Source organism: Salvelinus namaycush, chromosome 21, assembly GCF_016432855.1.
Source record: "Salvelinus namaycush isolate Seneca chromosome 21, SaNama_1.0, whole genome shotgun sequence".
In the NCBI taxonomy this organism is placed as follows: Eukaryota; Metazoa; Chordata; class Actinopteri; order Salmoniformes; family Salmonidae; genus Salvelinus; species Salvelinus namaycush.
The window spans coordinates 22,744,595-22,816,683 of NC_052327.1; the positions used below are offsets into that span (position 1 = coordinate 22,744,595).

The following is a 72,089-nucleotide window of genomic DNA, read 5'->3' on the forward strand; positions in this document are numbered from 1 at the left end:
TCCTTGCTACACCACAGAATTGAATACAAAAATACAAACAGATTTGAATTCATGCGCCTCTCACATCCCAACTTTAGTTAACCACTTGATGGTACTATTGCAGAATTCCTAGAAGAACAATGCATAAAGCGCATATCACAGTGTTCTGATAGTTACACAATGGGTGAATGTTTTGTGAAAGCACTGTTTGGACCACTAGAATGCAGATAGTCTTTAGTGTAAACTGTGAGAGTGACACTATGGAATGTTAAGTATACAGTGTTGTGTAAATTGTGATACCTGTTCTTACATTTGTTCTTGGTGCTTTTCAGAGGTGTCCTGAGCTCTGTTGGCTTCATAAAGGCGTGTGAATGCATTTTTCTTCCTGACATGTTTCTGTGAGTTCTGTAGCGTGAGACGAGTTTCCCTTCAAATGGGATGGACAGCAACAGCTGTAACTCACACAGAACAAATGGGGTCAACAGATGACAAAAAAAAAAATCATCCACACTGACTGGAAAGCCAGTTCAAAAGTCATCAGCAAAATACATCCAGCAACTTAAGAGTGACACCAGTAACTCTTAATCCATTTCTGGCCCACACCGTGCCTAGAGTGCTTGGTTAAGGGGAAACCAATGGCAGGAAGGGGCTTAACTCAGCTTTACATTCACTAAACACGCACGTCCCAAAGAGACTTCACTTAAGATACAGTAACGTTATATAAAACCTGTTACCATTTCAATACAGAGTAAGCTCCAGCTTCTAGCATTACTCATTCAAAGCTGTCTATTTAAAAACAGTCTATTTTAAGTTAAGTTTGTGGGTAAAGACGACATTTTGCTTATTTTATAGGCTACAAGTCCCTTAGCTAAGGGAACAAGTAAAACCACATCTGTTCTTTTAGAAGTTTCCTCGTATAGCTCTAGTTGTCATGATAAACCAGAAAAATTGCCACCAACCAAACCCACCACCGAGGACATTTTACTGATATCGATAAGTAGTCTATACTAAAGAAATGTGACGTTTGAAACAAAATAAGGCTGCTAATATGGGCGAATGCTAACAGGACAAGTGATAACTACTACTTTGAGTGTTGTACCTAAGGATAATGTAAAAAGTAACTGATGCACATTAATGTTATACATTTATCAAATCGTTATCGTGACAATTCAGTCACAATATATTTATGGATTTGTCCATATCGCCCAGGTCTATTCAAAGGCCACGAATCCCTTAGCTACTATAAAGTAACAACGAAAATGGCATGTCTCTAGTTGTCATTCAGCGACTCATCTTTAACACAAAAAAAATGCAGTGTTAGACATGGGTATAGATTTTCCTTAAAAATAACCACCTGTGCTACAATAAATGACAGTACTCCTGCATTCTTGCTTTTCTCCCCTTAAAATTTGTTTTAAATTCTTTAAAACCCACCAAGCAGCAGCAAGAACATAGTAAACAAAAAGCAATGGGTAAATGGTCAGTAAAACGTATTTACAAATCATACCCATTGTTAAATTGCATATGAAATAACATCATGTTTAAAAAGCCATCCCTCTTCAAGCAAGTACCCACACATAGAATAATACCCTGATGGAACCTAAGAAAGCCACCAAAATATGCAGATAAATACTCCAAACGTCCCCTTTGGACATCCCTTCAACCTCCATTCTCATGTTCCATTGCTGTGCCCATAGCCAATGTGTGAGTGTGGAGACGGAGCTCCTTTAGGTGCTCTATCTAGGAGGACGGGACCCTGAGTCTAAACAGGCCCTGCTTCAGCTGCAGACGGAACAGTTTGCAGTTAGCGATGCGCAGGGCTGCACAACCAGTCTTGCACAGATCAGATGTCAGCATGGGCTTGGTGCGGTGCCACGTCCCCGAGCTGCGACGGAATTCTCTCACATAGTCATAGGTTGTACCTGCGCAGACACACAGACCTTTAGAGATCGATGTATACATTACACAGTGCACGCATACAGTAAGATGTATTTGCCAATGCTTGCCAAGTAGTGGTAATTTACTTCAAGAGTCTGCCTTTAACTCACCAGTGTCTAAGTCTCCCACCACATAGATGCTGGCACCAATGGGAACAGCTCCATACACAAAAGAGGAACTGGTCTGAACACAGAGAGTCTGGTCATCAAGGTACATCCATCTGGACAGAGCGTGGTTGGGAAAATAAACACAAGATTTTTGATCAACTACAAATACAGTAAACAGAGACCACATACATACAGTTGAAGTCGGAAGTTTACATACACCTTAGCCAAATACATTTAAACTCAGTTTCACAATTCCTGACATTTAATCATAGTACAAATTCCCTGTCTTAGGTCTGTTAGGATCACCACTTATTTTAAGAATGTGAAATGTCAGAATAATAGTAGAGAGAATGATTTATTTCAGCTTGAATTCCCAGTGGGTCAGAAGTTTACATACACTCAATTAGTATTTGGTAGCATTGCCTTTAAATTGTTTAACTTGGGTCAAACGTTTCGGGTAGCCTTCCACAAGCTTCTCACAATAAGTTGGGTGAATTTTGGCCCATTCCTCCTGACAGCTGGTGTAACTGAGTCAGGTTTGTATGCCTCCTTGCTCGCACACGCTTTTTCAGTTCTGCCCACAAATGTTCTATAGGATTGAGGTCAGGGCTTTGTGATGGCCACTCCAATACCTTGACTTTGTTGTCCTTAAGCCATTTTGCCACAACTTTGGAAGTACGCTTGGGGTCATTGTCCATTTGGAAGACCCATTTGCGACCAAGCTTTAACTTCCTGACGGATGACTTGAGATATTGCTTCAATATATCCACATAATTTTCCTTCCTCATGATGCCATCTATTTTGTGGAGTGCACCAGTCCCTCCTGTGTAACCGATGTGAAATGGCTATCTAGTTAGCGGTGGTGCGCGCTAATAGCCTTTCAATCGGTGACGTCACTTGCTGAGACCTTGAAGTAGTGGTTCCCCTTGCTCTGCAAGGGCCGCGGCTTTTGTGGAGCGATGGGTAACGATGCTTCGTGGGTGACTTGTTGATGTGTGCAGAGGGTCCCTGGTTCGCGCCCGGGGCGAGGGGACAGACTAAAGTTACACTGTTACACCTGCAGCAAAGCACCCCACAACATGATGCTGCCACCCCTGTGCTTCACGGTTGGGATGGTGTTCTTCGGCTTGCAAGACTCCCCCTTTTTCCTCCAAACATAACGATGGTCATTATGGCCAAACAGTCCCATTCTTGTTTCATCAGACCAGAGGATATTTCTCCAAAAAGTACAATCTTTGTCCCCATGTGCAGTTGCAAACCGTAGTCTGGCTTTTTTAATGGCGGTTCTAGAGCAGTGGCTTCTTCCTTGCTGAGCGGCCTTTCAGGTTATGTCGATTTTATAGGACTCGTTTTACTGTGGATATAGATACTTTTGTACCCGTTTCCTCCAGTATCGTCACAAGGTCCTTTGCTGTTGTTCTGGGATTGATTTGCACTTCTCGCACCAAAGTACGTTAATCTCTAGGAGACATCATTTTCTGGACTTTTCCAAGCTGTTTAAAGGCACAGTCAACTTAGTGTATGTAAACTTCTGACCCACTGGAATTGTGATAGTGAATTATAAGTGAAATAATGTGTCTAAACAATTGTTGGGAAAATTACTTGTGTCATGCACAAAGTAGATGTCCTAACCGACTTGCCAAAACTATAGTTTGTTAACAAGAAAATTGTGGAGTGGTTGAAAATTAGTTTTAATGACTCCAACCTAAGTGTATGTAAACTTCCAACTTCAACTGTACATACATCTTTAGGTAACAAGGATACACCCAGTCCAACACATTCTGGCTAAAGCATAAATTCAAATAAGGAAGTACTTGTTCAAAGTAACAAGCCCTATTATTGACCTTTTCATCTCATCATGGAAAAACTCAGACTTGCAGGTGGTCATGGTGCTGGATTCTGGGTTGTCTGAGTCACGGCTCCTCACGCCTCCAAACACATAGAGTTCCTGACCCACACCACATGCCACTGAGCCAAACCTGAAGGTAGAGACATTCACACCATAACATCAGGGGTCACTTAATGAGAACATATCAATAGCAACACCAACAGTAAACAAATCCATCACAGGACATTTCTTCATAAATGTTCCATCTAAATGTGGACAATAACGGTGTATTCTATTCTAAAGTCTAACCTAACACACGTAAAGTATTAATCCCATGTTTCATGAGCTGAAAAAAAAAAGATGCAACATTTCTCCATACGCACAAAAGGCTTATTTCTCTCAAATTGTGCACAAATTTGTTTACGTCCCTGTTTTTGAGCATTTCTCTTTTGCCAAGATAATCCATCCACCTGACAGGTGTGGTATATCAAGAAGGTGCAACTTGTGCTGGGGACAATAAAAGGCCACTCTAAAATGTGCAGTTTTGTCACACCACACAATGTTACAATTGGTATGCCGAATGCAGGAATGTCCATCAGAGCTGTTGCCAGAGAATTTGTTTATTTTTCTACCATAAGTCACCACCATCATTTCACAGAATTTGGCAGTACGTCCAACCGGCCTCACAACCGCAGACCACGTGAATGGCGTCGTGAGTGCGAGAGGTTTGTCCCATGGTGGCGGTGGGGTTATGGTATGGGCATGCATAAGCTATGGATAACGAACACAATTGCACAGAGATACCGTGATGATATTCTGAGGCCCATTGTCATCCCATTCATTCGCCGCCATCACCTCATGTTTCAGCATGATAATGCACGGCCCCTTGTCGCAAGGATCTGTACACAATTCCTGGAAGCTGAAAATGTCCCAATTCTTCCATGGCCTGCATACTCAGACATTCTAAAATTGATGCTCAATGGGTGACATAAGGCTGTACCATAAAACACTTCACTTTATCCATAATGTTAAGTGCTATCTGAATGCACACGTTGAAAAGTTTGGGGTCACAAAAAAATACGTTTTTCAAACAAGTACTTTTTTTGTCCATAAAAATATCAAATTGATCAGAAATACAGTGTACACATTGTTAATGTTGTAAATGACTATTATAGCTGGAAACGGCTGATTTTTAATGCAATATCTACATAGGCGTACAGAGGCCCATTATCAGCAACCATCACTCCTGTGTTCCAATGACACGTTGCGTTAGCTAATCCAAATAATTTTAAAATGCTAATTGATCTTTAGAAAACCCTTTTGCAATTATGTTAGCACAGCTGAAAACGGTTGTGCTGATTAAGGAAGCAATAAAACTGGCCTTCTTTAGACTAGTTGACTAGCATTAGCATTTCTGGGTTCGATTACAGGCTCAAAATGGCCATAAACAAAGACTTTCTTCTGAAATTCGTCAGTGTATTCTTGTTCTGAGAAATGAAGGCTATTCCACTCGAGAAATTGCCAAGAAACTGAAGATCTCGTACAATGCTGTGTACTACTACCTTCACAGAACAGCGCAAACTGGCTCTAACCAGAATAGAAAGAGGAGTGGGAGGCCCCGGTGCACAACTGAGCAAGAGGACAAGTACATTAGTGTCTAGTTTGACAAACAGACGCCTCACAAGTCCGCAACTTCATTAAATAGTACCCGCAAAACACCAGTCTCAACGTCAACAATGAAGAGGCGACTCCAGGATGCTGGCCTTCTAGGCAGAGTTCCTCTGTCCAGTGTCTGTGGTCTTTTGCCCATCTTAATCTTTTCTTTTTATTGGCCAGTCTGAGATATGGCTTTTTCTTTGCAACTCTGCTTAGAAGGCCAGCATCCCAGAGTCGCCTCTTCACTGTTGACGTTGAGACTGGTGTTTTGCGGGTACTATTTAATGAAGCTGCCAGTTGAGGACTAGAGGCATTTCTAAGTGACCCCAAACTTTTAAATGTTAGTGAGAGTGTGTGTGGATACACACACACCTACTCATTCCAGGGTTTCTTTATTTAGTCCAATTTATACATTGTAGAATAATAGTGAAGACATCAAAACTATGAAATAACACATGTAGTAACCAAAGAAGTGTTAAATCAAAGTATATTTTAGATTCTTCAAAGTAGCCACCCTTTGCCTTGAAGACAGCTTTGCACACTCTTAGCATTCTCTCAACCAGCTTCATGAGGTAGTCACCTGGAATGCAGTAACAGGTGTGCATTGTTAATTTGTGGAACTGCTTTCCTTCTTAATGCGTTTGAGCCAATCAGTTGTGTTGTGACGTGACACGGTATCTGTGGTATACAGAAGATAGGGCTATTTGGTAAAAGATCAAGTCCATATTATGGCAAGAACAGCTCAAATAAGCAACGAGAAACGACAGCCCATCAATACTTTAAGACATGAAGGTCAGTCAACACAGAACATTTAATGAACTTTGAGCGTTTCTTCAAGTGCAGTCGCAAAAACCCATCAATCGCTATGATGAAACTGGTGCTCATGAGGACCGCCACAGGAACCGAAGATCCGATTACCTCTGCTGTAGAGGTTAAGTTCATTGGAGTTACCAGCCTCAGAAATTGTAGCCCAAATAAATGCTTCAGAGTTCATGTAACAGACATCTCAACATCAACTGTTAAGAGGAGAATGCGTGAATCAGGCCTTCATGGTCGAATTGCTGCAAAGAAACCACTACTAAAGGACACCAATAAGAAGAGAGACTTGCTTGGGCCAAGAAATATGAGCAATGGACATGAGACCGGTGGAATTCTGTCCTTTCTTCTGATGAGTCCAAAGTTGAGATTTTTGGTTCCAACTGTTGTCTTTGTGAGACGCAGAGTAGGTTAACAGATGATCGCCGCATGTGTGGTTCCCACCATGAAGCATGGAGGGGATGGTGTAATGGTGTGGGGATGCTTTGCTGGTGACACTGTCAGTGATTTATTTAGAATTCAAGGCACACTTAACCAGCATGGCTACCACAGCATTCTGCAGCTATACACCATCTCATCTGGTTTGCACTTAGTGGGACTATTATTTGTTTTTCAACAGGACAATGATCCAACACACCCCTCCAGGCTGTGTAAGGGCTATTTGACAACAGAGAGTGATGGCATGCTACATCAGAAGACCTGGCCTCCACAATCACCCAACCTCAACCCAATTGAAATGTGTTGGATAGCAGAGTGAAGGAAAAGCAGCCAACAAGTGCTCAGCATATGTGGGAACTCCTTCAAGACTGTTGGAAAGGCATTCCAGGTGAAGCTGGTTGAGATAATGCCAAGAGTATGCAAAGCTGTCATCAAGGCAAAGGGTGGCTACTTTGAATTCTCTCAAAGATATTTAGATAAAAACATTTTTTTAAATGTTACTACATGATTCCATAGTTTGATGTAGAATAATGTGTGTGTCCAAACTTTTGACAGGAACTTTTTTATTTTAACTACTGAGTCGATTCTGTACCTTCTCTCTTTCAAAGGGCAGATTGCAGTCCACTGCTTGGTCTTTGGATCATAGCATTCTACTGAGTCGTACAGCTTTCCATATGACCCACCACCCATGGCATAGATCTTCTTTTTCATGGTGGCATAGCAGCCAATCTGAGGAGAGGAGAGATCGTTGGGCAAGTGGTGAGCGATTTGGAGAGGTTGCAATTTGTGAATGTGTTTATAGTAAGCTGGAAGTGCTCATGTCTCACCTTGCGGACCATTGTCATGCTGGTTTGGGTTGTCCAGGTGTTAAAGTGAGGGTCAAAAACCTCCACAGTCAGGAGCTCTATGTCCTCATCCTCTCCTCCCAAAACATAGATCATCCCATCCAGCTCTGCAACACCAAAGTTCTGCCTCGCCTGACCAAACAAAGAGCAGAAGCCTTTAATAATACTGGGCAATATTGACCCCTGGTGGCATTACTCAGAACGATAACGCTTTAGAAGGATAGATAAGAACATAAAACATGGCTACCAGTGAGTAGCCTATACAAGTAAAAAGGATACATGGAACGTTTGATAGATTAAATTACTTGGTTCAGTGAAAGACATTTGGTCTATATAACCAATTGAAGTAATAACTTCAAAATGACATCACTTGAAATGTCTATGAAACAAGTGGGTTGAATGTTGCTACTGACAGGTTGGAAGGATTGCAAAGAAAAAAAAGTTGCAGTTTCTATGTTGTGTGCAGTATTATACAACGGGTGGGTCCAATCCTGAATGCCGATTGGTTAAAACCGCATTCCAGAAGGTGTCAATTCCACAAGTTACCACAGGCTAAATCTATGACGTTAAAATTCCTATTTACTTTGTTCCATCTGACTGCGCAATCTACGGTTTCATCAGCCCAGCCAGGCAATTTATAAACTTAATCTCCACTATAAAAAGCATCTAGACATTCTCACATTTCTTTTATACTAACATTTAGTTTTCAACAGCGGAGATTTGTATAAACCTTACCGTCTGCCTCCGACATTTGCAACATTGTTTCAATATTCAAATTTGATCTCCAGCTATCCTATAGTAATGAACGTGTCGGGAGTCAGGATGAGCCAGACAGGCAGCGTTTCTCAGCCAGTCGAAATCATGAATCAGCTGGCATCATTCTTATGGATGTGTCCAAATAAATGTCACTAGAAAACAGCTTGCAGAAATGCAAATGAAGCTACTATTGTTATTCTAGCTACACTGTTTGACATGACTAAGTTAGCCGTAGTTGGCTAGCCAGCAAGCGAGGGATAAGAACGTTGCCAGCCAGTATGGCAATGGAACATTTAGAAGGAACAACTGGGTTGCGTTCATAGATACAGAATAAAAAGACTGAAAGACTAGGTCACGTCTATGGCAAACGAACAACCAGCCGGCTTAGGTAGCAACCCTAGATGTGTGTCGGAACTATATCTTGTGGAAGGATGAAATAGCATGAATAAAACCAACATATGAAAATACGTCAATCATTATATGAATATGTTGGTAATCCCATTGTATAAAAAAGTGATAATGCCCTCAAAGCCAGTGTTTGGAGGATATTGGCATGGTTTGCCGGCCCTCGACAAAACACCACCAGTGCCAATATATCCTCCAAACACCGGCTTCGAGGGCATTATCAATTAAGTAGAATACCTGTTTCATGGAAGGAATGGGGGTCCAGGTGTTTGTGTCTGGGTCATATTTCTCCCCACTGCTCAGGACCATCTTAGTTTCATCCATACCACCCATCACAAAGAGGTAGCCCTCTGAGAGGACAAAGAATGGTGTTAATTCATGGTTGATCCCTTACACTGGGATGGGTTTGACTTACATGAGAATTGTGGGATCCATAATTAAACTGCCATGAAGACTGCACTGTGTATACGTACAGTACCAGTCAAGACTGGACACACCTACTCATTTTTTATTTTTACAATTTTCTACATTGTAGAATAGTGAAGACATCAAAACTATGAAATAACACACAAAAATATAAAACGCAACATGTAAAGTATTAGTCCCATGGTTCATGAGCTGAAATAAAAGATCCCCAGAATTTCCCACAAGCACAAAAGGCTAATTTCTCACATTGTGCACAACTGTATTATACATCCCTGTTAGTGAGCATTTCTCCTTTGCCAAGATAATCCATCCACCTTGATAGGTGTGGCATATCAAGAAGCTGATTAAAACAGCATGATCATTACACAGGTGCAACGTGTGCTGGGGACAATAAATGGCCTCTCTGAAATGTGCAGTTGTCACAACACAATGCCACAGACGTCTCAAATGTTGAGGGAGTGTGCAGTTGGCATGCCGACTGCAGGAATGTCCACCAGAGCTGTTGCCAGAGAATTTAATGTTTATTTCTCTATCATAAGCCGCCTCCAACATCATTTTACAAAATTTGACAGTACGTCCAACCGGCCTCACAACCGCATGTATGGAGTTGTGCGTGCGAGAGGTTTTGTGATGTCAACGTTGTGATTAGTGTCCCTTGGTGGCAGTAGGGTTATGGTATGGGCAGGCATAAACTATGGATAACGAACAATTGCATTTTATCGATGGCAATTTGAATGCACAAAGATACCTTGACGAGATCTTGAGACCCATTATCGTCCCATTCATCCGCCGCCATCACCTTATGCTTCAGCATGATAAATGCACGGCCCCTTGTCGCAAGGATCTGTACATAGTTCCTGGAAGCTGAAAATGTCCTAGTTCTTCCATGGGTTGCATACTCACTAGATATGCCACCCATTGAGGAAGTTTGGGATACTCTGGATCGACAGCTTGATCCAGTCCCCGCCAATAAAAATGTATCTAATACATTTTAGAAAAAAGCTGTAACATAATGGTGAAAAAGGGATCGAAATACTTTCCGAATATACTTTGTGTGCACAGTACCAGTCAAACAGTTGGACACCTACTCATTCCAGGGTTTTTCATTATTTTATACATTGTAGAATAATAGTGAAGACATCAAAACTATGAAATAACATATGGAATCATGTAGTAACCAAAGAAGTGTTAAACAAATCAAAATATATTTTGTGGATAATCTTTCCTTCTTAATGCATTTGAGCCAATCAGTTGTGTTGTGACAAGGTAGGGGGGTATACAGAAGATAGGGCTATTTGGTAAAAGACCAAGTCCATATTATGGCAAGAACAGCTCAAATAAGCAACAGTCCATCATTACTTTAAGACATGAAGGTCAACCAATACGGAACATTACAAGAACTTTGAACGTTTCTTCAAGTGCAATTGCAAAGAACATCAAGCACTGATGAAGAAACGGGCTCTCATGAGGACCGCCAAAGGAAAGGAAGATCCAGAGTTACCTCTGCTGCAGAGGATAAGTTCATTAGAGTTACCAGCCTCAGAAATTGCAGCCCAAATAAGTGCTTCAGAGTTCAAATAACATACATCTCAACATCAACTGTTCAGAGGAGACTGCATGAGTCAGGCCTTCATGGTCGAATTGCTGCATAGAAACCACTACTAAAGAACACCAATAATAAGAAGAGACTTGCTTAAGCCAAGAAACACGAGCAATGGACATTAAGCAGGTGGAAATCTGTCCTTTGGTCTGATGAGTCCAAATTTCAGATTTTTGGTTCCAACCGCCGTGTCTCTGAGACACAGAGTAGGTGAACAGATCATCTCTGCATGTTTGGTTCCCACCGTGATGCATGGAGGAGGAGGTGTAATGGTGCTTTGCTGGTGACAATGTTGGTGACTTATTTAGAATTCAAGGCACACTTAATCAGCATGGCTACCACAGCATTCTGCAGTGATACACCCTCTGATTAGCGCTTTGTGGGACGATCATTTGTTTTTCAACAGGACAAGGACCCAACACACCTCCAGGCTGTGTAAGGGCTATTTGACCAAGGAGAGTGATGGAGTGCTGCATCGGATGACCTGGCCTCAACCCAATTGAGATGGCTTGGGATGAGTTGGAATGCAGAGTGAAGGAAAAGCAGCCAACAAGTGCTCAGCATGTGGGAACTCCTTCAAGACTTTTGGAAAAGCATTTCAGTTGAAGATGGTTGAGAGAATGCCAAGAGTGTGCAAAGCTATCAAAGGCAAAGAGTGGCTACTTTGAAGAAACTCAAATATATTTTGATTTGTTTAACACTTTTTGGTTACTACATGATTGCATGTGTTATTTCATAGTTTTGAAATCTTCATTATTCTAAAATGTAGAAAATAGTAAAAATAAAGAAAAACCCTTGAATGAGTAGGTGTGTCCAAACTTTTGACTGGTACTGTAAAAATAAAACTAGGTCTGGATTCAATACCAACCTGCAGCCAGCACCCCATGCCCTATTCGGCCAATGCTCATTGGCTCCAGCTCGATCCACAGCTGACGGTTTGGATCATAGAGTGGACACATGCAGCGTGCCATGGCTGACGGCTTCCTCGTTCTAAACAGGAACCAGAGAACAGGAAGTCAAGTGAGTTATATCCTGTTGGTTTTATCTGACACACTGGCTCCCTCTCTAACCTCATCCTCTCTGTGTCACCATAAAACAAACTGTACTTAGTTGTTTTACGTCTCCTCAAATCTCTTGGTATATCAACCACACTATTCTTACGGTCCTTAATAAATTCTCATCTTGCTTGTCATAACTTTCAGTTCTCTGAATGTTTTGCAAGAACTTCCAACTTCCATTGCAAACTGTTTGTCTAACAAGCATACGCATACAAAACCACAGCAATCTGCAAAATCATAATTAATGCGTTACGGCCACATTGTATGATTCATATACACATTCAACAGAATATAGACATCTTACGCCTGGATATCCTCCCAGAGTAAGAGTCAGCAAATACTCACCCTCTCTCCTCCCCCCCTACAGTGACGATGCACTCTGAGTAACCACGAGGTTTGAAGGCGGCTAGTAGAGCCTCGCCCTGCAGTGCAGCACCCCCCAGTGGAGCGTTGCAGTACTCCCTGATCACCTCCCTCATCAAGGGCTCTCCCAACACCTGCTCCCTCAGGTAACCTTGGTCCAGGCCCTGGATCCACACTGATGACATCGCCTCTTTCATGTGCACCTGAGGGAGGATCAGAAATAGGTTACCCGGGATGAGCTGAGAGGCCAATAGTAATGGATAGGCAAATAGTGTGCGAAAAACAGTCCTTCAAATGATGTAGTAGTCTCTGAACATAATTGTAGTTGTAATTCTACTTTTGTAGCCATCGAATACTACAGAGGTTGTTTTCTGACAGACAGAAACAAGGGCAGAACCCCCACACCCCTAGTAGTAAAACAAGGTCCTCACCCTCCGTTCCTCCAGGTCATGACCGAGCCAGCGCACCACAGCCTCCAGGACATGCTTCTCATTGCCCACGTTGAGCTTCTCCATGGACAGGATCTCACACAGCCGGTCTGGGGGCAACTCCCTGAACTCGTCCGTGGCAGCCACATCACGGAAATGTGTCTGGAGGAAGTCTGTGGCAACATGGTGAACATGGTGCAGACAGTAATGTAGAGAGAAGAGCCGGATCCCAATGCAGTTCTCTGCAGCAATGCAGCTCTCTAGGAACTGGCAGCACAGGGACTTCAAGTCTGTCAGAAGCAGCAGGTCAGCAGCCTGGACCATGTCCTGAATGGTGTCCTCACTCAGACTGATCTACACACAGATAACAATGAGCAGGATGGAAGGAGGAGTGTAAGATCAGGGTTGTTCAAGTAGGGAACATAAGATTCAAAAACTGTAAGCTACAAATAGGAATATGGATTCCCTCAAGAGTTAGGAAGTACAGGACAATATTGTTATAGGCAATTTAAAAGCCAGTAAAATAATCCCATTTATGTTGACATTATTCTAGTCCCATTTACACATTATTCTAGGCCCATTTACAGTATTGCACACTACTCACCTCCCCACTAAAGATGTAGTCCAGGATCTGCTTCATGATAGTGACAGAGATTCCCTGAAGCTCAATGGTGTACATGGATCCATCTTCCTTTGGAGGGTTGTAGTTCAGTTTTGTTCTATGGAATATGTCAAAATACGGTATGTGTCGCATTCTAGTATTTCTTAATTCCTTTTTGTTTTGTTTTGAGTGTATTGTTAGGTATTACTGCACTGTTGGAGCTAGGAACATAAGCATTTCTCTACACCCGCGGTAATGTCTACAAAATATGTGTACTCAACCAATAAAATTTGATCAGCATGACAGGAAAAATAACTGACAGTCTACCAGCATCGAGTGGGACACAGCGGGAGACACCCTGTTGACAGCTGGAAACAATGTCACATCCCCAGCCTTATAATTATAATAACCATGGAATGGATTTCATCCATTGCAACAGTTCTGCTTGCGACAAGGGTAAAGCAAGACATATCTGATTACCTGATGTATGGACTAGCCGCAGCCAAAATGTTTTTCTGGACTGGAATCTTTTCCCCGTCCAGTACTAACACTGCGTCTTGGAAGCATTGTTCTTGCCAAAAGGAGCGAAGGGCCTTGAGAAGTTTCTGAGAGTGTTGAGGGTCTGACACCACCGAACCTGCAACGCTAACCTCGGACTCAGTACTGGACATTGTGTTCCTACAGAGAAAAAAACATGTCATTAGCACACCATCCCGGCTTGCGAACTAGGAATAAAGCAATTTATCATGCCAGAGTTACCTTCAGGCAGAATTAGCCTACGTAGGCTAGGCTAACGTCAGCATGCAAAATTAGCCAGTTGCCTATAAGAAATTATTGAACTGGAATTTGGGCTGAATATTATGTGACATAGGTAGTTAATTATCTAACGTTATACTTGGCAGGGTCAAACATTTCAATACAACCACACAGGCTCATGTGACATTCATAACCATAATAGTACGCTACTTTACCTAACTCGCTATCTAACTAGATATAAACAAATAACAGGGAGCGTCCCAAATGGAATGACATAGTCATTGGCTTCGTCCCACTTCACTGTAGCCTACCTTGCATGGGCCACACTAGACACAAGTCAGAAGCAGAAAGGGAGGTAAATGTTTTTTTTTTTGAAGACGCGTTTAGCACACTTTTTCCATTTTGAAAGCCAGGCTCCGTTAAAATACTTTTACAGTCCTTCCCCTGGAACAATCACAGATCTGAGAGAAATATGGATACGTGGCAACATTGTTTTCCGCTTTCATACAGTTTAGTGTATGTACGAGGAAGAAAGGGTGGATACATCTTCAAAGTAATCGAACACAGCCCCCATTGTGCTGTAATTTGGACACACCAATGTAACGCCCACAATCTCTACGTGATATACGTCATTCTCCCGCGACTAAAGTTTTTTCTTTACTGGTTTATTATGTAGGACCAAACCTGTCATAATTATATAAATCAATAAAATCGACAAATGAATGAGCAAGGAAATACAAAAATTAAAACATTCTCTACATATCTGTATGTATTTTATTATTTATCTAATTATTAAAACTTTAATTCATTTTTAGTCATTTCTGTATTTCTTACTCTAATATGATAATGAGGGGGTGTTAATAAAACATCTGTGGGTGGTATCTAACACTTGAAAAACTAAAAGGAGAGCCGCACACTCTAGGAGCTCAGATGCAATAATTTAATGACCTAATATCCAACGTTGACAGACAAGCGGTCTTCATCAGGGTATAACACAGCATTGGTTGATCAATGGCACAGTGCCTTGCGCAATTGCTGTTGCACCCCCCTATGTGAAGCTAGCCACAATAGTAAAATTTGCAGTTCACGGCCATCCTACAAACTAAGCTTGATTCCCTCATTCTCACACAAATTATCAATGAACCTACCAGGTACAACCCCAAATCCATAAACATGGGCACCCTCATAGATATCATCCTAACCAACTTGCTCTCCAAATACACCTCTGCTGTTTTCAACCAAGATCTCAGCGATCACTACCTCATTGCCTGCATCCGTAATGGGTCTGCGGTCAAACGACCACCCCTCATCACTGTCAAATGCTCCCTAAAACACTTCAGTGAGCAGGCCTTTCTAATCGACCTGGCCCGGGTATCCTGGAAGAATATTGACCTCATCCCGTCAGTAGAGGATGCCTGATTATTCTTTAAAAGTGCCTTCATCACCATCTTAAATAAGCCTGCCCCATTCAAAAAAGTTTAGAACCAGGAACAGATATAGCCCTTGGTTCACTCCAGACCTGACTGCCCTTGACCAGAACAAAAACATCCTGTGCCATACTGCATTAGCATCGAATAGCCCCAGTGATATGCAACTTTTCAGGGAAGTTAGCAACCAATATACACAGGCAGTTAGGAAAGTTAAGGCTAGCTTTTTCAAACAGAAATTTGCATCCTGTAGCACAAACTCAAAAAAGTTCTGGGACACTGTAAAGTCCATGGAGAATAAGAGCACCTCCTCCCAGCTGCCCACTGCACTGAGGCTAGGAAACACTCACCACCGATAAATCCACTATAATTGAGAATTTCAATAAGCATTTTTCTACAGCTGGCCATGCTTTCCACCTGGCTACCCCTACCCCAGTCAACTGCCCTGCACCCCCCACAGCAACTCACCCAAGCCTCCCCCATTTCTCCTTCACCAAAATCCAGATAGCTGATGTTCTGAAAGAATTGCAAAATCTGGACCCCTACAAATCAGCCGGGCTAGACAATCTGGACCCTCTCTTTCTAAAATTATCTGACGAAATTGTTGCAACCCCTAATATTAGCCTGTTCAGTCTCTCTTTCGTATCGTCTGAGATTCCCAAAGATTGGAAAGCTGCCGCGATCATCCCCCTCTTCAAAGGGGGAGACACTCTAGACCCAAACTGCTACAGACCTATATCTATCCTACCCTGCCTTTCTAAGGTCTTCGAAAGCCAAGTTAACAAACAGATCACCGACCATTTCGATTCCCACCGTACCTTCTCCGCTATGCAATCTGGTTTCAGAGCTGGTCATGGGTGCACCTCAGTCACGCTCAAGGTCCAAAACGATTTCATAACCGCCATCGATAAGACACATTACTGTGCAGCCGTATTCATCGACCTGGCCAAGGTTTTCGACTCTGTCAATCACCACATTCTTATCGGCAGACTCAACAGCCTTGGTTTCTCAAATGATTGCCTCGCTTGGTTCACCAACTACTTCTCTGATAGAGTTCAGTGTGTCAAATCGGAGGGCCTGTTGTCCGGACGTCTGGCAGTCTCTATGGGGGTACCACAGGGTTCAATTCTCGGGCCGACTCTCTTCTCTGTATACATCAATGATGTCGCTCTTGCTGCTGTTGATTCTCTGATCCACCTCTACGCAGACGACACCATTCTGTATACTTCTGGCCTTTCTTTGAACACTGTGTTAACTTACCTCCAGACGAGCTTCAATGCCATACAACTCTCCTTCCGTGGCCTCCAACTGCAAGTGAAACTAAATGCATGCTCTCCAACTGATCGCTGCCCGCACCTGCCCGCCCGTCCAACATCACTACTCTAGAAGGTTCTGAATTAGAATATGTGGACAACTTCAAATACCTAGCTGTCTGGCTAGACTGTAAACTCTCCTTCCAGACTCACATTAAGCATCTCCAATCTAAAATGAAATCTAGAATCGGCTTCCTAATTCGCAACAAAGCATCCTTCACTCATGCTGCCAAACATACCCTCGTAAAACTGACCATCCTACCGATCCTCGACTTCGGCGATGTCATTTGCAAAATAGCCTCCAACACTCTACTTAACAAATTGGATGCAGTCTATCACAGTGCCATCCGTTTTGTCACCAAAGCCCCATATACTACCAACCACTGCGACCTGTACGCTCTCGTTGGCTGGCCCTCGCTTCATACTCGTCGCCAAACCCACTGGCTCCAGGTCATCTACATGTCTTTGCTAGGTAAAGCTCCACCTTATCTCAGCTCACTGGTCACCATAGCAGCACCCACCCATAGCACGCGCTCCAGCAGGTATATCTCACTGGTCACCCCCAAAGCCAATTCCCCCTTTGGCCGCCTTTCCTTCCAGTTATTTGCTGCCAATGACTGGAACGAACTGCAAAAAAAAAAGAATCACTGAAGCTGGAGACTCATATCTCCCTCACTAGCTTTAAGCACCAGCTGTCAGAGCAGCTCACAGATCACTGCACCTGTACATAGCCCATCTGTAAATAGCCCATCCAACTACCTCATCCCCATACTGTATTTATTTATCTTGCTCCTTTGCACCCCAGTATCTCTACTTGCACATCTTCCATTCCACTGTTGAATTGCTATATTGTAATTACTTCGCCACCATGGCCTATTTATTGCCTTACCTTCCTTATCTTACCTAATTTGCATACACTATATATAGACTTTTTCTACTGTATTATTGACTGTATGTTTGTTTATTCCATGTGTAACTCTGTGTTGTTGTATGTGTCAAACTGCTTTGCTTTATCTTAGCCAGGTCGCAGTTGTAAACGAGAACTTGTTCTCAACTAGCCTACCTGGTTAAATAAAGGTAATATATAAAAATATATAAATTGCTTGAAATGGATTGAAATGGACACAAACAGATACAAATAGTGGAATCATAACATCATTGGACTAGATGCTTAACAAGTTCGGAATGTTGTTATAGCAATTCAACAAAATACAATGAGTTAATTTGACCAACAAAAAAATGTATCAGTTGAAAATCACACTCTGGATGTATTAAGACAGAATTGCATTGGGGGCATGGTAAAGCCTTGCCTATGGATCTTGGGTCCATGAAATGTTCACAACTGTGAAGAGTTTACACAAATATTAACGTCTGGGCTCTTATTGCAGGACTTTAACTGTGGGAAATCGCCTCACTAGTAAGCCTATTGTACGTATTGAACATTCATATCACAATGTACAGCTTTACCTATGGATCTTGGGTCCATGAAATGGGGTATCAGTAGAGAACACAACTGTGAAGTGTTTACACAAATATTAGCATCGTAACTCTTATTCCAGGACTTTGACACCACTGTGAAATGAGCCACATTAGCTCACCGGTCAACCTACTGTGTATTGAAGATTCATATTGCAATGTACAGCTTTACCTATGGATCTTGGGTACTGGAAATTGGGTATCAGCCTACTCAGTGACATCCAGAGAACACAACTGTGAAGAGTTTACAAATATTAGCGTTGTACTGTAGCTCATTTTGCAGGACTTTGACTGTGGGAAATCACATTGCAATATGAATGTTCAATTCACACAATAGGCTGAATAAGGCTCACAATAGGCTGAATAAGGCTCATAATCAATGTTCCCTCAATTTCTTTTAGGCACTGAGCAAATTTCAGGTCTGCTGAGAGCAAACTTGAACAGAATTTTGACACTTCCATCACACATTTACTGTGAACACTGATGCTGTACCCACTTTAAAGTTAGTTTTAACAGTGGCCAAGTACAGGCTACTGTGGCAGGCTACTGTGGCTATTTGATTATCTGGCCTACCAGAAAGGCTTACCATCTAAAATCATGGAGAAAAATGCATCCCATAACATTTTAACATGGAAATAGCTATTCTATCATTCAGCCTACAGTAGCAGAAATTGTGTGGGGTTCAATGTTGGTCTACATTCCATGAGACTTTTGAAAAAAACATGCAGGGTTCGACATTAACCTGTTCATTTACTTGTCCTTCAGACAAGGAGGTGACTGAAAATGTGTTGTTTGATGCAGGAAACCACTTTACAAAATACAATTGGAAACCACGTGTTTGATACCATACCACCTATTCCTCTCCAGCCATTACCATGAGCCCGTCCTCCCCAATTAAGGTGCCACCAACCTCCTGTGGGAAAACAAGGGTCTCTAACCCTGTTCCTGGAGCGCTACCCTTCTGTAGGTTTTCACCCCAACCTCAGTTGTAGCTAACCCGGTTCAGCTTATCAATCAGCTAATTATTAGAATCAGGTGTGCTAGATTAGGGTTGGACTGAAAACCTACCAAATGGTAGCTCTCCAGGAACAAGGTTGGAAAGCCATGATTTCGAGCCAGCATAACATAAATATGGATATTTTCTATCAATCTTAGACATTTGTCTGTCCTTATGGATTCACAGGAGATAGGGCTCAGTAGCGTCAAACAGATGCTAGACATTCAGATCTCCAAAGAATGTTTATTTGTGTGTACACATGTTAACTCAAGAGAACTGGGTATTCAACAAGAATGTTATATGGTAAAAGTAACATACAAAAAAAATTGTATGAACAGTGTTGTTCAGTGTGTCTCAGGTGTAGAGACGCACAAGTGCAGAGAACAGTAGCTACAGATTGATACACCAGATAATGTGATTTACCCAAAGATGTTTTCTGACATCTTGTCTATTTTAAGTCTTCTCTCATTGATCGAGACAGGTGGGTGTCCGCCCCAAAGTTCTGCATGTCATGATGACAGACAGCCACCTCGATCAATGAGAAATAGAAATAGACATTGTTGGATTACTTTATGGAGCAAAAAAAGTATTTATTTAAATAACGGATCATTTTGTAAATTCAAACTGACCCCCTGCAACTGGATACAGACATTTTATAAGACTCATGTTTCCCCAAATCAAGGACGAAGACGGCATTGCTAAGGTGGGTGGAAAATTCTGTGCTACAACACAGTGCTATATTCTGTGCTATATTACCTACAGTCGGAAGTTTACATACACCTTAGACAAATACATTTAAACTCAGTTTTTCACAATTCCTGACATTTAATCCTAGTAAAAATTCCCAGTCTTAGGTCAGTTAGGATCACCACTTATTTTAAGAATGTGAAATGTCAGAATAATAGTAGAGAATTATTTCAGCTTTTATTTATTTCCTAACATTTCCAGTGGGTCAGAAGTTTACATGCACTCAATTAGTATTTGGTAGCATTGCCTTTAAATTGTTTAACTTGGGTCAAATGTTTTGGGTAGCCTTCCACAAGCTTCCCACAATAAGTTGGGGGAATTTTGGCCCATTCCTCCTGACAGAGCTTGTGTAGCTGAGTCAGGTTTGTAGGCCTCCTTGCTCGCACACGCCTTTTCAGTTCTGCCCACACATTTTCTATAGGATAGATGGCCACTCCAATACCTTGACTTTGTTGTCCTTAGGACATTTTGCCACAACTTTGGAAGTATGCTTGGGGTCATTGTCCATTTGGAGACCCATTTGCGACCAAGCTTTAACTTCCTGACTGATGTTTTGAGATGTTGCTTCAATATATCCACATAATTTGCACCAGTCCCTCCTGCAGCAAAGCACCCCCACAACATGATGCTACCACCCCCGTGCTTCACGGTTGGGATGGTGTTCTTCGGCTTGCAAGCGTCCCCCTTTTTCCTCCAAACCTAACGATGGTCATTATGCCCAAACAGTTCTATTTTTGTTTCATCAGACCAGATTACATTTCTCCAAAAAGTACGATCTGTGTCCCCATGTGCAGTTGCAAACCATAGTCTGGCTTTTTTATGGCGATTTTTGGAGCAGTGGCTTCTTCCTTGCTGAGTGGCCTTTCAGGTTATGTCGATATAGAACTAGTTTTAATGTGGTTATAGATACTTTTGTACCTGTTTCCTCCAGCATCTTCACAAGGTCCTTTGCTGTTGTTCTGGGATTGATTTGCACTTTTCGCACCAAAGTACATTAATCTCTAGGAGACAGAATGTGTCTCCTTCCTGAGCAGTATGACAGCTGCGTGGTCCCGTGGTGTTTATATTTGCGTACTATTGTTTGTACAGATGAACATGGTACCTTCAGGAGTTTGGACATTACTCCCAAGGATGAACCAGACTTGTGGAGGTCTACAGATATTTTTTCTGAGGTCTTGGCTGATTTCTTTTGATTTTCCCATGATGTCAAGCAAAGAGGCACTGAGTTTGAAGGTTGACCTTGAAATGCATCCACAGGTACACCTCCAATTGACTCAAATGATGTCAATTAGCCTATCAGAAGCTTCTAAAGCCATGACATCATTTTCTGGAATTTTCCAAGCTGTTTTAAAGGCACAGTCAACATAGAGTATGTAAACTTCTGACCCACTGGAATTGTGATAGTGAAATAATCTGTCTGTAAACAATTGTTTGAAACATTACTTGTGTCCTGAACAAAGTAGATGTCCTAACCGACTTGCCAAAAGTATAGTTTGTTAACAAGAAATTTGTGGAGTGGTTGAAAAACAACTTTTAATGACTTCAACTGTATCCTGTAACTCCCAGTAATGTACCCCATAAATCAGTTAATTGGTTAAATCACATTATCCGGTGTAACAATCTGTAGCTAAGAGAACTGGTGATCAGCAGATGGGAGAGATGGTCATGAAATTGCATTATTCCAAAGAAACATACAGTACGTTCAGGAAATACTTGTAAAGCTGTGGAAGGAGTGTTGTCATGATCAACCTGCCATTCAGCTCCTCATGAGTCATCTGCTTGAAATAAGGCATAATGTCTCATCCCTCGAGAGGGATATGGTTCAAGGGATACAGTTCTGCTACAATGACACACGCAGGCAAAGGAATACCGTTTCTCTATCTAGAATCCACTCCAGGAAGAAGCTCAGGCACCACACAGTATTTTCTGTTAGACTAACTAAAACATTTATACAGTTTGAACAACAGTTGAAACATGCCAGCATAGCATCAACATTAGGATTCACGAGTTGAACATGCATACATGTGCACAGGCACAGAGATTTCAACAACATCTAGCCAAATAGAAAGAAATATGGCATAACCATCAACCTTTGCACAGTGACCAAGACTGTACAAATGAGCATAGGTAGGAAGGCAGACCGTATCTACCTACAGCCATGTCTATCAGGCATGCTTATCTTGCATCACACCTATCATTTTATGAGATTGAAATGCACGGTCATAATCATAACCAATGTCAACCCTCAAATTATTTTACATAGCTAGCTAGTAAAATTATTTACAGTTGCTGATGTTACACATTTGCAAACAAGTTACAAATGTGAGGCGTGGCGCATAACAATTTAGCAGGCGCCAGGCTAACTAGCTAACCAACTTCAGTCGTGCTAACCTTTGCTGGTAAACCTAGCTTTAGTTGGCTGGTTGTAACATTGTAGCTTGCTGTTTAGTAGCTAGCCATATCTACGACTAAAAAGAGAAGATGTTTTAAAATCGAGATACAAAAGATCTCCGATTTGTAAAACCTCCTCTATTTTTAGTCATAGATAAGGCTACCGGTAGTTGTTTGCTAGCTATAGCACCTAGGTAGCTAAGTTAGCAAACAAAAATTATTTGATTTCCCCCTACTGTAACACAGTATTATGTTAACCAGCAATACACAATATTGGTTTCACTAAATTAACCAGATGGCTTGTAGGAAAAATCATTTTCTTAGCGAGGCTCCATCATTGAATTCGTGTTGATGAGAGTAATCACTTGAAGCCATTGCGTCTGGACAGTTCTTTCAGTTTTGCCCAAAGGATTGTTGTTAGTGTTAGTCTCCTTTTCATAAAAGCCCGCTTTGTGGGAGGGACGGGGGCCAGAGTATGAAGCACCGCCCAACACAAAGTGTAGTGTTTCAGAGACTGCGAAATATACAAGCAGACATTTTTTCCAATGACTCCGCCGATAGGAACATCGCTGAAAGACGTCCAATGGCTCTAAGGACAACCATATTTATACCCACAAAAATGTATAGTATGATCAGTATAACATAGACCCTTCGAAATGCCACAAAGCAGGACTACATACATTTTGATTACCCCCCCATCAAAACACCGGAAGCCGTCATAGGGTTTATCATTCCGCACGCGAAGCCCTGACCTGCCTTTCTCCTGGGTAATTATCTCACTGTCCTAGAAATGCCTCAGACATGATGAAAACAAGCCCAGAATCCCCCAGGGTAAAATTCCTCTTCAAGGTGCCACCAACCTCCTGTGCTGGGTGTACAGCAACAGTTCTCTCACTCTCTGTCTCGCAGCCATTCTGTCAACATGTATTGTAAGTAACCACTCAAATTCATACAAACTGCTACAGACACAGTCACTGACATATATTCACTTTGTCTTGTCTCATTCTTCAATCTTGTCTGGGATATATATTTTAGTTGACACCTGTTTAATGTATCTGATATACATGAATAAAAATGTATTCACCCTGGACATGATACTTGCATTTACTTTAGACCTTTTGAATCATAAGCTCCACGTGTTGTCTGTGTTTTAAGTTACAACATAAGTTAGTGTGAAGTCCTACATGCTATGAAAAAGTTATGTCATCTAACAAAATTAGTTTAAACAACACTTTATTGCATTTGGTCACCCCAAAATGTGGCCTTTTGAAAGCCTTAATAGTTGCATCCTTCCACAGGGAACTGTCTACAGATACTGTAGCTGACAACAGGGTGGCAGGTGCTGCTCTGAGTTCCATAGCCTAGCAGACTCACCTGGGGATAGGGGAATGTATGTTAGTTTTGATAAATGTCTGGGAGACTTTTACAGGGAGGAGAGAGCATGAGTTTTGACATGAATACAGTAAATCCAATCCAACCAGTGGCCCTGGATAATATGCTATGTTGTTACACAGGCAGACTGTCATAGTGAAGTAGTATTATAGTGCATCAAGTATACTATAATGAGTGTAGCTTACTTCTCTGTGCTCTGGAGAGATCGCAGGTAGTTCGTCAGAAAGCTCCGGATGTTCATGGACCAGTCTGTTTTAGTAGCACCTGGAGAGACAGAGAGAGGTAGTGTCACGACTCCCACCGAAGGTGGCTCCCCTGCCTGTTTGGGCGGTGCTCGGCGGTCGTCGTCGCCGGTCTACTAGCCGCCACCAATCCCTTTTTCCTTTTCTGTTTGTTTTGTCTTATTAGTAAGCAAAAAACAAAGAAAAACCCTGGAATGAGTAGGTGTGTTCAAACTTCTGACTGGTACTGTACATCTCCTGTTAACGGTCGGTGACATCATTTACATTTGCACCTGTTTCTTATTGTGTTTCCTGATTTTTGTCTATTTAAGCCTGTTAGGCCCGCCTAGGTTTGTGCGGGATTATTTTCTGTTAGTGTGTGGATGTTCTATTTGTATGTTGTTTTCCCGGACGTTTTGGGTCCTGTGTATGGGCCGGTCAGTTGATGCGCCGTGTGTTTTGCCATGACCGTTTTCCCAGGAAAATAAATAGACATTTATTCGAACCCTCTGCTCTCTGTGCCCGACTCCAACCCACCTTTCCTTAAGGACTCTGACAGGTAGTGAATACTAGAAAGAGAGAGCCCTGACCTCCCACTGGCCCATGGCCTCCTCCCTAGTATCATGCAATGTAAAGGAAAACAATTTCATGACTTACTGACACAGAGTGCTCAATGATCCTGCTGGTCAAAAGACTCAACCTGGTATCTGTATTTTGAATTAATGAATGTTTGCCTACTTCACATTCATGTCTGTAAATGCAATAGATCTGATTAAAAGTATACATGCCATTTTGTGATAATAGCTATGCCAAATTACATGGCATACATGTGAATTTATACCAAGCTAATATATTATGGCATCACATCTCATCTCACTAACAATTGCTAAGGCGAACAGCAAATTCCACTATTCTGGCTAATCCGTATTGTGGCTAGCTTCACATAGGAGAATGATTCCATTATGACAACATGTTTCTTCTTATTTGACTGTAGGTAGCTAGCTGCTATCTTAGATGCCTGGATTGTTGAGACCTAATTTTGCGGCAGTAACTCAACAGAACTACCAGCATTACGACCAGGAATACGACTTTCCTGGAGCAGATCCTTTGTTCACGCTCCACAGAGCAATTGAAGTTATTCCAGAGGCTGAACCCAAATTATCGCCGGCGGAGGAGAGGTATTTGAGGCGGCCTGCTGGTTCGACATAGGAGGCGTGCACACCACCCACCACTTCCGAGTATATTACTTGCTAATGTTCATTCTTTGGATACGAAGTTGATGAGCTTAGAGCAAGGATTTCTTTCCAGAGAGACATCGGGGCCTGTAACATACTTTGTTTCACAGAAACATGGGTCTCTTGGGATACTCTGTCGGAGTCTGTAAAGCCAGCAGGATTCTCAGTACATCGCGCAAACAGGAATACATTTCTCTCCGGGATGCAGAAGGGCGGAGGGGTATGTTTCATGATTAACAACTCATGGTGTAATTCTAGGAACATACAGGTCAAGTCCTGTTGTTGACCTGACCTTGAATACCTCACAATCAAATGCCGATCATATTATCTCCAAAGAGAATTCTCCTCCGTCATTACCACGGCCGTTTACATCCCCACTCAAGCCGATACCACATCAGCTTTCTGAGAACTTCTCTGGACTTTAAGCAAACTGGAAACCACATATCCTGAGGTTGCATTTATTGTAGCTTGGGATTTTAACAAAGTAAATTTGAGGACAAGGCTGCCGAAGTTCTATCAACATATTGACTGTACTACTCGCGCTGCTAAGAATAGACCATTGCTATTCAAACTTCCGAAATGCTTAGAAGGCCCTCCCCCACCCTCCTTTAGGCAAATCTGACCACGACTCCATTTTGCTCTTCCCTTCCTACAGGCAGAAACTCATACAGGAAGTACCCGTGCTAAGAACTATTCAATGCTGGTCTGACCAATCGGAATCCACGCTTCAGGATTGTTTTGATCACGTGGACTGGGATATGTCCTGGGTAGCTTGTGAAAATAATCTAGACGCATACACGGATACGGTGACTGAGTTTATAAGGAAGTGTATAGGAGATATAGTACCCACTGTGACTATTAAAACCTAGCCTAACCATAAACCGTGGATAGATGGTAGCATTCGCACAAAACTGAACCACCGCATTTAACCATGGCAAGGTGACTGGGAATATGGCAGAATATAAACAGTGTAGTTATTCACTCCGGCAGGCAATCAAACAAGCTAAGCGTCAGTGTAGAGAAAGTGGAGTCGCAATTCAACGGCTCAGACACGAGACGTATGTGGTAGGGACCACAGACAATCACAACAAAAGGAAACCCGCCACGTCGCCGAGACCGACATCTAAACACATTCTTCGCACGCTTTTAGGATAACACAGTGCCACCAACGCTGACCGCTACCAAGGACTGTTGGCTCTCCTTCTCCATGGCCGGCGTGAGTAAAACATTTAAAGTTGTTAACCCTCGCAAGGCTGCCGGCCCAGACAGCATACCTAGCCGCGTCCTCAGAGCATGCACAGACCAGCTGGCTGGTGTGTTTATGGGCAATCTCTCCCTATCCCAGTCTGCTGTCCCCACATGCTTCAAGATGGCCACCATTGTTCCTGTACCCAAGAAGGCAAAGGTAACTGAACTTAATGACTATCGCCCTGTAGCCCTCACCTCTGTCATCATGAAGTGCTTTGAGAGACTAGTCAAGGATCATATCACCTCTACCTTACCTGCCACCCTAGACCCATTTCAATTTGCTTACCGTCCCAATAGATCCACAGACGATGCAAACGCCATCACGCTACACACTGCCCTATCCCATCTGGACAAGAGGAATACCTATGTAAGAATTCTGTTTATTGACTATAGCTCAGCATTCAACACCATAGTACCCTCCAAGCTCATCATTAAGCTCGAGGCCCTGGGTCTAAACCCCGCCCTGTGCAACTGGGTCCTGGACTTTCTGACGGGTCGCCCCCAGGTGGTGAAGGTAGGAAACATCACCTCCACTCCGCTGATCCTCAACTCTGGGGCCCCACAAGGGTGCGTGCTCAGCCCCCTCCTGTACTCCCTGTTCACCCATGACTGCGTGGCCATGCACGCCTCCAACTCAATCATCAAGTTTGCAGACAACACAACAGTAGTAGGCTTTACCAACGATGACGAGACAGCCTACATTGAGGGGGTGAGGGCTCTGGAAGTGTGGTGCCTGAAAAACAACCTCTCAATCAACGTCAACAAATCAAAGGAGATGATCGTGGATATCAGGAAACAGCAGAGGGTGCACCCCCCTATCTACATCAACGGGGCTGCAGTGGAGGTGGAAAGCTTCAAGTTCCTTGGCGTACACATCACTGACAAACTGAAATGGACCACCCACACAGACAGTGTGGTGAAGAAGGCGCAACAGAACCTCTTCAACCTCAGGAGGCTAAAGAAATTTGGCTTGTCATCTAAAACCCTCACAAATTTTTACAGATGCACAATTGAAATGATACTGTCGGGCTGTATCACCGCCTGGTACGGCAACTGCACTGCCCGCAACCGCAAGGCTCTCCAGAAGGTGGTACGGTCTGCCCAACACATTTCCGGGGACAAACTCCCCACCCTCCAGAGACACCTACAGCACCCGATGTCACAAGAAGGCCAAAAAGATCATCAAGGACATCAACCACCCGAGCCACTCCCTGTTCACCCCACTATCATCCAGAAGGTGAGGTCAGTAAAGATGCATCAAAGCTGGGACCGAGAGGCTGAAAAATGGCTTCTTTCTCAAGGCCATCAGACTGTTATTAAACCACTAGCACATTAGAGGCTGCTGCCTATAGGCATAGACTAGAAATCACTGGCCACTTTAAGGAATGGAACACTAGTCACTTTAATAATGTTTACATAGCTTGCATTACTCATCTCATATGTATCTGTTGTATTCTATTCTATACTATTATACGGTATCTTAGTCACTTAATAATGTTTACATATCTTGCATTATTCATCTCATATGTTTATACTGTATTCTATACAGTTCTACGGTATCTTAGTCACTTAAAATAATGTTTACATATCTGACATTACTCATCTCATATGTAAACAAAAAAAGAAACGTCCTTTTTTCAGGACCCTGTCTTTCAAAAATAATTCGTAAAAATCCAAATAACTTCATAGATCTTCATTGTAAAGGCTTTTAACCCTGTTTCCCATACTTGTTCAATGAACCATGAACAATTAATGAACATGCACCTGTGGAATGGTCGTTAAGACACTAACAGCTTACAGACGGTAGGCAATTAAGGTCACAGTTATGAAAACTTAGGACACTAAACAGACTTTTCTACTGACTGAAAAACACCAAAAGAAAGATGCCCAGGGTACCTGCTCATCTGCGTGAACGTGCCTTAGGCATGCTGCAAGGAGGCATGAGGACTGCAGATGTGGCCAGGGCAATAAATTGCAATGTCCGTACAGTGAGACAACTAAGACAGCGCTACAGGGAGACAGGATGGGCAGCTGATCATCCTCACAGTGCCAGACCACGTGTAACAACACCTGCACAGGATCGGTACATCCGAACATCACACCTGCGGGACAGGTACAGGATGACAATAACAACTGCCCGAGTTACACCAGGAACGCACAATCCCTCCATCAGTGTTCAGACTGTCCGCAATAGGCTGAGAGAAGCTGGACTGAGTGCTTGTAGGCCTGTTGTAAGGCAGGTCATCACCAGACATTACCGGCAACAACGCAGCCTTCGGGCACAAACCCACCGTTGCTGGACCAGACAGGACTGGCAAAAAGTGCTCTTCACTGACGAGCCGCGGTTTTGTCTCATCAGGGGTGATGGTCAGATTCTCATTTATCGTCGAAGGAATGAGCGTTACACCGAGGCCTGTACTCTGGAGCGGGATCGATTTGGAGGTGGAGTGTGATTGTGCGTGATTTCCTGCAAGACAGGAATGCCAGTGTTCTGCCATGGCCAGCAAAGAGCCCGGATATCAATCCCATTGAGCACGTATGGGACCTGTTGGATCGGAGGGTGAGGGCTAGGGCCATTCCCCCCAGAAATGTCCGGGAACTTGCAGGTGCCTTGGTGGAAGAGTGGGGTAACATCTCACAGCAAGAACTGGCAAATCGCCTCCCAGGTGGCGCAGTGGTCTAAGGCACTGCATCGCAGTGCTAGCTGTGCCACCAGAGATTCTGGGTTCGAGCTAGGCTCTGTCGCAGACCGGGAGGTCCATGGGGCGACGCACAATTGGTCCAGCGTCGTCCGGGTTAGGGAGGGTTTGGCCGACAGGGATATCCTTGTCTCATCGCGCACTAGCGACTCCTGTGGCGGGCCGGGCGCAGTGTACGCTGACCAGGTCGCCAGGTGTACGGTGTTTCCTCCGACACATTGGTGTGGCTGGCTTCCGGGTTGAATGTGCATTGTGTCAAGTAGCAGTGCGGCTAGGTTGTGTTGTGTTTTGGAAGACGCATGGCTCTCGACCTTCGCCTCTCCCGAGTCCGTACGGGCATTGCAGCGATGAGACAAGACTGTAACTACTACCAATTGGATGCCACGAAATTGGGGAGAAAAAAGGGGTAAAATATTTTTTTTTTTAAAGAACTGGCAAATCTGGTGCAGTCCATGAGGAGGAGATGCACTGCAGTACATAATGCAGCTGGTGGCCACACCAGATACTGACTGTTATTTTTGATTTTGACTCCCCCCCTTTTGTTCAGGGACACATTATTCCATTTCTGTTAGTCACATGACTGTGGAACCTGTTCAGTTTATGTCTCAGTTGTTGAATCTTGTTATGTTCATACAAATATTTACACGTTAAGTTTGCTAAAAATAACAGTGACAGTGTGAGGACGTTTCTTTTTTTGCTCAGTTTACAATCAGAGTTACTTTTACCATACCACAATCAAAACATTTCCCAGAACTTGCTGTAGTTATTTTGCAACTTTGATTTGAACAGTCTTAGTTTTTGGTTCTTTATAAGTCCAGTATGAGTAGAGGTGAGAGGTCACTTGGTTGGGTCAACAGGAAGTATTATTAAAGAGATGCTTTACATTGAAATACAGATAGAGATGTAAAAGTCCCAGAGTTAATGATCCAAGGTTTTGTATTTCACCACCTGATGTTAGAATTCAAAAGACACCAGGCTTAAATCATGCCATCTCTTTCTTTCTTTCTCTCTCTATCCATCTCTCTCTATTCTGCAGGTATGTTTTGATGTGAGAGAGGATGTCAACCTCCAGTCCCGTCATTGCCACCTCACCCACTCTTAAGATAACCTTCCGGCCAACTGGGCAGTGGCGACCGGTCATTCAGGGCAGGTGGGGCTCTTTAAAAATAAATAATAATAATAATGTAAAAGTATATTATATATATTTTTTGCCTGTTTTACATGTTATTTTGGCATTAATACGTGTCATATCAGTTTGCAAATATTGTAAAAAAAAAAAAAAATCATTGCTTTAATAAAGATGCATACAAACATGGTCTCTTTTTTGCTTTCTTGAGTAATGCAGCTCCAAAATGCAGCCGTTTGAGCCTAGCTCAGGGCTTTCTGTGGTGGTGGGGCAGCCAGCGGAAAATACGGAGTGTAGGGGTTGGTAATGTTCTCTAGTTGCGCAGTGATTGGCTCAGTGTTCTGTCACTCACTGGGACACTACATAACTGCAAAATCTACGGGGAGAGCTCAAAAATTCAAGCTGCCATAGAGTTAGGGTGCTGCCATAGAGTTACATTAGAAGTAACAATCCAAGAAGGCTCAAGGTCATTGGCCACAGATAAAATGACGTCAAATCACGTTATGTCTACCGTAGCTTTGATATTAGCTAGCAAGATAGCAGTCATCATCATGAATCAACTTGACAATCTACTGGCAAATCCTTTTCAATCTTTGTCATATGAAGTGAAATTATGATGAGAAATTGGACATAAACATTACACAACAAATTGGAAATCGCAAATTCAACAATGAGTGGTTTGGAAGGAATCAGTGGCTAAATGCAAGCATTGCAAAGCAATCACTAGCGTGCTATTCAGAGGAGTGGGTGTATGGTCCAAGTCTGTGTTTAAGGGTCTCCTTTCCTAGCTAGCTGGCTAATGTTAGCTATTCAGATAGCTTGCTAAATAGCGATTTTCGTAAATTAACTTCATGACAAAAAATTATGCATAATCGTTGGTCTCTACATTAACTAACATAATCCTCTCAACTGTAAAAAAAATATAATCATTCATTATGATGCTATAATAACTTACATCCTACTACTTGTAATTAATTGACTTGATTCTTTTCATTGTTATTATTGATTAATGTACTGCATTGTAGAAGGAGCAAGCACAAGCATTTCGCTGCACCTTATATCTGCTGTAAACTGTGTATGTGACATACACTTTAGATGCATTTTCCACGAGTAAAAATACAATATCATCTCTGAGCTCCGACTTCTCCCACATGCAGAACTCTGACATCACATACTAGGGAAATAACCTAGATAACAGCATTTTCTGCAGTTAAATGCCACAAAATATTATTTATTTAAAAAAAAAAAAAATATGTTTTTTGAATACTTTAATTTGTTTATGAGCATGATATCTGTATTTTTTGTTTATGGTTGACGCAGCTTGTTTGCCAAAGGCGCCATACTTTAATAAAGCCAAGGACTCTCCTTATAATCCTACATATGGCAGTTGTGCAATAACAGTGTTAGTTATTTTAAGAATTTTATGGCTGAGAATTTTTGAAACTGAGAAACTGTTTAAATTTTTAATGTTCGCAAGTATGTCCACACCGAGTTCAAAGCAGGTGAATGCACGCACACAAGTCTTTGCTCCCCGTTTACAAGTAGTATTTTCCGAGTTTCCCACGTGTTAGAACACAGCATATGAGCTGCATGCGCATCTGTTTTATGTGCATGGACCAGAGCAATACCAACAAATAATCATAACACATAGGCTATAAATGATGTTGTTCTTCTCAACCATCGTTGTGCTGCAGCATGCAGCAAGACTGCAAAAATAATATGACAGCGGAAAAACCCCAACGTCAGTGTGTGAACTATTTTCAAATATTCAGATAGCAAAAAATGCACACAATTCTCGTTCTTGCCTTTAGATGTCGCCAAATATATTTATTTTTGTTCCCGGAAAGCAGGCCTACTGTCTTTAATAACCAAAACTATAATCCGTATATGCTTGTCAGGGTTGCTCTGAACTCCTTTGGGGCATTTCAGTGCTAAAATAATTAGATAGTATTTCACACTTTCTCCAATGCAATTTAAACACTCCGTATGTCAATGCAATATTGATATAATTCAAAGGGGACCTATATATCCTATTTCTCTATCAAATTAAACGTTTTCATTACTCAATTTTCATTACCCCCAGGTTACTGGTTAGACAATTATTTTCTAATGGCCATCTAGCCACTAACCGAACCAAAAAATTAGTGTAGGCCAAGTTTATGATGTCCACAAAACAATTATCAAATAATAGCGTACATTAAAATAGACTATAGCCTGAGCTCATTGACCGCATTATTTTCCTTTTTGCATTCACCACATATATTATGTTTAAAATGTAAATGTCAAATACGTCACTCTTATAGCAGGCTATATTTCTATATATTTTATTTTAGGTCAATGAACGGAATGGTCTGCAACAGCACCCTACAACATCAGATGAGTGTGTGGTCTAAGTACTTGAGTGATACATATAGGCTGCTTTTGGGCATGTTGGCTTATTTCTTAATGAATCATAGTTTGTGAGGAGAGGGAAAAAGACAAACTCAAAAAAACTCCAGAGTTTATATATGCTGAAACCTCCAAACTCGTAATGTAAGCACCGGCCAGCTGTGTGCACTTGTAAAGTTGTTATAATCCTCCTCCGTTTTATAAACAGGAAAATACATAATATAAAGCATCATGCACGCATCCACAAATAATACTGTTTACCTTCACGTCCTGCCAAATTGTCCTTTTATGGCAGTGGGTGGCTTTCTCACTCATCTCTTGATAAAACCGTTAAAACACTGTGTTCATTTTTTCCCCAAGCAGTATAGCAGAGGGATATGCTCTATTATAAAACAATTACCTAAAGTATATTTTATGTATTGCTATAAATGAAATAAAAGCTGTGCCTATTTACACCATGCAGGTTTGGGGATTAAATGTGTAAATTATAGGCTATACCTTCTCTCTTTTTGTATTGCTAATGTAGGGGGGTCTGACACAACTTGAGTTAAAAGACAATTGTTTAAGTTATTTTTCTTTTATACTCTTTGTTTTCATTTCAAGTAACCCACAGCAACGTCCAGAAAGAACTCGGCCGTTTGCTTGTTCTCTCTGTGTGAGCAACTTTGAGCGTCAAGGGTGGACGTGATATTTCAAACATCAGATCAGTGCGTTTATGTATTGGGTGCCCGGAAATTTTTCCAAATAAACACAGCTTGATTCAACTTGGGTGGGCAGACTTATCAACAGACTAATTCTATAAACAAATGAGGGAATAACCAAGCACACCATTGGCTGGTACGCAGGGGACACGCGGGGAGAGAGCCGCTTTCGGCAATGAAATTTTAATTAATGTGGGTGGGCTGAAAACACAACGAGTGTTTATGATCGAACATTTATTTTCCAGTGCAAAGTCAACATAAAACAGCAAACGTACAACAATTATTTAACATTTTTAGACTCATGAGGCAGGGACGCAGCGGGAGCCCGTCATTCCAAGAGCAGCTCTCTCTGCGGGCTAAAGTTTCCTTGGGAAGGAAATAGCGCTCCAGCGTCATGAGCCTGTACCACAGCAGAGTGCCGCAGCTTGGAGTGCCACCCTCGGCGCTCAATCTCTCAAATTCCTCCTTGATTTACTTATATGGAGGCGACGGCGGTACCATTCTTCCCGCTTTGGGTTTCGTCCCGAATCGGCAGGAACCTCCGCAAAAACCTCCGTACAGCTACATTGCACTTATCGCAATGGCTATAAAGGGCGCTCCGGAGAAGCGCGCAACGCTGAGCGGCATTTACCAGTTTATCATGGACCACTTCCCTTTTTACCATGACAACAAGCAGGGCTGGCAGAACTCAATCCGTCACAACCTCTCTCTAAATGACTGTTTCATCAAGGTACCGAGAGAGAAGGGCCGGCCCGGTAAAGGCAGCTACTGGACTTTAGACACCAAGTGTCTGGACATGTTCGACCACGGGAACTATAGACGGAGGAAGAGAAAACTAAAGGGTCAAGAGACTGCAGAGTCCAAAACTACTCACAAGAGGAACAGGGGTCCGGTCTCCTCGAACCCGGCAGGGTCTAAACTTCCACCTGATGCTTACCTGAGGAGGATGGGTAGGCCAATGTCAGCTGGAGAGAGGGCTGTGGTGGGCACAGAAATGGAACAACAGCATAGACGTTATGAGAAATGTTCAGATTTAAAATATGTTTTTGGTGAGTTCAACAATGTTGGGATGCAGCAAAGTGGGTCTGGCCATGGCCCAAAATTAAATGTGCACAATGAAATCCAAATTGAATCCACGCAGGACATGTACGGCAGTCAATCCACTGACGCGCGCCTCGGTCCAAGGTGCATACCGGTTCAGGACCACAGGGTCTGGTTGGACGCAGCGCATCTTTCAGGAGCGTCTTCCCTCCACGAGGTTGAACCAGACAGCAGCATACTAGCATTTGATGGGAGGGAGAACGGGTCTCCTGTCCTGTCCGGTTGCGCGGTGAACTTGAACTCATCTATTCTGTGCAGAACAAAGGACATTATACCCACTGTCCCAAGCAGAGCAACGGACAAATCAAAATGTTTTAGCATAGACAGTATCTTATCAAAAAAGGGAAACCAAATGCACAAAAGCAGCGTTGGTGTGACAGCACAGACGGGCTTGGACCCCCAAAGTCACACATTCAATCCGTCTGTTATCTTGGGTGCACGCACGCACCAGCTGTACCAGATGGAATTTCCTCTTTGCTCTTACTTATCATTCACCTGCCCTGAGAAAGTTCTACATTTCAAATAGGCAAAGTGATATACAAACGAGAGGTGATGTGATATAATGGGAACATCTAAAGATATTACGCACGAGTGTCACCATTTTCGTGCAGTGGGAAGAGAGAATATGATATTAATAATTGGACTTCTACAACCATCTGATCAAGAGCCTATCAGCACTATAATGATGAACCAATTATGATTAAATTTATGATTATGATTATGATTATTAGGCTACCTTCACTTCCCATGAGCAGGTGCGCGTAAAATACCTTTGCATTTGACGAAAAGCCCTCATGAGTATACGGATGATGTTTTAGTAAATGTAAATGTTTCTTAAAATGAGCGTTTTATATGTAGTAGCTCTGAGCTTGTCATCGGAGTGCCTGCCATTTCACTGTTGTGTGAGTTATATTCTGTGCTGATCCTCCGGTGTTACATTTCAATGTTAAAGTGGTAGCTTTATGGTATCTGAAAATAAATATAATTTTACAAAGTTTTCTTTTTCCATCTTGAATGTAAAAACAAACCGTAATAAACTAAAATAATACATTGCACATCAGCTTGATTTAATTCTATGAAAATTGACAAAAGTAAATTGAGGACATTGCAGTGTAACACATTCAATCTTAGCCTATAAAACGTAAAGATCATTACATTTGGTCATGCATTCTTCAGTATAGCCCTGCAGCCAGTCTTCAATGCTCTCCCTCATACAGACTTACACCTTGGAATAATAGCCTAAATTATGAAGGGAAGAGTTAAACTTGTTCATGACCCACAGTAAGTAGGCCTATTGCATCAGGATTAGAGCTATGGGCACCAGTAAACATACATTTGTTTACCAGTTGATCAAATTTCCCATTGCAAAAAGTACTGTTAACACAAATACTGTATCAACCAGAGCATTGCCATCTGTTTCCTTGAGGTCACTATGTGATTTACAGTGAACGAAAGTTGTTATGGTATTGAACTGTAAAGTTGCATACTGTATACAGTCGCATAAATAAGCAGTGGGTTTGTAGGGTTTTGTTATGACACCTGCATGAAATCAGAGCGTTATTGACAACATAATCATGAAAACTCTTAGCCCAAACTCCCACTTCTAAATATAGCTTAAATTTATACTCCTCTGAAACCCTCACTGCAGACCTTGAGAGTGCAAATCAGGAATGCCTGTAGAAATAAATAAACTTCCCCACATTTGAGGAGAGGAACTCACAATCACAAGCATTTCCTGTGTATAGGATTCTTTTGGTCAGATGTGTAAATAAAACGTCATGCTGAAAACCTTTTGAGGAGAAAAAGAGGTTACATTCCCTAGCCTGCTCAGCTCAAACAGTCATCGGCACATTTAGTCTTCAACTCTATTGACAGATTCTTTAGCACTTTCTGTAAGATACTGTGGCTCTGCTAAACTGAGGATCCTCAACAAACAAGAACTAAGCATCTGAAACAATATCTTTTGTTTATAAGAATTTCTTCAAATTAATGTGATGCACCAAAATGGTTGTTTTTTCCTAAATTTCATGCATTTAATTAAAATGTGAAGAACATCCATCTCAATGTTATTCTGATTGAATTATTGAGACAAATTCTGATTATCTTTCTTACTAATTGTCTTGACCAATCAGACCAGCTCTGAAAAAGGTCTGATGTGAAAACATCTGATGTGATTGGTCCAGAAGACCAATCAGTAGAAAAAAGATGAAACGCAGCCTAAGTAAATGACTGAAAACTAAGTTCAGTTCACATTTAAACACACTTCTACTGGTCTGAGATACCACTCCCTAACATCATGACTACTGAGGCTTATGATGTCAGCATATATTATAAGTAATTTCTAGTCTCTAGAGCAAACTCTTCAACCAACAACTAACTGTAAAGTTAGTTAATAATTGGAGAGAGTAATGATCTCGACACACAACCACAACAGGATGGCTGAATGTTCTAGTGCCACCCAGTGGTTCAACTGTTCTGCACTCTGATCTCTATTTCTAAGGCATTACACACAAATAAATTATGAATAAGAGTCTGTTGACCCTTCTAAGTGTTTGAATTGAAAAATGATCCTAATTTGGGCTTCAGACCCAAGAGGCAGTCCTCTCATTCTTATTTATTTTAATGGGAAACAAATCTGAAATCTCTCTGAATGAGGTACATTTTTTTCTTTAATATATTACCCATCGACACTAATAACAACCAGATCGATTGCAAAGTGCACCATTTTAGACTGAAACACTGATGTCTTTCGATTTATTTTTAATTTTTTAGACCTAAAGTGTAGGTATTCAAGTCAGTTCACTGAATTGTTTGGATTTAGTAACCCCTAAAATCACCGGTTGGCTTCTCTTTCCTCTAACTAACCAATAGTCAGACCACCTATGAGGAATATACTCCATGATATCATTCAGCGGAACAAGACTGCAGTAGTAAAATGGAGGGCTGACAGAGAAGATATATAGGTGGATGAGATGATTTCTAGGGGTGAATGGTGGTGTAGTGAGGCATATATATTATATAGTGTAGGGTTTACTGTGTGGTTCACACTCACAGCTCTCTGAATCAAAGTTGAATCTCCCCACCATAATTCATTTGAGACTGAGTTGGCCAGGCTTGATGAATCAGTGTGGGGTCAAATAGAGTGAGAGAAATGGAGCCAGTCTTGGAAAGTGTCATCACTCTCATTTCATGTGGAATCAGTCCTTCATTCTGCACTAAATCATGCCATTTAATACTGCTAGCTTCAAAAGGGGTTTAATCTAGATGTTTATTATATTTTTTCACTATCTACATAAACCAACTACACTTGTCCAAATACACACTCAGCACAAGGGGAGGGCAGGGCCGTGATGAAGATTGATGGGCTCGCTGCAAGGAACATTAGCTGCTAATCAAGTTATGTTTCCTGGCACAAAACTTTATACATAATTATCCACCTCAGATATCCACCAGCCATATGCACGCCGCTGACATTGTTTACGGTACACACACACACACACACACACACACACACACACACACACACACAAAACTCTGTTTTAAAAATGCTCTCAGATGACAGTTGTTTTTCCATCAAAACACAAGGCAGCAATATCCAAAAGCATATAGACATAAATCCATTATAAAAAAGTATATACAAAATATTACCACAGTAAAACCCACACAGTTGGACCTACATAGTAAATGCTATGATTACCTGAGTGGATCAAACCATGAAAATATGATTTTGAAGGGACCAACCAAACACGTTTCAAAATCAAACTTTTCAATATTGTTTTTTAGCTTTACGAATCATACACACATAATCATAATTTGAAGGGGATTATAGGAATCAGCTGGCTTTGATAAGACTATTTTCCTTCAGTACATGTGAGGAAGCTAAAGGCTTTGTGTAAACCATTTACAGCTGCAAACTAAGTGTGAAGATTTAACGTCCTCTCTCATGAACCCTGCACTTAAACTGGGTACCTGTCACGCCTTCTCCCGCTCTCCCTCTCTGGCGCTCGAGGGCGCCAGGCTGTCCTTCATTACGCACACCTGTTACCGTCATTACGTGCAGCAACGCTCATTGGACGAACCTGGACTACTACCCGTTGTTGATTGCCCCGTCTATAATTGTCACGTGTGCTCTCTCTCCGGCCTCTAGGTCACCAGGCTGCCTGCCGTTATGGCGCACACCTGTCACCATCGTTACGGGCAATTGCGCGTCTTCAGACTCACCTGGACTCCATCACCTCCCTGATTACCTTCCCTATATTATGTCACTCCCTTTGGTTTCTTCCCCAGGCGTTATTGTTTCTTTTCCTGTGTCAGTTCTGTGTGTTGTTCGTGTTTCTTATTTTTGTATTATGTTGTGTTTGTTTATTAACACTCACTCCCTGAACTTGCTTCCTGACTCTCAGTGCACATCTTTACAATAATTGTCTGCTCCCCCAGTTGTTCCCTGTGTCTGCATTGATGTCGTTATTTTGTCCCCTGTCCAGACGCTGTTCCTGTCCTGTTTTATGTCCGTTATTCATTAAATGTTCTCCCTGTACCTGCTTCCTGTCTCCAGTGTCGATCCTCACAGAATGCAGACACCAAAATTGGAAGCATCAGGGAGGCCTTGTTTTTTGTTGATGATGTTGGGTCTGGGTGCCGTCACCGATGGAACCAGGGGTGCCTCAGTTAGCTGGTCAGGATTCCACGCCCTAGCTGGCTCGAGAGGTTTTTCTTGCCCCAATGGGCTCGGTAGGCGCCCACCCCACGTCATGCTTCAGCTGGCCATCAGGCTTTCACACATCAACCGGATCGTTAGGCTCCCACGCCTCAGCTGGTTCGCCATGCTCCCATGCCTCTGCCGTTTCATCGGGGTTCTACGCTCCAGCTTTCTTGTCCAGCGCCCATGCCTCGGCCGGCCCATCAGCCTGGTTGTTCCGGGGGACCAGATGTTGTTATTTTGTTCCCTGTCCAGACGCTGTTCCTGTCCTTTTTCATGTCCGTATTTCATTGAATGTTCTCCCTGTACCTGCTTCCTGCCTCCAGCGTCGATCCTCACAGTACCAACATCCACAAAACAGTTTCAGTTACTGGGCTACTTTGGAATCTATGGCTCCACTTATGCAGACCCTCTTCATTAAATAGTCACGGACATTTTAGAGGTACATCTCCACCCACCTTCCATTACTAGCCTACAAACTGTCACTAACTAACCCAAAATACTCAGGTATAATTTAAAAAACTCTTCCAAATCACATTTAATTTGTCACTTGCTTCACCACCTGGGGGATCGGCCTATCAGGAAGTCCAGGATCCAGTTGCAGAGGGAGGTGTTCAGTCCCAGGGCCCTGAGCTTGGTGATGAGCTTGGAAGGGACTATGGTGTTGAATGCTGAGCTGTAATGATTGAACATCATTCTTACATAGGTATTCCTCTTGTCCAGGTGGGTGAGGGGAGTGTGGAGTGCAAAATATATTGCATCATCTGTGGATCTGTTGGGGCAGTATGCAAATTGGAGTGGGTCCAGGGTGACTGGGATGATGGTGTTGGTGTGATCCATGACCAGCCTTTGAAAACATTTCATGGCTATAAATGTGAGTGCTACGGGTCAATAGTCACTGTCACTGAAATCTGGGAGGGAACTGTGGATCTGTCTCTGTATGTTTGTTAGTCAAACGCAATATCTCAGACAGCACTGGCCTGATTTTTATGAAACTTGGGTGAATGAGGCGTCTTGCCATAGAGATCCGGTATTTACAAAATTACACTTTTTGGCCCAAGGCAGGAGCTATAGTAATTAACTGCATCATTTGTGGGGGACGACATGTTTACTGTTGCTTTATTTAGCCAGGTTACCTTGGAAGTCTTGGGCACAGGGACTATGGTAGTCTGCTTGAAACAAGTTGGTATTACAGACTGGGTCAGGGATAGGTTGAAAATGTCAGTGAAGACACTTGCCAGCTGGTCAGCAGGTGCACTAAGTACACGTTCTGATATTCCGTCTGACCCCGTGGCCTTGCGAATGTTAACCTGTTTTAAGGTCTCATTCACATCGGCTACGGAGAGCCAGATCACACAGTGGTTCAGTGTTGCTTGTCTCAAAGAGAATATAGAAGGCATTTAGCTCGTCTGGTAGGCTCACGTCGATGGGCAGCTCACGGCTGAGTTTTCCATTGTAATCCGTGATAGTTTGCAAGCCTGCCACATCCGTCGAGCATCAGAGCCAGCGTAGTAATATTCGATCTGATGAAAGCGGCAGCTCTAGCATTTAGCTCAGTGCGGATGTTGCCTGTAATCCATGGCTTCTGGTTGAGGTATGTACGTCCAGTAATTCATTTTTATTTTTATTTATTTCACCTTTATTTAACCAGGTAGGCAAGTTGAGAACAAGTTCTCATTTACAATTACGACCTGGCCAAGATAAAGCAAAGCAGTTTGACACATACAACAACACAGAGTTACACATGGAGTAAAACAAACAGTCAATAATACAGTAGAAAAAAATAAGTATATACAATGTGAGCAAATGAGGTGAGATAACGGAGGTAAAGGCAAAAAAAGGCCATGGTGGCGAAGTAAATACAATATAGCAAGTAAAACACTGGAATGGTAGATTTGCAGTGGAAGAATGTGTAAAGTAAAGATAGAAATAATGGGGTGCAAAGGAGCAAAATAAATAAATAAATAAATAGATACAGTAGGGGAGAGGTAGTTGTTTGGGCTAAATTATAGATGGGCTATGTACAGGTGCAGTAATCTGTGAGCTGCTCTGACAGCTGGTGCTTAAAGCTAGTGAGGGAGATAAGTGTTTCCAGTTTCAGGGATTTTTGTAGGGGATGACGTCGTTGATGCACTTATTAATGATACCGGTGACTGATGTGGTAAACTCCTCAATGTTATCGGATGAATCCCAGGAACATATTCCAGTCTGTGCTAGCAAAACAGTCCTGTAGCTTAGCATCCCCTTCATCGGACCACTTCTGTATTGAGCGCGTCACTGGTACTTCTTGTTTGAGTTTTTGCCTGTAAGCAGGAAGCAGGAGGATAGAGTTATGGTTTGATTTGCGAAAGGGAGGACGAGGGAGGGCCTTGCATGCATTTCTGTGTGTGGAGTACAGTTTTGTCGCCTCTAGCTGCACAGGTGACTTGCAGGTAAAAATGAGGTAAAACAAATTTCAGGTTCCCTGTATCACAATCACTGGCCACGAGAAGCGACACCTCTGGATATGCATTTTTTTGTTTGCATATGGCCCTATACAGCTCGTTGAGTGTGGTCTTTGTGCCAGCATCAGTTTGTTGCGGTAAATAGATAGCTATGAAAAATATTGATAAACTCTCTTGGTAAATAATATGGTCTGCAGATTATCATAAGGTATTCTAACTCGCAAAAACATTAGAGATTGTGCACCAGCTGTTGTTAACAAGTATAAATCCCGTTCCTTCCTTCGTCTTACCCGAGTCTGCCATCCGGTCTTGATGATGCATAGAAAAACCAGCGAGATATACACTGAGTGTAGAAAACATTAGGAACACCTTCCTAATATTGAGTTGCATCCCCTTTTGCCCTAAAAACAGCCTCAATTTTTGGGGGGCATGGACTCTACAAGGTGTTGAAAGCTTTCCACATGATGCTGGCCCATGTTGACTCCAGTGGATTCCACAGTTGTGTCAAGTTGGCTAAATGTCCTTTGGGTGGTGGACCATTCTTGATACACGGGAAACTGTTGAGTGTGAAAAACCCAGCAGCGTTGCAGTTCTTGACACACTCAAACCGGTGCGCCTGGAACCTACTACCATACCCTGTTCAAAGGCACTTAAACCTATTGTCTTGCCCATTCCCTGTCTGAATGGCACACATACACAATCCATGTCTCAATTGTCTCAAGGCTTAAAAATCCTTCTTTAATCCGTCTCCTCCCCTTCATCTACACTGATTAAAGTGGGTTTAACAGGTGACATCAATAAGGGATCATACAGTAGCTTTCACCTGGATTCACCTGGTCAGTCTATGTCATGGAAAGAGCAGGTGTTTCTAATGTGTTGTACACTCAGTGTATATTTTCCATGTTGCCACTCAGCCACTACTCTGAGAAACATGTTCATCCAAATTGAGGTTGGTGATCGCTGTTCTGATGTCCAGAAGCAGGAAATTATGGCAGAGACATTATGTACAAAAACAGATCAGCAATAAAAAAACAGAAAATAAGAAAGCTGCTATCCACTGCAGCGCCATCTTCCCCCTCTCCCTCACAGTGTCACCAGCCAAGCATACTCACATAGAATAAAACTCTCCCACTCTCTCACAGAAAGACAACACTTGTTGTGCTGACAAACTGCCTGGGAGCTCCTCAGTGGTGAAACTCCTCCTCCTTCAATCAGTGGTGAACCAGGTGGAACAAATCTTCCAGGCAATCTGGGCGTGCCAGCACCTGGCTCTGCTGTTGTCTTTAGACCGCAGTGAAAGGAGTATTTATAACACCACAAGACCAAGGAAACTTCATCTTTGTGATCGAGGTGACTGTGCAAGTCCAAGCCCTCTACAAAACTGTGAAAGACAGCGGGTAAGCGCCATATTGGCCATGTTTGGTTAGACTGACTTAAGCAGTGCACTGCTAATGATACTCTGGAAAACACAGACTCTTAACTCTTAACTTTGATAGGACTTTTTGCAGTGGTATTTATAACTTCAAATGTTTGTGGGGTATAAAGGAAAAGTAAGAAGAGCCAAATTCATTGTTGATAGAACTTGTTTGAAATGGTTAAAAGTAATTTAAACTTTGTAGAAATCTTAGTAAACCAAGTTCTTAATTCAGTAACAAATGTATAGTCTAAAAAATCTTTGGCTAAAAGATGTAAGATTTGTCTGCTTAAAATTACTGATTAGAAAATAAATGTAATGTTTTACTACTAAAAATATTTTGAATGTATTTGGCTAAAATGCAAATTTAGATAAAAATATACTGATTCTGCTCTTGATTAAAAATGGTGGGTTTCTATTTTGGGAAACATTTGCTTAAAAGTGGAAACCTTGTATTTTATAATGGCAGAAATGTGTTTATCTGAGGTGAATGTGGATAATTTTGTGTATTTAATTAGGCTGTCAACTCAAATAATAACTTATATTTGTCATCTCTTTTTTGAGGTTTTTCACCTGTTTACTGCCAACCAAAGAATGGTAAATAAAAGACAAACAACTGATTCGATGGCTGTTTATTGAGTGAAATCCAGTTAAAATCTTCATGTGGAGGGACTGTCCTTTTCAAGTGGGGAATTGCACAAGAAAGAGGTCAAAACTTGACACTTGTTACCGCACAAACAGTTGTCACAATAAACAATGTTTCTTCAGTATAATAGACTACACATTGAAGTGCCATGTAAGAATATGGGAAAAGAAATGCATGGTGTACACATGAAGAGTGTATTCATCATGAGTTAGTGTGTGGGACTGGGACAACTAACTGGCAGGTCTGGGATCCATTAAAGATAGAGAGAGAGCTGAGCCCTCATTGTGTGACACCACTGACTGGGCTTTCACAGCTCATTACATTATGTCCAATCAGTGAGCAGCCAGCATAACCACTGTTTATTTACATGCAGAGGTAGGAATGGCAGCCATTTGGCAGGTCGGGCCAGGGTCTAAAATACTCCCACATTGTGCTACTAAATGGCCCCACTTAGCACCCTGCTCACAGACTCATAGCCTCACACAGTGAAGTGCAGACACAGAGAGTTCTCTTTCTGACATTCTTCTTCCCAAACACCTCTGTCTGATTCAAACGCCCAGTCTTATTCACTCTCATATGCACGCATGACTCCAAGTGTTCACATTGTAATAAGTACAGTATATTTTTTTCATCTCAGCAACTTTTTTCATTATAATTACACGTCCATGCAAACTCAACCACCACTGCACAACAGAAGTGGGAGGACATTAAGCACAACACTTTGTATGAGAGATGTTTTAAAAAGACCAGCGTCTGACTTTCTATGCATTCGCCATGCAACATGAAAAGCAGGTGATGCATTCCCAGCTAACAGTATTAGAGGGCTGAGGGTTGGTCTGCATTTCAATACAAACAATACTGAGAGGTCACAGTCCACACAGCAATGCAAACACATAGCAGGGCTGGTTGCTAAACCAAAACTACACACAGCCTCAATACAAAGGTCTAAGTCATTCAGCAGTATGGCAATAGAGGATACACATGCAGATGCAGCGGACTATATCTGATTGTTGAACAGAAGGTCAGCTCCAGCCTTGAAGCAGGGGGCAGCATTGCAATCCAAGGAAAACACACAACAGAGACATAGCAGAACACAAGGGACACTTTGTGACAAGAAGCTGGTCCTCTGCTAAACAGCCCACAAGGAAAGAGGGAGAGTAAGCACGGAAGGAGGTCTCCATGACACAAGGCAGAGAACTACAACTGCAAGGCATCATATGCAACAACACTGTAGTTCTAACACTCTGGAGGAATTAATTAATACTTTATACTAAACATTTTACATATAGCAGACACATATTGTTTGGTCTAATACTTGAATGGATAACTTAAATCCATTTGACCTAATTTCTGCAAGCATGTCACATGTGCAACCATAGGAAAAAAATGTAGACCACCTTTACTCCACGCACATAGATGCGTACAAAGCTCTCCCTCGCCTTCCATTTGGGAAATCTGACCACAATTCTATCTTCCTGATTACAAGCACAAACTAATGCAGGAAGAACCAGTGACTCGCTCAATAAGGAATGGTCAGATGACACGGATGCTAAGCTACAGGACTGTTTTGCTAGGACAGACTGGAATATGTTCCGGGATTCATCCGATGGCATTGAGGAGTATACCACCTCAGTCACCAGCTTCATCAATAAGTGCATTGATGACCATATGTACATTTCCCAACCAGAAGCCATGGATTACAGGCAACTTCCGCACCGAGCTAAAGGCTAGAGCTGCCGCTTTCAAGGTGTGGAACCAAATCCTGACACTTAGAAGATATCCAGCTATGCCCTCAGACGAACCATCAAACAGGCAAAGCGTCAATACAGAACTAAGATTGAATCCTACTACAATGGCTCTGAAGCTAGATGGATGTGGCAGGGCTTGCAAACTATTATTGACTACAAAGGGAAACCCAGCCATGAGCTGCCCAGTAATGTGAGCCTACCAGACTGGCTAAATGCCTTTTATGCTCGCTTCGAGGCAAGCAACACTGAAGTATGCATGAGAGCACCAGCTGTTCTGGATGACTGTGTGATCACTCTCTCCATAGCTGATGTGAACAATACCTTTAAACATGTCAAAATTCACAAGGCCGCGGGGCCAGACGAATTACCTGGATGTGCACTCAGAGCATGCGCGGACCAACTAGCAAATGTCTTCGCTGACATTTTCAACCTCTCCCTGACCTGGGCCGCTCCCAGGTGGTAAGGGTAGGCAACAACACATCTGTCACGCTGATCCGCAACATGGGGGCGCCTCTGGGGTGCGTGCTTAGTCCCCTCCTATACTCCCTGTTCACCTACGACTGCATGGCCAAGCACGACTCCAACACCTTCAATCCAGGTGAAAGCTATGATCCCTTATTGATGTCACCTGTTAAATCCACTTAAATCAGTGTAGATGAAGTGGAGGAGATAAGTTAAAGAATGATTTTTAAGCCTCGTGACAATTGAGACATGAATCGTGTGCCATTCAGAGGGTGAACGGTCAATAAAAAAGATTTAGGTGCCTTTGAACGGGGTATGGTAGTAGGTGCCAGGCGTATCGTTTTGTGTCAAGAACTGCAACGATGCTGGGTTTTTCAAACAATTTTTTTTCTTGTATCAAAAATCATCCACCACCCAAAGGACATCCAGCCAACTTGACAACTGTTGAAAGGATTGGAGTCAACATGAGCCAGCATCCTTGTGGATTGCTTTTGATACCTTGTAGAGTCCATGCCCAGACGAGTTGAGGCTGTTGTGAGGGCAAATGAGGGAAAATGTCCTTGTTTTTGAAAGAAAAGCACATTTTCTGTCCATTAAAATAACATCAAATTGATCAGAAATACAGTGTAGACATTGTTAATGTTGTAAATGACTATTGTAGCTGGAAAAGACTGATTTTTAATGGAATATCTACAGAGGCCCATTATCAGCAACCATCACTCCTGTGTTCCAATGGCACGTTATGTTAGCTAATCCAAGTTTATCATTTTAAGAGGCTAATTGATCATTAGAAAACCATTTTGCAATTATGTTAGCACATAAGTGAAGAGGCGACTCCGGGATGCTGGCCTTCTAGGCAGCGTCCCACTTGAACCAAATAGGAAAATAGGATGTACAGAACTGCCTACTGATGAGGATTAGCTGTTGACATGACAGTCTGGATGGATATTGTGTTTTCCATCAGTGCTGAAGCTGTCCTCCTTCACAGCTCTCCTATTGGATGTGGAAGCTCTGGTCTGATGTCAGGTCTGACTCTGAACCACTGGAGCATTGAGACAAGGAGGTCTCTTATATAATACAATATTGGGACAGTGTGACCCAGCTTGAGTGAACACACATGCACGTGCATGCACGCAGGGGCATCATGCACCCCAAATATCTGAGGGAGCAAAAATGATGTGAGGATGGCTCAGTGAGTGGTCTGGAAGTTGGAGAATGTTTCATTTTTCAAACACCTAAAACAGATTTTTCCTGCGGTCTAGAGCCATTATCATTGTGCTTCATTCTATGTTAAAAATATTGTCACGGCCGTCAAAAGGAGGAGACCAAGGCGCAGCGTGGTATGCGTACATTCTTCTTTATTATAAGAATGAACACTGAACAAAACGAACAAAATAACAAAACGAACCATGAAGCTATACACATGAGTGCTGAACAGGCAACTACACATAGACAAGAACCCACGAACACAAAAGGAAAAATGGCTACCTAAATATGATCCCCAATCAGAGACAACGATAAACAGCTGCCTCTGATTGGGAACCATATCAGGCCACCATAAACCTACACATCACCTAGACCTACATACCCTAGACTTACAAAACCCCTAGACAATACAAAAACTAGCATACCCACCCTAGTCACACCCTGACCTAACCAAAATAATAAAGAAAACATAGATAACTAAGGTCAGGGCGTGACAAATATGTATATTTTTTCTGCATATCTAAGCATACCTCTTGAGCTGTCTGTATCCTGGTTCTTTTTTTTAAAGAAACTAAATATGCTTCTCTGCATCTCCACTAAAATCTTGGTAAAAGATTGAAAAGAATGTAAGTATTATTCAGTACATTTAGTTCTTGCTTGCTTTTCTAAAGTCAACCAACCCTGCCAGCAGGCATGCCAGCTAAGACAAACTAGTATCCTAACTTGTTTGATAGCCTGAAAATACTTCTTGGTAGCTAGTTATGCTAGCTAAAGCCAACTTCATAACATTAGGTACTACTAGGTGGCTAGTAGTATTACAGAAAAACAACAAATAAATATAAATTTTAATCAAAATGAATACATGTTATTAGATTTTTTAAAACAGGACATATCTGATGTGATGCCTCTGCTCACAGAAATATTTGTATTTATTTTCTAAGCAAAATCAATGGGGGCCCGCAGGTCAGTAATACAACCATGATTACAACAAGTTAAGATAGTGTAGCGGCCAGCTAACTTACCAATCTAAAAAATGTTAGCTGACATTGGGCTAATTGAGTGACTGTCAGTGACTGTCAGAACAAGAGAAAAACTGCAGTGAGTTCAATCGAGTACAGGCTTAAATGAATGACAACAGAGACAGAATGCAACATGGAATTTTATTGAATAGTTTGGGGTAGTCGGTGGGGGGAGGTAGTGGGGGGAGGTGCATGGTCGTTGGAAGACCGTTGCTGCAAAATAGCAAGTGAGAGATGACATTAAATACTCCACTAGGTTTATGCCCATTGGTTGAAAGAACGGAAATTGATTATAGCATGAGTAAGCCCATAGGTTATTCAGGAAGCGTGGTGGAATTGCCTTATTTTGCCATGCTCATAGGCTGAAGTTAATAGGTGAATGATATTCCGCACGCTTGCTAATAGTGAAGGAGGAGAGACGTGACGCTATGCTGACGAGGTCACATTAATAACACTACCATATAAATACCTGCTATGCTGACAAGATGACATTATAAACACTACCATATAAATACCTGCTATGCTGACAAGGTGACATTATAAACACTACCATATAAATACCTGCTATGCTAATGAGGTAACATTATAAATGCTACATATGAATACCTGCTATGCCTGTGTGATAGGAAGCGATGTGAATTATATTGTGCTTACTAAATAAATGTGAAAGTGACAAGCCATTCAGACGAGCCTTACTGATTGAACTTTCGTAGACTACATTTCAATCGGGTACAGACCTAACTGAATGACAACAGAGACAGAATGCAACATGGAATTTTATTGAATCGTTTTTGGGTATGCCTTGTCTCTGAGGAATGCTCCTCGGATCCAGTTGCTGATGACAGATTGCTCTATGCTGGGCAGTTGGCATCAAACCCCCCAAAATAAATAAGTTACTCACCAGGGACACAATGGTTGGATCTAAAGATCGATGATAATCATAATTAGATGTAAGAGATTAAGGCAAAGAATAGAACAAAAGTGCAATTATGCTGTAATGGAAATTAGGCTATGATATGGAATGTTTATTAATGCAAGGCACGCTGAGCGCAGAATTAAAAATAGTTTAATGTATTTCGGTGGAATGAGACGTCTGCGTGTACATCTACCCAGCGACGCATGCCATAATGCGATATGTATGATTGACATGAAATGCTAATTGAGCGTAGAACACAACCATGCATGCTGTAATGTCATTTGTAAGATATGAGATGTTTCTTTGCTTCGAACCAGTCAGGCATTCGGTAATACAAAGCGATAGGGAAACATGCCAAAGAGTGTCTGACCAAATGCCGGGTGTAATAATGAATGACCGCCACAGCTATATGCATGAGTGTAGTTAGAACCTCACTAAATGAAGTATATATGTTATATGTTGTGTTCGGCCTGGTATGATTCTCAATCAGAGGCAGCTGTCAATCGTTGTCCCTGATTGAGAATCATACTTAGGCAGCCTGGGTTTCACGTGTGTTTTGTGGGTGTTTGTCTACCGTGTTAGTGTTTTCACCACACGGTACTGTTTCGGTTTTCTGCACTTCGTTTATTGTTTTGTATTTCAGTGTTCAGTTTCGGTTTTAATAAATCATCATGAGCACGAACCACTCTGCATATTGGTCCGATCCTTCTCGCCTCTCCTCGTCCGATGAGGAGGACGAAATAGACAATCGTTACAGAAACACCCACCAACAAAGGACCAAGCAGAGTGGAAAAGGGCAGCGACAGCAGCAGCAGCAGCGGAGAAAAATCATGGACGTGGGAGGAGATTCTGGACGGCAAGGGACCCTGGGCTCAGCCAGGGGAATATCGCCGTCCTAAAGCCGAGTTGGAGGCAGCGAAGGCAGAGAGGCGCTGGTATGAGGAGGCAGCGCGGCGACGCGGTTGGGAGCCCGAGAGTCAGACCCAAAAATTTCTTGGGGGGGGGGCGGGGGGGGGGGGGACGACGACACGCGGAGTGTGGCACACGCGGAGTGTGGCAAAGCCGGGTAGGAGACCTGAGCCAACTCCCCGTGCTTACCGTGGAGTGAGAGGGCGTCGTACTGGTCAGACACCGTGTTATGCGGTGGAGCGCACGGTGTCCCCAGTACGCGTGCTTAGCCCAGTGCGGGCTATTCCACCTCGCCGCACTGGTAGGGCTAGGTTGGGCATCGAGCCGGGTGTCATGAAGCCGGCTCAAAGGCGTACATGGCACCAGCCTTACAAATGGTGTCCCCGGTTCGCCAGCATAGCCCAGTGCGGGCTATTCCACCTCGCCGCACTGGCAGGGCTACGGGGACCATTCAACCTGGTAAGGTTGGGCAGGCTCGGTGCTCAAGAGCGCGTGTACTCCTCACGGTCCGGTATATCCGGTGCCACCTCCACGTACCAGTCCTCCGGTGGCAGCCCCCCGCACCAGGCTGTCTCTCCGTCTCCTCCCTACAGGTGTACCCGTCTGCCCAGTGCTGTCTGAGCTGCCTGCCTGCCCAGCGCTGTCTGAGCTGCCTGCCTGCCCAGCGCTTTCTGAGCTGCCTGCCTGCCCAGCGCTGTCTGAGCTGCCTGCCTGCCCAGCGCTGCCTGAGCTGCCTGCCTGCCCAGCGCTGCCTGAGCTGCCTGCCTGCCCAGCGCTGCCTGAGCTGCCTGCCTGCCCAGCGCTGCCTGAGCTACCTGCCTGCCCAGCGCTGCCTGAGCTGCCTGCCTGCCCAGCGCTGCCTGAGCTGCCTGCCTGCCCAGCGCTGCCTGAGCTGCCTGCCTGCCCAGCGCTGCCTGAGCTGTCTGCCTGCCCAGCGCTGTCTGAGCTGCCTGCCTGCCCAGAGCCAGTAGAGCCGCCCGTCTGTCCTGAGCCAGTAGAGCCGTCCGTCAGTCAGGAGCCGCTAGAGCCGCCCGTCTGTCCCGAGCCGTCAGAGCTGCCCGTCTGTCCCGAGCCGTCAGAGCTGCCCATCTGTCCCGAGCCGCTAGAGCCGTCCGCCAGACAGGAGCAGCCAGAGCCATCCGCCAGACAGGAGCAGTCAGAGCCGTCCGCCAGACAGGAGCAGCCAGAGCCGTCCGCCAGACAGGAGCAGCCAGAGCCGTCAGCCCGCCATGACCAGCCAGAGCCGTCAGCCAGCCATGACCAGCCAGAGCCGTCAGCCAGCCATGACCAGCCATAGCCATCAGCCAGCCATGACCAGCCAGAGCCGTCAGCCAGCCATGACCAGCCAGAGCCGTCAACCAGCCATGACCTGCCAGAGCCAGCCAGCCAGGAGCTGCCAGAGCCAGCCAGCCAGGATCTGCCAGAGCCTGCAGTCAGCCAGGACCCGCCAGAGCCTGCAGTCAGCCAGGCGATGCCAAAATCGCTCTTCACTCTGGAGCTGCCGGAGGCGTCCTTCACTCCAGCGCTGCCGGAATCTCCCGCCTGTCCGGCGCTGCCGGAATTCCCCGTGCATTTGGGACCCATGGCTAGGGTCCCCAGGCCAAGGTCGGCGGCGAGGATCGCCGCTCATAAAAGGCCACGGGGGCGATTAAGGAGGCGGACAAAAACATTGTTTAAGTGGGGTCCACGTCCCGCGCCAGAGCCGCCACCGCGGACAGACGCCCACCCAGACCCTCCCCTAGAGTTTTAGGTGGTGCGCCCGGAGTTCGCACCTTAAGGGGGGGGGGGTTCTGTCACGTTCCTGACCTGTTTTCCCTTGTTTTGTATTTATTTAGTATGGTCAGGGCGTGAGTTGGGTGGGTTGTCTATGTGTGATTTTCTATGTTGGGATTTTGTGTTCGGCCTGGTATGATTCTCAATCAGAGGCAGCTGTCAATCGTTGTCCCTGATTGAGAATCATACTTAGGCAGCCTGGGTTTCACGTGTGTTTTGTGGGTGTTTGTCTACCGTGTTAGTGTTTTCACCACACGGTACTGTTTCGGTTTTCTGCACTTCGTTTATTGTTTTGTATTTCAGTGTTCAGTTTCGGTTTTAATAAATCATCATGAGCACGAACCACTCTGCATATTGGTCCGATCCTTCTCGCCTCTCCTCGTCCGATGAGGAGGACGAAATAGACAATCGTTACAGTTACCTATGGTAGAGATGATGGCAAATAGATTGGGTCTACAATGTGAAGTGTAGACAGAGCATGACCAGCGACCTAGTTGCTGTAGAGTGAGGGTGGAATTATACCTAGAGTGGCAGTGGTGGTTGCAGCTCCAGTTCTGACCGAAAGACCAGTGTAGCATAGATGTGGAAGAGAACACCTTTATATTAATTGAGAAAGGAGAGAAGTGAAACTGATGAGGGTTGAATAGGAGGTTATAAAAAGAGAATGATGAGGAGCAGAGGAGGATCGAGCATGAATGAACTGAATGTACAAAACATTATGAACTCCTGCTCTTTCCATGACATAGACTGACCAGATGAAAGCTGTGATCCCTTGTTGATGTCACTTCAATCAGTGTAGATGAAGGGACATAGACTGACCAGATGAAAGCTGTGATCCCTTATTGATGCCACTTCAATCAGTGTAGATGAAGGGGCGGTAGACAGGTTTAAGATGGATTTTTAAGCCTTGAGACAATTGAGACATGGACTGTGTATGTTTGCCATTCAGAGGGTGAATGGGCAGGACAAAATATTTAAGTTCCTTTGAACGGGGTATGGTAGAAGGTGCCAGGCGCAATGGTTTGTGTAAAGAACTGCAACGCTGCTGGGTTTTTCACGCTCAACAGTTTTCCATGTGTATCAAGAATGGTCCACCACCCGAAGGACATCCAGCCAACTTGACAACTGTGGGAAACTTTGGCGTCAACATGGGACAGCATCCCGGTGGAACGCTTGACACCTTGTAGAGTCCATGCCCCAACAAATTGAGGTTGTTCTGAGGGCAAAAAGGGGTGGGTGCAACTGGATATTAGAAAGGTGTTCTTAATGTTTTGTACACTCAGTGTAATGTTGTATAATCCTCCTACATCTTCTTTACTGTGAAAGCACACTAATGTGTATGAAACGGATAGGCAAAAACTTGGGATTAGCAAGTAGCCTGGTCAAGGATGCATCAATGCAATATTGGCACACAACATTTTGTTACAGACCAACTGAACAAAAGTAATCCTTGAATTTGCATGTTTAAAATATCCCTCTGGTGGCCAGGGTTGACCTATTTTAAGAAAGGCCATCAGTTGTTGGATATAAAGTCAATCAATCAATCAATCAAATGTATTTATAAAGCCCTTCTTACATCAGCTGATGTCACAAAGTGCTGTACAGAAATCCAGCCTAAAACCCCAAACAGCAAGCAATGCAGGTGTAGAAGCATGGTGGCTAGGAAAAAGTCCCTAGAAAGGCCAGAACCTAGGAAGAAACCTAGAGAGGAACCAGGCTATGAGGGGTGGCCAGTCCTCTTCTGGCTGTGCCAGGTGGAGATTATAACAGAACATGGCCAAAATGTTCAAATGTTCATAGATGACCAGCAGGGTCAAATAATAATAATCACAGTGGTTGTAGAGGGTGCAACAGGTCAGCACCTCAGGAGTAAATGTCAGTTGGCTTTTCATAGCCAATCATTCAGAGTATCTCTACTGCTCCTGCTGTCTCTAGAGAGTTGAAAACAGCAGGTCTGGGACAGGTAGCACATCTGGTGAACAGGTCAGGGTTCCATAGCCGCAGGCAGAACAGTTGAAACTGGAGCAGCAGCATGACCAGATAGACTGGGGACAGCAAGGAGTCATCAGGCCAGGTAGTCCTGAGGCATGGTCCTAGGGCTCACGTCCTCTGAGAGAGAGAAAGAAAGAAGAGAAAGAAAGAGAGAAAGAGAGAGAGAGAATTAGAGAGAGCATACATCAATTCACACAGGACACCGGTTAAGACAGGAGAAATACTCCAGATATAACACACTGACCCTAGCCCCCCGACACAAACTATTGCAGCATAAATACTGGAGGCTGAGACAGGAGAGGTTGGGAGACTCCGTGGCCCCGTCCGACAATTCAACCGGACAGGGCCGAACAGGCAGGATATAACCCCACCCACTTTGCCAAAGCACAGCCCCCACACCACTAGAGGGATATCTCCAACCACCAACTTACTACCCTGAGACAAGGCCAAGTAAAGCCCACAAAGATCTCCCCCACGGCACAACCCAAGGGGGGCGCCAACCCAGACAGGAAGACCACGTCAGTGACTCAACCCACTCAAGTGACACACCCCTCCTACGGATGGCATGGAAGAGCACCAGTAAGCCAGTGACTCAGCCCCTGTAATAGGGTTTGAGGCCAGGCAGAGACAGCAAGGGTGGTTCGTTGCTCCAGTGCCCTTCCGTTCACCTTTACACTCCTGGGCCAGACTACACTCAATCATAGGACCTACTGAAGAGATGAGTCTTCAATAAAGACTTAAAGGTCGAGACCGAGTCTGCGTCTCTCACATGGATAGGCAGACCATTCCATAAAAATTGAGCTCTATAGGAGAAAGCCCTGCCTCCAGCTGTTTGCTTAGAAATTCTAGGGACAATATGGAGGCCTGCGTCTTGTAACCGTAGCGTACGTGTATGTACGACAGGACCAAATCGGAGAGATAGGTAGGAGCAAGCCCATGTAGTGCTTGTAGGTTAGCAGTAAAACCTTTAAATCAGCCCTAGCCTTAAAAACCTCTAACACCTCCCAAACCCAGATCCGGGAGCACCCCCATCAGTAGAAAAGCTACTAGCATAGCCTAGCATAGCGTCACAAGTAAATAGTAGCATCTAAATATCATTAAATCACAAGTCCAAGACACCAGATGAAAGATACACATCTTGGTAATCAAGCCATCATTTCTGATTTTTAAAATGTTTTACAGGGAAGACACAATATGTAAATCTATTAGCTAACCACGTTAGCAAAAGACACCACTTCTATACTCCACCATTTTTTTTACTCCATCAGCAGCTATCACAAATTCGACCAAATAAAGATATAAATAGCCACTAACCAAGAAACAACCTCATCAGATGACAGTCTGATAACATATTTATTGTATAGCATAGGTTTTGTTAGAAAAATGTGCATATTTCAGGTATAAATCAGAGTTTACCATTGCAGCCCCCATCACAACTCTCACCAAAGCGACTAGAATAACTACAGAGACCATCGTGTATTAGCTAATTACTCATCATAAAACATTTCTTAAAAATACACAGCGTACAGCAGATGAAAGACACAGATCGTGTGAATCCAGACAATATTTCAGATTTTCTTAGTGTTTTACAGCGAAAACACAATATAGAGTTATATTTGCTTACCACAATAGCAAACATCACCCCAGCATTGATTCAAGGCTTAAAGAGCGATAACGTATAAACCACCAAAATATATTAATTTTTTCACTAACCTTCTCAGAATTCTTCAGATGACAGTCCTGTAACATCATATTACACAATGCATATAGAGTTTGTTCGAAAATGTGCATATTTAGCGGCACAAATCGTGCTTATACATTGAGAATAGTGTCCAAATACTCAAGCAATCTGTCCGGCGCCATCTTGGAAAGGCCCCTATTCTTATCGAAAACTATTCATAAACTTGACTAAAAAAATACAGGTTGGACAGCAATTGAAAGACAAATTAGTTCTTAATGCAATCGCTGAATTACATTTTTAAAATTAACGTTACTGCGCAATACTGGGTGCGATAAAGCAAGGCTACACTGCACGTAATGGCGTCTTATGCATTTGATTTTTTTCAACAGAACAATGAATTATCAGCATAAATAGTTCTTACTTTTTGATGACCTCCCATCAGAATCTTGGGATAGGTGTCCTTTGTCCAAAAGAATCGTTGCTAGGTTGTAGAATGTCGTCTTCCACGTTGCAATTAGCAGTAAACATTAGCCATGTGGGCCAGAGATACCCAACTTCCTACAGCGCCAAGAAAATAAATACCCGAAAATCGCAATATACTGACATAAACTGATATAATTCGGTTCAAAATAACAAGATTATGATGTCTTTAAAGCCTATATCGAATAAAAACAGAGCCGGATATAACTAGAAGCTTAAACGGGAGCTTCTAAAACGACATGCCAAGGTCCTCAGTGCGTCAGCGCGAAGAAGCAAAAGAAGGGACACATCGATTCCAATCAATTTATAGACTTTCTGATCTGCCTAGAGACTCCATTTCAAGGCCCTCTATTTGCTGACACCCAGGGGAAGGCGTATGCAGTGCATCTCAACCAATAGAAGACAGGCAAAGTTATACACAGGTCTGAGAACAGGTTGGAAAAATCTGCATTCTCAACTCCACATAGGGAAATTGCTCTAAGTCCAGTTCTGTTTCACTTACAGACATAATTCAAACGGTTTTAGAAACTAGAGAGTGTTTTCTATCCAATAGTAATAATAATATGCATATTGTACGAGCAAGAATTGAGTACGAGGCAGTTTAATTTGGGAACATCAAGAAAAAAATAGTGCTAACAGCTCCCCCTATCGACAAGAAGTTAACTTCTTTCAGCTAGGGGACAGAATTTTTATGTTTGGAAAAATAACGTTCCCAATGTAAACGGACTATTTCTCAGGTCCAGATGCTAGAATATGCATATAATTGACAGATTAGGATAGAAAACACTCTAAAGTTTCCAAAACTGTCACAATATTGTCTGTGAGTATAACATAACTGATTTTGCAGGCGAAAACCTGAGGAAATCCAACCCGGAAGTGCCTTTTATTTGGAAATATCCCTGTTCCGTTGTCTGCCCCTCCTCCATTTAAAGGGGTATCAACCAGATTCATTTTCCAATGGCTTCCTCAGGCTGTGACCAGGCTTTAGACATAGTTTCAAGCTTTTATTTTGAAAAATGAGCGAGATTTTTCAAAACGCGTCAGGTGTCCTTTGATTAGTTCCTGCGCGCGAGAGATGTAGCTCTCCATTTTCTTTTTCTCTCTTATTGAATAGGTTACGGTCCGGTTGAAATATTATCGATTATGTTTGTTAAAAACAACCTGAGAATTGATTATAAAAAACATTTGACATGTGTCTACGACCAATATGGATACTTTTTGGAATTTGTCGAACGGAACGAGGCTGTAGTTTTCTGAACATAACGCGCAACCCAAATGGCGTTTTTTTGTTATAAAAGTAATATTTATCGAACAAAAAGAACATTTGTTGTGTAACTGGGAGTCTCGTGAGTGCAAACATCCGAAGATTATCAAAGGTAAGCGATTAATTTTATTGCTTTTCTGACTTTCGTGACCATGCTAATTTGGGGCTAGCTGTTCTAGCATTGATTGATACACTCACAAAAGCTTGGATTTCTTTCGCTGTAAAGCATATTTTCAAAATCTGACAGGATAGGTGGATTAACAATAAATTAAGCTGTGTTTTGGTATATTTCACTTGTGATTGCATGATTATAAATATTTTTTGTAATATTTTGCACCATGCAATTCAGCGGTTGTTCAGGAAAATGATCCCGTAAAAGGGATCCGTAGCACAGAGAAGTTAAAATGCCTATTTACTCTGTTCCATCTGACTTCGTTTTAAATGTTCCATTGCCATACTGGCTGGCAACGTTCTTATCCCTTGCTTGCTAACTAGCTAGCTATGGCTAACTTACAGTCACGTCCAAAAGTGAAGCCAGAATAACAGCAAAGTAGGTGCATTTGCATAAGCTGTTTTCTAGTGACAGCTTTAACAGAGGACTCACTTAAATAATAGTGTTTAAAAAGTACATTTTTTAAAACACTATTATTTCAATAGAACATATTGAGTTGTTCTAGTAGCCCTTAACTTCAGTCAAATTACCTAGTGGACTCATGGGTGGAATGTTATATATTTTATAATTTCATAATTAATCAACATTATTTCAAAAAACCTGCCGAAAATCCGGTGTTTCTATGTCAAACGGTTTGTATATTTTTAAGTCTTCTGTGATGTACAGTACCAGTCAAAAGTTTGGACACACCTACTTACTGTTTTCTACATTGTAGAATAATAGTGAAGACATCACAACTATGAAATAACACACAGAGAATCATGTAGTAACCCAAAAAGTATTAAACAAATCAAAATATATTTGAGATTTTAGTTTTTTCAAAGTAGCCACCATTTGCCTTGATGACAGCTGTAAATTCTCTCAACCAGCTTCATGAGGTAGTCACCTGGAATGCTTTTCCAACAGTCTTAAAGGAGTTCCCACATATGCTGAGCACTTGTTGGCTGCTTTTCCTTCACTTTGCGGTCCAACTCATCCCAAACCATCTCAATTGGGTTGAGGTTGGGTGATGGTGGAGGCCAGGCCATCTGATGCAGCACTCCATCACTCTCCTTCTTGGTCAAATAGCCCTTACACAGCCTGGAGGTGTGTTTTGGGTCATTGTTCTGTTGAAAAACAAATGATAGTCCCAGTAAGCGCAAACCAGATGGGATGGCATATCGCTGCAGAATGCTGTGGTAGCCATGCTGGTTAAGTGTTCCTTGAATTCTAAATAAATCACAGAGAGTATCACCAGCAAAGCACCCCCACACCACCTCCTCCATGCTTCACAGTGGGAACTACACATGCAGAGATCATCCGTTCACCTACTCTGCGTCTCACAAAGACACAGCGGTTGGAACCAAAATTCTCAAATTTGGACTCATCAGACCAAAGGACATATTTCCACCGGTATTACGTCCATTGCTCAAGTATCTTGGTCCAAGCAAGTCTCTTCTTCTTATTGGCGTCCTTTAGTAGTGGTTTCTTTGCAGAAATTTGACCATGAATGCCTGATTCACGTAGTCTCCTCTGAACAGTTGATGTTGAGATGTGTATTTTACTTGATCTCTGTGAGGTGCAATCTGAGTTGCAGTTATTTGCCGATTTCTGAAGCTGGTAACTTTAATGAACTTATACTCTGCAGCAGAGGTAACTCTGGGTCTTCCTTTCCTGTGGCGATCCTCATGAGAGCCAGTTTCATCATAGCGCTTGATGGGTTTTGCAACTTCACTTGAAGAAACTTTCAAAGTTCTTGAAATGTTCCGTATTGACTGACTTTCATGTCTAAAAGTAATGATGGACTGTCATTTCTCTTTGCTTATTTGAGCTGTTCTTGCCATAATATGGACTTGATACTTTACCAAATAGGACTATCTTCTGTATACCACACCTACCTTGTTACAACACAACTGATTGACTCAAACGCATTAAGAAGGAAAGAAATTCCACAAATTAACTTTTAACAAGGCACACCTGTTAATTGAAATGCATTCCAGGTGACTACCTCATGAAGCTGGTTGATAGAATGTCAAGAATGTGCAAAGCTGTGATCAAGGCAAAGGGTGGCTACTTTGAAGAATCTCAAATATAACATATTTTGATTTGTTTAACACTCCATTTGTGTTATTTCATAGATCTAATGTCTTTAGTATTATTCTACAATGTAGAAAAGAGTACAAATAAAGAAAATCCCTGGAATGAGTATTTGTGTCCATCTTTTGACTGGTACTGCATGTAAAATGATGTAGAATTGCATGACATTTTTATAAAAGGCTATTTGTTTCTCGGATCTGCAAATACGATGATAGATTCATGCAATTATTTTACTATGAAGGAGATATTTTGTAATGGAAATTTCAGTACTGAGAGAGACTTGGACAATTATTCAAACAGTCATCTTTATTCAACACTGATTAACTATTGCAATGAGGAAACCGTCGACTGCACACTAAGTTGTGTTGCCGAGAGCTTCCCTAACAATGAAAAACAGAAGTCTTACATAGGACACTAAGAATGCTAAGTTCCACCCCTCTCAGGCAGATCAAAGAGCATCATAAGCCACTTTGGGTTCATCCCATCATTAACAACATATGGGGTTGTTCTAACCCCCAACCCCAGCTTAATTTCTCTGATGCCAGGATGTCTTGGACCCTTTGTTCCAGTCCATCTCTATCCCAGTTACAACCACCCCACATCCTGTCCATGGAATACAGTTGAAGTCAGAAGTTTACATACACCTTAGCCAAATACATTTAAACTCAGTTTTTCACAATTCCTGACATTTAATCCAAGTAAAAATGCCCCGTCTTAGGTCAGTTAGGATCACCACTTTATTTGAAGAATGTGAAATGTCAGAATAATAGTAGATAGAATAGTAGAGATTTATTTCAGCTTTTATTTCTTTCATCACATTCCCAGTGGGTCAGAGGTTTACATACACTCATTTAGAATTTTGTAGCATTGCCTTTAAATTGTTTAACTTGGGTCAAACGTTTTGGGTAGTCTTCCACAAGCTTCCCACAATAAGTTGGGTGAATTTTGGCCCATTCCTCCTGACAGAGCTGGTGTAACTGAGTCAGGTTTGTAGGCCTCCTTGCTCGCACACACTTTTAGTTCTGCCAACAAATGTTCTATTGGATTGAGGTCAGGGCTTTGTGATGGCCACTCCAATACCTTGACTTCGTTTTCCTTAAACCTGTTGAGGACAGAGGGCGCTGTTTTCACTTTGGGGGAAAATCGTGCCCAATTTAAACGGCCTCGTACTCAATTCTTGCTCGTACAATATGCATATTATTATTACTATTGGATAGAAAACACTCTCTAGTTTCTAAAACCGTTTGAATTATATCTGTGAGTAAAACAGAACTCCTTTTGCAGCAAACTTCCTGACAGGAAGTGGAAAATCTGAAATCGATGCACTGTTCTAGGGGCTGCCTATTAAAGTCCTTGATATTTATTAGTTTAGATGCACTTCATACGTCTTCCACTAGATGTCGACAAGCAGTGAGAGAAGAAATTGAGTGTGTAACTTGATCTGGACTCGAATCATAGCTCTTGGCATGACGTGTCACCAGTTTCCTGTTTTCTGGAGAGCGCGAGGAGGGACCTGGATTTGCCTTCTGATAAGCTGACGTTATGGACGACTAATATCTCCGGCTTTGATTTTATTTGATACATGTGACAATATCATCGTAAAGTATGTTTTTTCAATATAGTTTAATCAGATTATTGAAATTTTTTCGGGAGTTTTGCCGTGTTCCGTTCTCTTCCGTTTGTTGACGATGGAGAGATTCGTGCCACTTGGTAAGTGTGCTTGCTAAATCGAGAGGGAAAAAGGCCGTTCTAAAACCAAACAACGATTGTTCCCGACAAAGGACACCTTGTACAACATTCTGATGGAAGATCAGCAAAAGTAGGACCCATTCTATGATGTTATTTCATATATCTGTCGTACATGTGAACTAGTCGTTTGCGCCCAGCTTTTGGGTACTCTCTCGCTATACCTAAGCTGGATGTCGTAATGAAGTTATTTTTAGAATTCTAACACGGCGATTGCATTAAGAACTAGTGTATCTATCATTTCCTATACAACATGTATTTTTTTGTTATGTATCTGAATAGTTATTTGGTCAGAATATGTGTGTCAGAAAAAGTGTCAGAAAAATATCCGGACGTTGTGGGAAAAAGATGCTACGTTAGCACAACGTTAGCACAATGTATAACCACTGATTTCAGCTCTAAATATGCACATTTTCGAACAAAACATAAGTGTATGTATAACCTGATGTTATAGGACTGTCATCTGATGAAGCTTATCAAGGTTAGTCAAAATTATATATCTTGCTGGTTTATTCGCTATCGCTAACGTGCCTATTGCTATCGCTAACGTGCCTTGATGAATGAATGCAGTAGTGTGGTAGGCTATTGTAGTAAGCTAATATAATGCTATATTGTGTTTTCGCTGTAAAACACTTTAAAAAAATCGGATAATATGCACATTTTTCGAACAAAACATAGATTTATTTAATAACATGTTATAAGACTGTCATCTGATGAAGTTGTTTGTTGGTTAGTTTGGTTGGTTCTTGGTTAGTTAGGTTGGCTTTGTGCATGCTACCTGTGGTGTGAAAAATGTCTGTCCTTCTTTGTATTTGGTGGTGAGCTAACATAAATATATGTGGTGTTTTAAAAATCGGACATGTTGACTGGATTCACAAGATGCGTATCTTTCATTTGCTGTATTGGACTTGTTAATGTGTGAAAGTTAAATATTTCTAAAAAATATCTTTTGAATCTTTTGAATCTTTTGAATCTTTTGAAAATATCTTTTGAATCTGCCTTTTCAGTGGAATGTGGGAGGAGTTCCGCTGGCGGAACGCCAGAGCCAGACAGGTTAAGCCATTTTGCCACAACTTTGGAAGTATGCTTGGGGTCATTGTCCATTTGGAAGACCCATTTGCGACCAAGATTTAACTTCCTGACTGATGTCTTGAGATGTTGCCTCAATATATCCACATAATTTTCCTTCCTCATGATGCCATCTATTTTGTGAAGTCCACATAATTTGCACCAGTCCCTCCTGCAGCAAAGCACCCCCACAACATGATGCTGCCACCCCTGTGCTTCATGGTTGGGATGGTGTTCTTCGGCTTGCAAGCCTCCCCCTTTTTCCTCCAAACATAATGATGGTCATTATGGCCAAACAGTTCTATTTTTGTTTCATCAGACCAGAGGACATTTCCCCAAAAAGTACGATCTTTGTCCCCATGTGCAGTTGCAAACCGTAGTCTGGCTTTTTTATGGCGGTTTTGGAGCAGTGGCTTCTTCCTTGCTGAGCGGCCTTTCAGGTTATGTTGATATAGGACTCGTTTTACTGTGGATATAGATTATTTGTACCTGTTTCCTCCAGCATCTTCACAAGGTCCTTTGCTGTTGTTTTGGGATCGATTTGCACTTTTCGCACCAAAGTACGTTCATTTCTAGGAGACAGAGCGCGTCTCCTTCCTGAGCGGTATGACAGCTGCGGGGTCCCATGGTGTTTATACTTGCATACTATTGTTTGTACAGATGAATGTGGTACCTTCAGGCGTTTGGAAATTGCTCCCAAGGATGAACCAGACTTGTGGAGGTCTACAATTTTTTTTCTGAGGTCTTGGCTAATTTCTTTTGATTTTATCATGATGTCAAGCAAATAGGCAATGAGTTTGAAGGTAGGCCTTGAAATACATCCACAGGTACACCTCCAATTGACTCAAATGATGTCAATTAGCCTATCAGAAGCTTCTAAAGCCATGACATAATTTTCTGGAATTTTCCAAGCTGTTTAAAGGCACAGTCAACTTAGTGTATGTAAACTTCTGACATACTGGAATTGTGATACAGTGAATTGTAAGTGAAATAATCTGTCTGTAAACAATTGTTGGAAAAATTACTTATGTCATGCACAAAGTAGATGTCCTAACCGACTTGCCAAAACTATAGTTTGTTAACAAGAAATTTGTGGAATGGTTGAAAAATGAGTTTTAATGACTCCAACCTAAGTGTATGTAAACTTCCGACTTCAACTTCTCCCCAGTGCACCACTGATCATAGAATGGAATGTGGCTGGAAAGCTGTATCGCCCTCTAGTAAAACCCATTTCCTTGATGCCCAGACTAGCTGCAGGAAGCTAGATTGGACACCATAAAAGCTCAGCCTTAGCAGGCCAGTCTTACTCTTAGTAAAATATATCATATTTTACTATAATATATTAATATCAAACAAATCCTTAACCTTCTGGCCCGCAGCCCTGTGTGCTGTTAAAATTCCTGGGTCAACCAGCTTCAGTAGTTGTGTTGTTGTGGTCATTAGTTGTTCTCAATAGTTTTGTGGTTGTGGTCAGGAGTTACGGTCAGTAGTGCTGGTCAGGAAATGTGGTCAGGAGTTGTGTTGTTGCTGTTGTCAGTAGTTGTGTGCTCAGTAGTTGTGTGGTTGTGGTTAAAAGTTGTGTGGTTATGGTCAGTAAATGGTGTCAGTAGTTGTCTGGTTGTGGTGGGTAGTTTTGGTCAGTAGTTGTGGCCAACAGTTATGTGGTCATTAGTTGTGTGGTTGTGGTCAGTAGCTATGGTCAGTATTGTGGTCTGTAGTGGCCAGTAGTTGTGGTCAATCATTTTATGGTTTTGGTCAGTAGTTGTGTGGTTGTGGGCATTAGTTGTGTGGTTCAGTTGTTGTGTGGTCAGTAGTTGTGGTCAGTATGTGTGTGTGGTTGTGGTCAGAAGTTATGTGGTCAGTAATTGTGGTCAGTAGTTGTGTGGTTGTGGTCAGAAGTTGCACGGTGCAGTAATTGTGTGGTCAGTAGTTTACTGGTTGTGGTCAGTAGTTGTGTGGTTGTGGTCAGTAGTTGTGGTCAGGAGTTGTGGTCAGGAGTTGTGTAGTTGTGGTCAGGAGTTGTTTTCAGGAGTTGTGTTGTTGTAAGTAGTTGTGTGGTCAATAGTTGTGTGGTTGTGGTCAGTACTTGTGTGGTTGTTGTCATTAATTGTGGTCAGTAGTTGTGTGGTTCAGTAGTTGTGTGGTCAGTAGTTGTGGTCAATAGTTAACCGGTTGTGGTCAGTAGTTGTGCTCAGGAGTTGTGTCCAGGATTTGTGTTGTGGAGTTGTGGTCAGGAGTTGTGGTCAGGAGTTGTGTGGTTGTTGTCAGTCACGGTGGTCAGTAGTTGTGGCCAGAAGTTGTGTAGTCAGTGGTTGTGGTCAGTAGTTGTGGTCAGTAGTTCACTGGTTGTGGTCAGTAGTTGTGGTCAGCATCTGTGTGATTGTGGTCTGAAGTTGTGTGGTTCAGTAGTGGTGTGGTCTGTAGTTGTGTGGTCAGTAGTTGTTGTCAGTAGTTTACTGATTGTGGTTCAGTAGTTGTGTGGTCAGTAGTTGTGTGGTCAGTAGTTGTGTGACTGTGGTCTGAAGTTATGTGGTTCAGTAGTTGTGTGGTCTATAGTTGTTGTCAGAAGTTTCCTATTGGTGGTCATTAGCGTTTGTCAGTAGTGTCGTGTTTGTGGTCAAGATTTGTGGTCAGTAGTTGTGTCCAGGAGTTGTGCTCAGGAGTTTTGGTCAGGAGTTGTATTGTTGTTGTCAGAAGTTGTGTGGTTCAGTAGTTGTGTGGTCAGTCGTTGTGGTCAGTAGTTGTGGTCAGTAGGTGTGTTTCCTGTGGTCACTAGTTTACTGGTTGTGGTCAGCAGTTGTGGTCAGTAGTTTTGTGGTTGTGGTCAGTAGTTGTGCTCAGGAGTTGTTTTCAGGAGTTGTTTTTAGGAGTGGGGTCAGGAATTATGGTCTGTAGTTGTGTTGTTGTTGCCAGTAGTTGTTTGGTCAGTAGCTGCATGGTTGTTGTCAGTAGTTTTGGTCAGTAGTTGTGTGGTTGTGGTCAGAAGTTGTTTGGTTCAGTAGTTGTGTGGTCAGTGGTTGTCGTCAGTAGTTACTGGATGGGGTCAGTAGTAGTGGTCAGTAGTTGTGTGGCTGTGGTCACTAGTTGTGGTCAGGAGTTGTTTTCAGGAGTGGGGTCGGGAGTTATGGTCAGTAGTTGTGTCGTCAGTAGTTGTGTGGTTTTGGTCAATTTGTATTTAATTATTTAAAAAAAACTTTTACCCGTTTTCTTCCCAATTTTGTGATATCCAATAGTTACAGTCTTGTCCCATCGCTCCACTCCCCTACGGACGCGGGTCGGGAGAGGCAAAGGTTGCGCTGCTTCTTGACACTCTTTAACCCTGGCCACTCGGGAGGCCCGGTCATTAGTTTTGTGTATTTTGTTATTAGTTGTGTGGTTCAGTAGTTCTGTGGTCAGTAGTTGTGGTCAGTAATTGTTTTCAGGAGTTGTTTTCAGGAGTTGTAATCAGGAGTTATGGTACGGTCTGGAGTTGTGTAGTTGTGGTCAGGAGTTGTGGTCAGGAGTTGTTTTCAGGAGTTGTTTTCAGGAGTTATGGTCTGTAGTTGTGTTGTTGTAAGTAGTTGTGTGGTCAGTCGTTGTGTGGCTGTTGTCATTAATTGTGGTCAGTAGTTGTGGTCAGAAGTTGTGTGGTTCAGTAGTTGTGGTCAATAGTTTACTGGCTGTGGTCAGTAGTTGTGCTCAGGAGTTGTGTCCAGGATTTGTGTTGAGAAGTTGTGTTGTTGTTGTCTGTAGTTGTGTGGTCAGTAGTTGTTGCCAGTCATTGTGGTCTGTAGATGTGGTCAGAAGTTGTGGTCAGTAGTCTACTGGTTGTAGTTAGTAGTTGTGTGGTTGTGGTCAGTAGCTGTGGTCAGTAGTTGTATAATTTTGGTCAGAAATTGTGTGGCTCAGTAGTTGTGTGGTCAGTAGTTTACTGGTTGTGGTCAGTAGTTGTGTGACTGTGGTCTGAAGTTGTGTGGTTCAGTAGTTGTGTGTTCAGTAGTTGTGGGGTCAGTAATTGCGTGACTGTGGTCTGAAGTTATGTGGTTCAGTAGTTGTGTGGTCAGTAGTTGTTGTCAGAAGTTTACTGGTGGTGGTCAGTAGTTGTGGTCAGTAGTGTGGTGTTTGTGGTCAAGAGTTGTGGTCAGTAGTTGTGTCCAGGAGTTGTGTTCAGGAGTTTTGGTCAGGAGTTATATTGTTGTTGTCAGTAGTTGTGTGGACAGTAGTTGTGGTCAGAAGTTGTGTTTTTCAGTAGTTGTGGTCAGTAGTTTACTGGTTGTGGTCAGTAGTGGTGGAGTTGTTTTCAGGAGGGGGGTCAGAAATTATGGTCTGTAGTTGTGGTGTTGTTGCCAGTAGTTGTTTGGTCAGTAGTTGCGTGGTTGTTGTCAGTAGTTTTGGTAAGTAGTTGTGTGGTTCAGTAGTCGTGTGGTCAGTAGTTGTCGTCAGTAGTTTACTGGTTGTGGTCGGTAGTTGTGTGGCTGTGGTCAGTAGTTGTGCTCAGGAGTTGTGGTCGGGAGTTGTTTTCAGGAGTGGGGTCAGGAGTTATGGTCAGTATCTGTGTGGTTGTGGTCAGTAGTTGTGGTCAGTAGATGTGGTCAGTAGTGATCAAGTTTTGTGGTCAGTAATTGTGTGGTTCAGTAGTTGTGTGGTCAGTTGTTGTGGTCAGTAGTGTAGTGGTTGTGGTTCAGTAGTTGTGGTCAGTAGTTTTGTGGTTCAGTATTTGTGGTCAGTAGTTGTGTGGTCAGTTGTTGTGGTCAGTAGTGTAGTGGTTGTGGTCAATAGTTGTGGTCAGTAGTTGTGTGGTTCAGTAGTTGTGGTCAGTAGTGTAGTGGTTGTGGTTCAGTAGTTGTGGTCAGTAGTTGTGTGGTTCAGTAGTTGTGGTCAGTAGTGTAGTGGTTGTGGTCAATAGTTGTGGTCAATTGTTGTGGTAATTAGTTGTGCCCAGTAGTTGTGTGGTTGTGGTCAGTAATTATGGTCAATACTTGTGTGGTTGTTTTCAGTAGTTGTGGTCAGTATTTGTGTGGTTGTGGTCAGTAGTTGTGGTCAACAGTTATGTGGTCAGTAGTTGTGTGGTTGTGGTCAGTTGCTGTGGTCAGTATTGTGCTCTGTAGTGGCCAGTAGTTGTGGTCAATAATTGTGTGGTTTTGGTCAATAGTTGTGTCATTGTGGTCATAAGTTGTGTGGTTCAGTAGTTGTGTGGTTAGTAGTTGTGGTCAGTATATGTGTGGTTGTGGTCAGTAGTTGTGGTCAGTAGTTGATTGATCAGTCATTTTGTGGTTGTGGTCAGTACATGTGGTCAGTAGTTGATTGGTCAGCAATTGTGTGGTTGTGGTTAGTAGTTGTTGTCAGTAGTTGTGGTCAGTAGTTTATTGGTTGTGGACAGTAGTTGTGGTTAATAGGTGTGGTCAGTAGTTTGTGTGTTTGTGGTTAGTAGTTGCATTCATTTGTTGTGGTCAGTACCTGTTGGGTTGTGGTCAGTAGTTGTGTGGTTCAGTACTTGTGTGGTTGTATGGTAAGTATTTGTGGTCAGTAGATGTGGTCAGTAGTGATCAATTTTTGTGGTCAGTAGTTGTGTGGTCAGTAATTATGTAGTTGTTGTCAGTATTTAAAAAAAAAATGTGTATATATTTCACCTTTAATTAACCAGGTAGGCCAGTTGAGAACAAGTTCTCATTTACAACTTCGACCTGGCCAAGATAAAGCAAAGCAGTGCGACAAAAACAACAACACAGAGTTACACATGGGATAAACAAACGTACAGTCACTAACACAATAGACAAAGTCTATGTACAAGTGTGTACAAATGTAGTAAGATTAGGGAGGTAAGGCAATAAATAGGCCATAGTATAAGGGGTGCGTAACTGGTGGCAGCGAAGTCAGACGCAGAAGAGCAGAACTGGGTAATAACCGGAGCAGTTTAATATATATATACATATAACCACCGGCATCCAGAATAATACAGAATGGGTAACAAAACCCGTCGCGCACCAGACAACAATGTGCACTTACAACAAACAATACCACACAAAGACATGGGGGGAACAGAGGGTTAAATACACAACACGTAATGAGGGAATGAAAACCAGGTGTGTGGGAAAACAAGACAAAACAAGTGGAAAATGAAAAATGGATTGGCGATGGCTAGAAGACCGGTGACATCGACCGCCGAACACCGCCCGAACAAGGAGAGGAACCGACTTCGGCAGAAGTCGTGACACATAGAGAATAAATAATTAAAATGTTGCATTAACACTGGAGTGAAAGATGTGCAGATGATGATGTGCAAGTAGAGATACTTATAGGGTACTGAAGCAGACAACATTTGACCACAACCACACAACTACTGATCACAAACCCCGTATTTGTCGCAAAATGTAGGCGCAGATTTTAGAGAAACAGCAAATGTCGGTAAATATAAGTGTCTTATATCGGCTGAAAGCTTAAATTCTTGTAATATAACTGCACTGTACAATTTACAGTAGCTATTACTGCGAAAAAAATGCCATGCTATTGTTTGAGGAGAGCTGCTAATAACAAAATACTTTTTTCACCGCGATAGGTTTGATAAATTCACCTCTGAAGGTGAAATGTATACTTACATTCTGAAATCTTGCTCTGATTTATCATCCAAATGGTCCCAGAGATAACATGATGTGTCATTTTGTTAGATAAAATACTTTTTCATACCCTAAAAAGGTCCATATAGCATGCACGATCGATTTTGTATTTCCACTCGTTCAATTTGCAAAGAAAGGAATCTGTGAAAATCTATCCCTAAAGGTTGTTTCAACCAGTCAAATCACATCCGTATGTATTCCTCAGAGATCCTAGAACGTAACCAGACATCACTATATCATTAGGGGTGTAATATATCCTATAGGACACCAAATTTGGTCAGAGAGCGACGCCTTCATGGCATGCCGATGATGCGACCGGTCTTCATTTGATCGACTGTATATTTGTCAAACAAAGCTAGCTAGATAGCCAATGAGCTGGGCTTTACGGGAGTATCCCCGTATATGATTGCCCAAACGCTCAGGGCAACCCAGAACAAGCAGATCGTGGACCCTGGCTGAATGCCCCTCCTCCACACACAGCGGCACACAACCCAGGGTTCTGACAAGACGAAGGAGAAGAGGAAGTTGAGACAAATCAAATCAAATTTATTTATATAGCCCTTCTTACATCAGCTGATATATCAAAGTGCTGTACATAAACCCAGCCCAAAACCCCAAACAGCAAGCAATGCAGGTGTAGAAGCACAGTGGCTAGGAAAAACTACCTAGAAAGGCCAAAACCTAGGAAGAAAACTAGAGAGGAACCAGGCTATGAGGGGTGGCCAGTCCTCTTCTGGCTGTGCTGGGTGGAGACAGAAGATAGTGCTAATCTATGCGATACGAGGGCAACCATATCGGTTATTAATGCGAAATCATACCCAGACCCACCTCTGTCTGAAGCTACTGTCATTTTGGTTGGGGCATCGGGAGTGTCCATGACTGACCATTTAACCACTCATGGTGAAGTTGGGAGATATGATTTTAGCGCACACCTTCCTGGCCTCTCCACATTGTCCTAACAATTTGTTGGCCAGAGACCTACTATGCAAATTTGGGATTGAGGTTCACTGTGATACTAGTGGAGTAAACATTTCTACTCCTCCTAGTTGTGAACAATTGGTACATGTCCATTCTGATTCTTTAGACTGGTTATACTCTGACAACTTAGTTGATGGGAGGATGACCAAAGATATTGTGAATTTGGCTAAACATTGGTGGGTAACTGGGGGGGAAGTGAAAGAACCCGATGATTTGCATGGTACCGCATATTATTCAAAACACTGCCGAGATGAGGGGTTTGAAATAGACTGGGGTAATAAAAAGGTGTCTAAATCAAAATTGCGGTGTATTAGATCATCCGTAAAGTATTTGGGTAATGATGTCACTCCTGAAGGGAGAAAATTGGGTACTGAGAGAGTGGAGGCTATATTGGCAGTCCCTAAACCTCTTACCAAACAACACATGATGTTATTACTGGGGATGGCTGGCTACTGCAGAAATAGTCGCTCCCCTTCAAGCTTGTATTTATGGTCACCAAATGACCGTACAGGATCCTGATATTTGGAATGAGGATGCAGAATCAGCTATGGTTGCTCTAAAGCAAAGGTTGACTGTTTAACCATGTCTGGGTTTGGCAGATCATTCCAAACTTTTTAATTTGATTGTGGGTGAGAAAGGGGGTTATATGTCTGCTGTTCTTACGCAAGAACATGGAGCTCAGCAAAGACCAGTAGGATACTATTCTAAGCATTTGGATCCACTAGATGGGGATAGTTTGTTGTCTGCTGCGGCAACTAAGGTTGTATTGGCTTGTGCTGATATTGTTGCAATGAGGGAAACTTGTAGATGAAATTTGCAGAGCTCGCCCTGAATTGTCTGATGTCCCTCTGTCTAATCGGGACTTGATATACGGTCCCGTGTAGCTCAGTTGGTAGAGCATGGTGCTTGCAACGCCAGGGTTGTGGGTTCGATTCCCACGGGGGGCCAGTACAAAAAAGTATGAATGTATGTACTTGTAAGTCGCTCTGGATAAGAGCGTCTGCTAAATGACTTAAATGTAAATGTAATATTCTTTGTTGATGGCTACGACACTCATAAAGGGAACCATTAATGGCATACTCAGTGGTTACTTCCTTTTCTGTTGTTGGATCTGCTAGACTACCATCACATCTATCTGCCCAGGGGGCTGAATTGTCTGCATTAACTAGAGCATGCATGCTGGCTAAGGATAAATCAGTTCATATCTATATTGTTAGTCGTTCTGCATTCTGTGTCATGCATGATGTTGGCACGCTGTTGAAACAGTTTTTTTTGTGTGTTTTTTACAGCTACTGGGAAACACATTGTATCCCATGTGTTGGTGAATAATCTATTGCTGGCTATTTGTCTGTCCTCTGAACTGTCTGCGATAAAATGTTCAGTTCACACTAATGCCACTGATTATTTTTCATTAGGAAATGCTGGAGCTGACGCTGCAGCAAAAGCCACTGCTGTGTCATTTTTTTATCCTCTTTTAAAGATGCCGAAGGAGCTTAATTAACCCTTTCTGTCAAACTGATATTTCTCTTTTACAGGACTCTGCTCCTCCCAAGGAGAAGGCTTCCTGGAAATCCACGCTCGGTGGTGCAAGGCATCTGTGTGGGCCCTCCACCTTTACTGTTGCCTGTTCTTCCTCACTCCTGTTTTCCATACATGTGTAACTTGACGCATGGTAAGGACCATGTGTCAAGGGGAGGATGATAGAGATCATAATGATAAGACAATATTGGCATGTACCTGGTTTTACATCTTTTGCAAAACATTCTTGCGACAGATGTATTATCTGCCTCATAAACAACATTGCCAGAGGCATTTCAGTGGCTACATCGGCCCACCCAAGACCTGAGGGTCAGTTTGAACATTTGATGATGGACTTTATTGAATTAAGCCCATGCCAGGTATATAAGTACTGCCTTGTAGTTATTGACATGTTCTCCAAATGGGTAGAAGCTTTTCCCTGTAGAGCAGCAAATGCAAACACAGGGGCTAAATGCCTACTGAGAAAAATAATCCCATGGATGATGGGGATTGGCATCCAAATGATCCTAAAACAATGGCTCCCACTTTGTGAATTTGGTAATATAAAGTTAGACAGAAGCATTGAGGGTGAATCAATCAATAAAGGGGAAGCTAAACGAATTAATGAAGGAAATTAACCTGTCATGGATGCCATACTTGCCTCTGGCTCTGATGTACATGAGAGGAAGGAACTAGAGGTCGACCGATTAATCAGCATGGCCGATTAATTAGGGCTGATTTCAATTTTCATAACAATCGGTAATCGGCATTTTTGGATGCCGATTACGGCCGATTACATTGCATTCCACAAGGAAACTGCGTG

At 42.6% G+C, this 72,089-nt stretch overlaps 2 protein-coding genes across 4 annotated transcripts; one reads left to right on the plus strand and one right to left on the minus strand.

Annotated features, from left to right (window-relative positions):
- Positions 1-1,248: 1,248 nt before the first annotated feature.
- On the minus strand, positions 1,249-14,504 carry LOC120066213 (gigaxonin-like). 3 transcript variants are annotated; one of them, XM_039017418.1, is made up of 12 exons: positions 14,312-14,504; positions 13,725-13,922; positions 13,248-13,362; positions 12,647-12,997; positions 12,198-12,418; positions 11,663-11,784; positions 9,006-9,118; positions 7,590-7,739; positions 7,355-7,491; positions 3,869-4,003; positions 2,028-2,137; positions 1,249-1,901 (listed from the first exon to the last, which is right to left on the minus strand). In XM_039017418.1, the coding sequence occupies exons 2-12, from the start codon at positions 13,913-13,915 to the stop codon at positions 1,720-1,722; spliced, it is 1,827 nt and encodes a 608-aa protein (XP_038873346.1). In that variant the 5' UTR covers positions 13,916-13,922; positions 14,312-14,504; the 3' UTR covers positions 1,249-1,719. The 3 variants fall into 3 exon arrangements, with proteins under 3 accessions (XP_038873346.1, XP_038873345.1, XP_038873344.1); XM_039017417.1 differs by lacking the exon at positions 14,312-14,504 and adding an exon at positions 14,216-14,290; XM_039017416.1 differs by lacking the exon at positions 14,312-14,504 and adding an exon at positions 14,004-14,225.
- A 19,251-nt stretch (positions 14,505-33,755) lies between these two features.
- Positions 33,756-46,895, plus strand: foxl1 (forkhead box L1). The gene is made up of 2 exons (XM_039016875.1): positions 33,756-34,410; positions 46,840-46,895. Exons 1-2 carry the CDS (start codon positions 33,756-33,758, stop codon positions 46,893-46,895), a joined length of 711 nt encoding a protein of 236 aa, XP_038872803.1.
- Positions 46,896-72,089: the final 25,194 nt, after the last annotated feature.

Coding starts and splice junctions, on each gene's coding strand:
- LOC120066213 (XM_039017418.1), bottom strand. CDS start 13,915: ATGTCCAGTACTGAGTCCGAGGTTAGCGTTGCAGGTTCGGTGGTGTCA. Junction 13,363..13,724: donor GCGGCTAGTCCATACATCAG/GTAATCAGATAT, acceptor CATATTCCATAG/AACAAAACTGAACTACAACC. Junction 12,419..12,646: donor ATGACCTGGAGGAACGGAGG/GTGAGGACCTTG, acceptor ATCCTCCCTCAG/GTGCACATGAAAGAGGCGAT.
- foxl1 (XM_039016875.1), top strand. CDS start 33,756: ATGAGCCTGTACCACAGCAGAGTGCCGCAGCTTGGAGTGCCACCCTCG. Junction 34,411..46,839: donor AGATTTAAAATATGTTTTTG/GTGAGTTCAACA, acceptor GTTTTCCATCAG/TGCTGAAGCTGTCCTCCTTC.